Source organism: Panicum virgatum, chromosome 9K (genome assembly GCF_016808335.1).
Source record: "Panicum virgatum strain AP13 chromosome 9K, P.virgatum_v5, whole genome shotgun sequence".
Lineage (NCBI taxonomy): Eukaryota > Viridiplantae > Streptophyta > Magnoliopsida > Poales > Poaceae > Panicum > Panicum virgatum.
In genome coordinates, this window is record NC_053144.1 from 49,508,967 (window position 1) to 49,578,779 (window position 69,813).

Here is a 69,813-nt window from a genome sequence, read left to right on the forward strand (position 1 = left end):
AAGCAGTCTCGCAGTACTTCTTCTGGGCCTTGCTCCTATGTCTTTGGAATTGTTGTCATGACCTCCGGTGTTTGTGTGATGTACTAATGTGGTTCTAAGCAGTTAATTAACTAGCTGCGGTGGTGTAATGAACTTATTTGATTGCAATTTAAATATGGTATACATTCTAGGAAATAATTCAGCTGTATCATTTGGTGTTCTGTGACGAAATGTGATTCTGTATGACATGTATAATGTGGCACGTGTAACATCTAAAAAAGAACATGTGTCATAAAGAATCGGAAATATGGGCTGATCAGCAATTGACACGTGAAACTCTAGCAAAACAACGGGTGGAATAGTTGGAAATCGACATGTGACATTCTAAACTGACATGTGCAACTCTACTGGACTAACACGTGGATCAATAGCATAAGACACATGTACCAATAAAAGAAGATTCGTGGAACACTAGGAAAATAACACGCCGAGCAATCGGAAAGTGACACATGCGGCGCGGGAACTGACACGTGAACCAATAGACATGTGACACGTGGACTAATACGTATACAGCATGTGGATCACTGAGAAAAACATGGTGAAAATCTCCCAGCGGAGACTACCTGAGAAAGAAAAGGCTAAGCTAACCGAAAGCTGATTACTCGCTCCCGAGACAAATTAAGGTCTTGTTTAGTTCGCGAAAATTGTTAGATTTTAACATTGTAACATTTTTATTGTTATTTAGTAATTAATATCTAATTATAGACTAATTATATTTAAAAGTTCGTCTCGTGCTAATCAGTTAAATTGTGTCATTAGTTATTTTTTTAACTACATTTAGTGTTCCATGCATATGTCTAAAAATTTGATGTGACGGGTACTGTAGAATTTTTTAAAGAACTAAACAGAGTCTAAACGAACTGTTCCTTAGGGGTTGTTTGCTTTCAAGAGACTAAATTTTAGTTCATGTCACATCAAATAGAATTTTATTATTTAGAAATATTAAATCAAAATTAATTATAAAACTAACTGCAGAACCCTATAGCTAAATTGCAAGACGAATCCAATGAGATATATTAATCCATAATTAGTGGATGGTCATTGTAGCATCACTGTAACAAATTATGAATTAACGAGGCTCATTAGATTTTTCTCGTGAATTAGCATTCAACTGTCAAAAAAAATTTATAAACAAATTTTATTTGATACTTCAAAATAGTAAGACCCCTTTTGATGTGACAGGGATTTAAAAAAGTCTCTGAAAACAATGCTTTAGGGCTTGTTTGTTTCCAAAAACTTTTTTTAAGTCCCTGTCATATCAAAAGAATTCTTACTATTTTACAGTATCAAATAAAATCTGTTTATAAATATTTTTTGAAAGCTAAGTGCTAATTTGCGAGACGAATCTAATAAACCTATTTAATTCATAATTTTCTACAGTAATGCTACAATAACCATCTGTTAATCATGGATTAATACATCTCGTTAGATTCGTCTCGCAGTTTAACCCTAGAATTCTGTAGTTAGTTTTATAATTAATTTTTATTTAATACTTCTAAATACTAAGATTTTGTTTGATGTGACATAGACTAAAATTTAGCCCATAAAACCAAACAATCCCTAAACTTTGTTTCACATGAAACAAACGTATCAGCGCAACGACACCACTTCAGTTGGGGCACGTCAGGAACACGAGCAGTTTCAGCATTGAAGGTGGTAGACTGGTAGGTCTGTGTTCCCTTTCTTGTTTTAATTTGCTGCACGTCAGGAATAGTCGAATAGAGACGGATGGGGTCTTTTATTGAATCGTTCGTTGTAGTTGTTTCCAAGGCTCTGTTTAGGATCGGTGCTAAATAGTTTCGGAGGGGCATTTAGTACCGGTTCTAAATTTTGACACATCTGAAGTTATTTAGTATCAAGTCGTAAATTATCTTTTATTACCGGATCTTGTTTTGGCTCGGTACTAAAATGACGCGGTTATTTAGTACCGGCCAATGACAACAACCGGTACTAAAGAGTGACAATTAATACGAGTTGGTGTCTTAACCCGGTACTAAATGGTGCTCCACGGGTAACTTGACTGTGTTTTTTTCTTAAAAACTTTTATATTTACTTAAAAGTATATAACACTAATGAAGTATTGTTCATAATGAATCTATTAGTACATAAACTCTAAATGTTCATAAATATTTTGTAGGAAAAACGAATGGTAAAATTGCTACAGTAAGGGGGGTGACAAGATAGGTTGGTATAAAACAAGTGAATCATACCTTTCAAAAAAGAACCAATTGAATCATTTGGAAAACCAATTCGGCGTCTCTGATGAATGTCTTTTTTGTTACTTTCATGCATAGTGCTTGTCCATTCAAACAAAACTATAGAATGTACTACTGTTCAAACTAGATCTGCATGCGTATAACAATAACAAATGTGAATTGATTGAAAGATAGTTGCAGTCACTATGTAAGAAAAGCTCTATAGTGACGAACATCATCTTCCTAAGGTGACGAACATTACTAGTGAAGTGAATATTTAAATGAATGTGCCTAGTACCATGAGTGGATTTACCAGTGAAGTTTTTTGTTACAGTGCTTGCATTTAGCACCAGTTGGATGTTCCTTACCATTGATTACCTCATAGATCTTCTCAAATTCACTCCATGCCTTGGAGGTGGACGACTTCCTCTTCCTGCAAGCGCCACTGACACTGGCGGTGCCGGTGCTCACGCTCCCAGAACTTTAAGCCTGAGTAGGAGTCCCCTACGGAAGGCCGTGGACATTTGGATCGAGATCTATGTCCGCATTGCTGCCAAAACTCCTCGCCATCTGCAGCCAAGTCTTCCTCGTCATCTCCGTAAAGACCCATCATCAACAACTCATAGTGGACCGACATAGGGTCGATGACGGCCATCGCCGGCCTTTGGTCCCTCAACGGCCTGCGCAAGAAACAAGTGAAATAGAGAAGACAAAATAGGTCAGTACTCGGTAAAAAATCTAGAGGCGAGGGTGGCAAGGGAAGCAGTCGAGCACACTTACCTTTAGCCAGAGCACCGGAGACCAGAGTTGGCCTCGACAACCTCATCAGGGGACGGGAGCAGTCGAGCAGATTTGACAACAAGGTGGCGAGCACAGGCACAAGAGGCCGTCAACCTCTCAGGACCTTAGCCTTCTCTTCCTCCCCCTTCACCAATCCCTGTCGTTGGCAACATGAGAGGGAGGAGAAGGGTTGCAGGCATTGGATCTGGCCGAGCCGCGGGTCGGCAGGTGAGGCGGAGTTGCGGGAGGTGAGGACAACCATCAAGGAGCTAGATCCGGCGAGCAGAGGGAGAGGAGAAGGGAGGGGGACATTGGATCTAGACGACCAAAGACAGATGAGTGAGGGGAGCGGCATATCAATATCAGCAACGAAGGCGAGGCTAGGATTTGTGTGTGTGTGGTGGGGGGATGGGGGTCACCCGTTGGGAGCGGGGGAGGCGAAGAGGAGACGAGGCGAGTGTGGATGACTAGCTGGGCGTCTCCCGTTATATACTTTAGAGGGGCTTGGGCTCCCGGGCCTCGTAGGCCTCTCCCGTGCTCGGGCCAGCCCACAATGACTGGTTTGGCCGAGGCTTATTTGTGCCGGGCGAGCCAGTCCTCAGGCCAGGCACGCACGACCCCCGCGCTGAGCTGGCTCGGGCAATTTCGTGCCGGGCCAAAAATCCGGGCTGTGGGCCGTCCCACGGGCCTCGGGCCGGACCGAAAACTATATCGATTAGTACCGCGAGTGGTTTTTTTCCTTCAATCTCCAGAGTTGTTCCTAGGAATTGAATGTGACCGGCTATAGGGACTGTCTGTGTGGCAGAACCACCTGAATTATCCCGGCTCAAGTGCGCAGGGCATCACCATAAAGGCAACACTAGCTCAAACGCACTTCAAACGGAACAATTCTTGGTCTGTCGGGTAACGTCCCGATACAACCACCGGTTCTCGGATCGAACAAGCATACCCCGCACGAAGGCGAGTCCAGAGATATTACAACCACAAGTTTTGCAACACAGGCATAAAATGATTACAAACCAGTTCTAAAATATTATTACAAGTACAAACTTTAAAAAGCAGTTATACAAACCATAACTTTAACTTCAGAGTTTGAAAGCAGCGGAAAGAGACAACGATGGCTACAACACGTCGCAAAAGTATACCAAGCTAGCCCAAGCAAGGTATCACTCGTCATGGTCATTGCCGGCCGAAGACGAATCCCACTCTACAGACCAGCCAGGAGGCAAAGAGCAGGGATAGGTCAAACTAGCGACCTGGTCCTCAAGACTCGTACCTGAAAAAGGGTTTCAACAGCAAGGCTGAGTATTCTAATACTCAGCAAGACTTAACCGTCAACGGGTATAAGTAGCCCACTATAGCTAGACTATGCAAGGTTTGTGAGGCTCTGGTTTTCCTTTTTGCTGAAAAGCAATAAAGAGTAGATCCTTACTTTCAAGTTTTAGCTTTCAAGATTCTAGTAGATTAACCATTCTATGTAAGCAACTACTAACCAAACATGGTAGAAAACTAAGCAAACATCAAGATTAATAAATAATATTGTTGCTCTTATTACTCTGTGTGGCAAAGGGATCAAGCAGTCTCATTTCATCGTGAGAGGCGGACGATTCTGAATCGAAATTCAACCTTGCAAGGATAACCTAGCACACACGCTTGAAGCACCGTCGAGTCACTTCTAAGCAACCGTTGACCTTTCTTTCCGGCTTGTGGATAGGGTCACTCTCCCCGACTACAGGGCTCCAAGGTCCACCCGTGCCCGGTCCACCCTTGTCCCTTGAAGTCGTAGTGTTGATCAACAATAACATTTAAAAACCTATCTCTAAAGAGAGAGTGAAAGGTATATCCACTCCCCAGTCCAATCGGCTACTAGGCTTGCCGCGTACCATATTTACGGCATGTGGCTAGTACTTTCAAAAACTTAACCACCGCTACCACACACCGCGACCTTAGCAAGTTCATCAACACAGACGGGGTCTCACATAAGGTCATGATATCGAACACAACCCCGTCCGTCGTCCTTATATTGATAACAGAAAGTAAACAAGCAATTCCTATAAAGCTCGCGAGTGACAGGCAATCACTCGACTTTTACCGGTTCTATGAGCTTAGCAAGTAGTCGAACTCAAGTCTAGTGTTCAGTACATAGGTTCCTAGGATCATGCATCTAGGGTTTCAATTCAAATCCTAAGAACTGTAAATGCACAAGTAAATAATAACAGTAAATGATAATAATTTGAAATATAGGTTATGTCCGGGGCTTGCCTTCTCGGTAGTCGCTAACTATTTCAGCTCTAGGCTCTTCCGAACTTTGGTCCGGGGCTTTAGTTAGTTCAGCAGTGTTTACTTGAGCTTCGAGATCACCTCCGTCAGACTCCGGGATCAGCTCGTACGTCCCGTCCGATAAGGCAGTCGTGTCTATATGTAATGCAAGAACAACATTATAAACATACATGGGCAATCGTTTATAGAGTAGTTAAATACCAAATTTAACTACACAAAGCATCATGATCAACAGCACAAATGAAGTTGACTAACTTCATAAACAAGTGGGGGTGATTTCCTATACAATTAAGTCATGGTTTGCAAATAAATCAACAACTCAGAGTAAAAATAGTAATAAATTCTACCAAAATTACACTAAACAGAAAATGAACATACTAAGCTACCCTGCAAAAATCATGCCAAGACATGTAGCCATTTAATCACAAAAAATCATTTATTCAGACAACACCTAGAACAATCTTGAATTATACAGGTCAAACTAAAGCAAAGTAGAAGCTCAAAATTTAACAGGATGTTGACACAGTAAATGAAAAGCTACTGTGAATTTTTCATGATTTTATATACAGAGAAATAATTATGAGAAAATAAACAAAACAGAACAACAGATTAGCAAGATTCATTTTTAGCTCCTGTTCTAGTCATGAACTGATGCTCAAACTTCCTGGACAAGCTAAGCTACTCAAAATGAACATGAAGAAATAAATTCATGATTTATTATGAAAATAAACTATTTACTATAATTAAAGTCTACTTAACAAGGATTAAAACAAATAAATAGCTACACATAAGCACTGATCATGAAATTTTTATAGAAAAACTAGTGTCACATGAGTAAACTACCATAAAAATGTCAGAGCAAGACAAGCTTTCAATCATCAGTAAAGAAAAAGACAAAACAATTAGTCTTTAATTACCTAGTGACACAAAACCATTTATACAGCAAAAACTTTCAACAAAAAATCATAATATTTTGATTCTACTGCAAAGATCTTTGTACAAGGACTCCAAAACATCAAGATTTGCCTTTTTCTAAATTTCCTATGATTTTCTATGGAATTTCAAAGTTCACTGCAAAAATTACAAAGGAGTCCCTGCTGGCACTATTCATATGAGTCTTGGGCTATGCATAAAACCCCCCGGGTTGTCTTGAATTTGAACCCGAGGTCCTTGGCCGCAGGGGAAGGACAGGGGCGGCTCGGCCGGCCTAAATCCGGCAAGGGGGCTCACCGGAGTTTGGGGGAAAGTGGTGGAGAAGCACCACGGCGTCAAGAGGAACCCGTAGGTGGCTTTGGTTGGAGCAGGGATGGCCGGTGGTGGCTCGTCGGCGTGACAGTGGCGGCGGCGGAGGGGTGGCTCAGCGGTGGCGGCGCTCCGGCGACGGATTGGCGGGGAGAAAGGGCTGGGGAGCTAGAGCGGCTCCTGGCGCACCAGAAGGTGCCCGAAGTTGGGGTAGGGGTAGCCCGTAGCGGGCTGTCCGCGGCGGCCAGGGCACGCCGGCGGCGAGTTGTGGCCGGGGGCGGTGGTCCGGTGAGGGAGAGTGGAAGGGGTGGGGCCGAGGAGACTCAGGGGACCAAGGGGGTTCGATTCAAGGGTCTAACTGGGGAAGTGGAGGTTCGAGGTGGGCGCTCCACGGGGGCCGACGAGCGGCGGCGCAAATAGAGGGAAGGGGCGGCGAGATGCTGAAGCAAGGTTCTGCTGAGCGATTCGTTAGGCCGAGAGTGGAAGGAATAGCAAGGAAAAGGCTCGGGGATGAGCTCGGCCGAGGAGAAGGCGAAATTGGGGACGGCGACGTGCTCCCGTGGGCGGCCGGCGAGGTGGCAGCCGCGCGAAGCTTCGGCGGAGGCGTGGCGAGGGAAGGGAGCTCCAGCGCGAGGGGTAGAGCGGCGGGAACTCAGGCGCGACGCGTGGAAGCCACGAGGAGCAGGAGGTGGCGCGGGGGCGGCCCTCCACGGCGGGCGGTGCCGCGCTGTCGGTCGGCGGGGGTGAAACAGAGAAACAGGCAGGAGGAAGGAGAAAGAGGATTAGTTTGCAATTTCAGAAAATTCCAGGGACCTGAATGTAAATCAGTGATAACTTTTAATATAGGGCTCAAATGAAAAAGTGTCCAACATGAAAGTTGTTCCATTTTTCAAGGTCTACAACTTTGATGTTGTGCAAAAATTTATTTGATCAAAGGATAGAGAGCTAATTTTGAAAACATGGAAAAGATTTTGAATTCCAGGAATTTTGTCAAATTCAAGATAATTTCACTTTAACTTTAGACTTAAAAGCAAAAATTGCTGCCATGTAATAAATGCACTGAATTTTACAAAAACACCCTCCACAAAAGCGATAATTGCACACCCTATTCAAATTAACTATAGAAAGGACCTTGCATAAAATCATAATTACACATATAACCTTTATATTTACCAAAAAGATCATTTTTCAAGCAATTCAAGCATATGATGCATAATTTGGTTCTAATTACCCTAAATTGGCTATTTAAAAACCTGGGCCGTTACAGTCTGTATTTATGGGCCAAATTATTTTGTTAATAATCACCTAAAGTCAATTACCTTCATATGCTTTGGGCATGTTCAAAACAACTTTGAGATGAGGTGTATGAAAACGGTGTACTGCAGAAATTCGGTGCATTTTTCATGCTCTAAGGAAATATTATGATTATTCAATTAGCCTCCAAATGAGAATTAATATTGCGATACATTCCATACCAGCCGCAGTGTTCAAAGTTGTACTTGGCAGCACTTTTTAGTCGTCGTGGGACAAATCTGCACTTGTTTTGTTTGTATATGTCAAATGGATTTTTTTTTCTGTCTTGAACTATTTGAGTCAAACCTGCACTATATGCGTGCACATCGTGTACGTGAAGAAAAACAACGACGAAGCAGAACTGATTTTGTGACAGTCGAAGTTAGGCACGTACCTCTTTATCAGAGTACCTAGTCTCACTAACAACCTACACCAATACACGGAGTAGCAAAGCACTAGGCAGGGTCATCACCTCCCTTTTCTTTCATTACTTGTTGTCCTGATTGTCATCTGCATGAGCGTAGAACCATTCAGCTGAAAATTAAAGTAGTTGAGAAGAAAGGTCAGTGATTGCTGATTAGCAGGTAATAACCGAGACGACAGCTCAGCCTCCGCTGTCACTCAAGGTCGTAAGAGGCTGCCGTATTTTAGTTCGTTTCCTGATGAGCTGTATGAGCAGTTAAGCATACGTCCTTGAACAAGTAGTCCCATACTGTCCGAAGATACTAGCTCCCAGCAGTTTACTGAAGTTGCCAGAGAAGCAACGGAGCTGACCTTTTCGAGTTTGCAGCAGATCATTCGACGCTCCATCCATATTGTATCATGGGAATGGGATGGGATCGGAAGACGTTTGCGTACACAAGCTATATATTACGGCGCGCGGCTGACAGTTTCTCGCAATGGAGAGGAGCTAGAGAAAATTAAAAGTAGCAGAGAACAATTTGGAAAAAGCGATGGTTTGTTTTGTTTTGGACGAGCCATGGCAACGCGTGCAGTGGTCACTGGTCAGTTATACACGCAGGTTCCCGCTCACTATACACACACACACACACACACACACACACACACACACACACACACACACACACACACACACACACACACACACACGCGCGCAGGGTTCCCACAGCAGGATATATAGTGCCCCACCCCAAGGGCCACAAGAACACACACAGCATCTCAAGTTGGTCTATACCCAATACCAACACAAAGGCCAGCAACGGAACTATGGAAGCACTACAGGCTCTGTGCCAACCCCTCCTCATCTCCGCCATCGCCGTCGTCCTGGTGCGCGTCCTCAGGCACTTGCTCCTCGGCCGCAAGGCGAGGCACCCGCCGGGGCCGTGGAAGCTGCCGGTGATCGGCAGCATGCACCACCTGGTGAACGTGCTCCCGCACCGCGCGCTCAGGGACCTCGCCGGCGTCCACGGCCCGCTCATGATGCTCCAGCTCGGCGAGACCCCGCTCGTGGTCGTGTCGTCGCGTGAGATGGCCCGCCAGGTCCTCAAGACGCACGACGCCAACTTCGCCACCCGCCCCAAGCTCCTCTGCGGCGAGATCGTGCTCTACCGCTGGGCGGACATCGTCTTCTCGCCGTCCGGCGACTACTGGCGCAAGCTCCGCCAGCTCTGCGCCGCCGAGGTCCTTAGCCCGAAGCGCGTGCTCACCTTCCGGCACATCAGGGAACAGGAGGTCTGCGATAGATCGATCGATGATCCTCCGCTCGCATCACCATTGTTGTTTATGAATTCGTCTGACGTCTGACCTGTAGTTGTTACATGTGCATGTAGATGGCGAGCCAGGTGGAAAGGATACGAGCGGCCGGGCCATCCACGCCCGTCGACCTCAGCGCGATGTTCTACAACCTGGCGATCACCATCGTCTCCCGTGCATCCTTCGGCAACAGGCAGAGGAACGCCGACGAGTTCCTGACGGCGATGAAGGCCGGCATCGGTCTGGCCAGCGGGTTCAAGATCCCCGACCTCTTCCCCACCTGGCGACCCGTGCTCGCCGCGGTGACCGGGATGCGGCGCACCCTGGAGGACGTCCACAGGACGGTGGACTCCACCCTGGAGGGGGTCATAGAGGAGAGGGAACGCGTCCGGGACGAGAAGGCCAGGTCGTCCGGCAACGCAGATGCCGCCGACGAGGAGAACCTCGTCGACCTCCTCATCGGCCTGCAGGAGAGGGGCTCCTCGGGGTTCCACCTGAGCAGAGACAGCATCAAAGCAATCATTTTTGACATGTTCACGGCCGGGACGGGGACGCTGGCGTCGTCTCTGGACTGGGGCACGTCGGAGCTGATGCGGAACCAGAGGGTGATGAACAAGCTGCAGCGTGAGATCAGGGAGGCGTTCCGGGGCAAGGCGGCCGTCACGGAGGCCGACATCCAGGCAGCCAGCCTGCCATACCTGAAGCTTGTGATCAAGGAGACGCTCCGGCTTCACCCGCCGGTGCCGCTCTTGGTGCCCCGAGAGAGCATCGACGCGTGCGAGATCGAGGGCTACCAGATTCCAGCAAGGGCCCGGGTCATCGTGAATGCATGGGCTATCGGAAGGGACCCGAAGTACTGGGACGATGCCGATGAGTTCAGGCCCGAGAGGTTCGAGGATAACGCGATGGACTTTATGGGGAGCAGCTACGAGTACATACCACCGTTCGGTGCTGGCCGGAGGATGTGCCCTGGCGTTTCGTATGGGCTCCCTGTGTTGGAGATGGCGCTCGTGCAGCTCCTCTACCATTTCAACTGGTCCCTAGCAGAGGGCACCGATGAGGTTGACATGACAGAGGCGCCAGGTCTTGGTGTCCGCCGCAAGTCGCCTCTCCTACTATGTGCCACCCAGTTCGTTCCTGAAACAAGGTGAAAAGTACATGTATAAGCGCTAATAAATGGCATCCATGTATAAGTGAACAATCAGGTTCTGATATGTGCATATGTTAGTGTGGGTGTACATATGTTTCTTGGCTTCTCATTAGGGAACTATCCTTCCGTTCCAAAATATAGATTGTTTTGACTTTTTTAAATTCATATATTTTAGTATATATTTAGACATATGTTACATTTAAGTACATAGCAAATACTACAAATCTAAAAAAATCAAAACGATCTACATTTTAGAACAGAGAGAGCACATACAAATTTTTGTTACTAACAAACTACTCCCTCCTTCCCCGTTTATAAGGCATGGTGGAACATGACACGGTCTTCTAAACAACACTTTGACCATTTATTTATCATATATTATATCACTTTTGATTATAAACTTATAATCATTGTAAAATATATTTGATTATGAATCCAATCATATGAAATTTGCATTATAAAAATAAAAATTTAATAGTCAAATTATTGGTCAAAGATGATAAGGTTTGAATCTTGATATACGTGTATGCCTTATAAACAGGGAAGGAGGGAGTACTTGTATAAGTTAAAGTAACCTAAAAAAAATTCAAGGCGCCCGCGTCGTCTCCTCCAGGGGTGAATGCTTTCCGGCGGTGCCGGCCCGGGCAGCTAACTTTGTTGTCGTTGGATCGTTTTTTCGAGATATGTGCCGCTGCCCGATGCTGTGCCTCGGCTTCCATTTCCTGCCCCGCGTCTCAGGCACAAAACCAGACCCACCGTGGGCCCCAGACGTCAGTCCTTTCGCCTTCCTCAAATCCCCGAACTGCATCTCCTCTGACGCCTCGTCCTCCTCGCCGCCGCCACGCTTCCATCGCTGACCGATTGCCGCCAGGGCGGCCACCACGCGGCCCCTCCGCTGCCGAAGCACCACGACAAGAGTGGCGCGCTCACCGTCACGCTCGCCGTCGCCGCGTCGCTCCTCATGCTGGTCCTGCTCTAACCTCTGCGCGGCCATCGCCGTCCGCCGCTTCCGCTCCCGCGGTGCGGTGGGGCAGGACCGGCCTCCTCCTCCTCCTCTGAGGCGTCTTGCGCCACGGCGTTTCTTCGCTGGAACGGGCTCCAGCACCACCGCTCGGCCTTCACCTACGAGCAGCTCCGCCTGCCACCGAGGGCCGCAAGCTCGGCAACGGAGGGTTCAGGATGGTGTTCCTCGCGCACCGCCCGCCGGCCGCCCTGCCGCCGTCAAGCGCCTTCACGTCCCGCCGTCCCCGCCGCCATCCTTCCCTTCCGCTTCGGCCACCATGACCAAGTCCTTCTGCAACGAGGTCCTCATCCTCTCATTTGGACAACAAATTCGGTGCTTTCCATTTGCTTTTGGAGCTCAAGACAGTAATGTTCAGATTTAATAATAAACAAACAAATAATTCATAGACTTTTGTTGCTTTGTTTTTTAGCACCATATCATATCCTACCCTCGTCATTTCTTCTAGCGTTCCATTCTCTTTCACCAGAGCTCTCCCATGGAGTTTTCAACCTCCTTCAAGATCCGCATTTGACGGAGTTGGTTCAATCACCAGCATGGATGGAAGAAAAGGAGATTTGAGCGTTGGGGAATGGGGAAGCGCCGGGATGGACAGAACCAGCATCGGCAAAGGTAATTTTCGGAATCCCAGGAAGTTCTTTTCTGATTTTTGCATAGATCTTTGAAGTTGGTACTGCCGATTCAGGACGACCTTGGAAAAGGTGTTTCGGTGGAGCACACCGCTTCTCTGAGTTGGTACCCCTTCATGGTCCATTCACTTTTCAATTAACAGATGGGTAACAAAAGTGTGATGTTTTTCTCTTACCATTTTTGGAACCCGTAATGTCTCAGGATTGATTTCGTTTGATTTTGAATGGAAGGATATAGTTATCGGTCCCCTTACTCTTTTTTATTTTGGTTCTGGTTGTAAACAGGTGAATCTGCAATGACATTCCGAATTTGAATGAACAAGCAAGCAGTGGAGTGCTCAATCATGGTGCTTTTGGTGGTGTTGGGGATGATTTAAACGGAAATGTATTTAGAGGCCCTACAAAACAAATGGACAAGATCGGCTGCATCAAATGTATTAAGGATGGCACAGATCGGCTGCTATTGAAGGATGAGGAGATCATGGATAGATGGAGAGAGTACTTCGACAAGTTGTTTAATGGGGAGAGTGAGGGCCCTACCCTTGAGTTAGATGACGCTTTTGACGATACCAACAGACGTTTTGTGAGGAGAATTCAGGAGGTAGAGATCGGGGAGGCTTTGAAGAGGATGAAGGGAGGTAAAGCGATGGGTCCTGATGGTATCCCCATTGAGGTGTGGAGATGCCTAGGAGATAGAGCAATAGTATGGTTAACTAAGTTTTTTAATCTCAATTTTTTGTCAAACAAGATGTCGGAAGAATGGAGGAGAAGTATATTAGTACCTATCTTCAAAAACAAGGGCGATGTTCAAAGTTGTACTAACTACCGTGGGATTAAGCTGATGAGCCATACGATGAAGCTTTGGGAGAGGGTTATCAAACATCGCCTAAGAAGAGTGACAAATGTGACCCAAAACCAATTTGGGTTCATGCCTGGAAGGTCAACCATGGAGGCGATTTTCTTAATACGACAATTGATGGAGAGATATAGGGAGCAGAAGAAGGACTTGCACATGGTCTTCATTGACCTTGAGAAGACATATGACAAAGTACCGAGAAATGTCATGTGGTGGGTCTTGGAGAAGCACAAAGTCCCAACTAAGTACATTACCCTCATTAAGAATATGTACAAGGATGCGACGACGTTTGTCCGCATATGTGATGGCAACACCACTGACTTTCCTATTAACATAGGCCTACACCAGGGGTCAGCATTGAGCCCTTATTTATTTGCTTTAGTGATGGATGAGGTCACAATGGATATACAAGGTGAGATCTCTTGGTGTATGCTTTTTGTTGATGATGTGGTGCTAGTTGACGAGAGTAGGGCAGGGGTTAATAGGAAGTTAGAGCTGTGGAGACGCACGTTAGAGTCGAAAGGGTTCCTACTTAGTAGGACCAAGACCGAGTACATGATGTGCGATTTCAGCGCGACTAGGCATGAGGGGGGAGACGTTAGTCTAGATGGGCAAGTGGTGGTCCAGAAGGATACTTTTCAGTATTTAGGATCGGTGCTACAAAAGGATGGCGACATTGATGAAGATGTTAGGCATAGAATTTCAGCTGGCTGGTTGAAATGGCGGCAAGTTTCTGGCATCCTTTGTGACAAGAGGGTGCCACAAAAGCTAAAAGGCAAATTCTATAGGATAACAATTCGTCCGGCGATGTTATACGGTGCTGAATGTTGGCCTACAAAAAGGCGACATGTCCAGCAACTGAAGTGTAGCAGAGATGCGGATGTTGCGGTGGTTTTGCGGGCACACAAGGAGGGATAGAATCCGGAACGAAGTTATTCGGGATAGGGTCGGGTGGCACCAATTGAGGAGAAACTTACCCAGTATCGGCTGAGATGGTTTGGACATGTCCAACGAAGGCCTCCTGAGGCGCCGGTGTGTAATGGGGTTCTTGAGCGGGTTGCTAATGTAAAGAGGGGTAGAGGTAGACCTAAACTGACGTGAGATGAGTCGGTTAAGAGAGACCTTAAGGATTGGAATATCTCTAAAGAGATAGCTTTGGATAGGAGCGCTTGGAGACTAGCTATCAATGTGCCTGAACCTTAACTTATTTCTTTCGGGTTTCATCTCTAGCCTACCCCAACTTGCTTGGGAAAAAAGGCTATGTTGTTGTTGTATTTAGAGGCCCTACAAAACAAGACCATTTAGCCGATGAATTTTCAACAGATCTGAGCACAGATTATGATGGTAAAAATTTTCATGTTCCAGCGGAACAATCCAATCTCTAGTCCTCTTAATTTAATTCGACAATCCTCTTGCCAATCCATTTCTCATATTATCTTTACATTGTGAAGTGATATATGTTTTCTAGCGTGGAAACAAGTGGAGATATTCAGACTGGCCTAGGAGACTGTTTTACTATCATATTCCAATGAATGCTTAGTTTGGTGATATGATTCGTTTAAAGATGGAATGGTAAGTACTATCAGCTCCCTTATGTATAATCTTAGCCCTTGAATGCTTAGTGCTGCTTGAATACTTAGTTCTTGGCAGCATAGTGCTTGGACGCTTAGTGCTAGAATTCTCATTTTGGTGAACTGTGTGTTGTCAAATGATGGACCATATGCATTTATGCAGCATTTTCATCCCTGTAACTTAATGATAATGCAGCCCTGAAACTGGTGGAAAAATCTCCACCGAAGGTTCAGTTGGCGAAGGGATTGGTAACAAGGATGAATCAGGGCACCGTGTTCTAGAAACTGCACTGGGAGGGATTGTTTGCACCGACCAAACAATGACCAGTAAAGATGATAGAACTCAACCATGGCCAAAGTGGTATGCACTTCTTAACCAATGTTTTTTTCTTCTAAAAAAACATGAAATTCATGTCAGCATTTGTTACCAACTAGGATAACATAGCTATTTCGATTATGATGGGCTGTAAAGTTTGCGACAAAACACATTTATTATGTATGCAGTTGCAAGCTACCTACTGGCGATCAGATAGCCTTCTGAAGAATGCTTGAAATGGCATATATTGAATTGAACTTTACCTTATGCTTCTATAGTGACGTGATAACATTATTTTTATTAGCGCCAATGAGTTGTGACCATTTCACCCATATTTCTGTTAAGTATAGAGTGAGTTGTTACAAAATCAGCAAAAGGACTTCAACCTTTAGTCTCATTGCCTGTTCTATCAATTGCAGTAAGATGTTACCGAGCATTCATGGAAATAGCTTATTACGACAAATTCAAAGAATCAGGTGAGTCCAGTGGGTACCAACACACTATTAAAGCAAGATTTAGTCAATATGCATGCATCTGGTACCGGTACAGATTGTGAATCGATTGGAAACATGTATGGTGCTGCAGGCTCTAGTACTTAGAGGCCCTGCAAAACTAGATCATTTAGCCAATGGATTTTCAACAGATCCGATCACAGAATATGGTGATGAAGGTTTCATGTTCCGACAGAACAATGCAATTTCTTGTCCTCAAGAACCAACACCGTCTGTTTGGTAAGTATTTGGTTTAATTCAACAATCATGTGGCCAACCCATTTCTCATATTATCTTTACATTTGTTAAGTGAGATATCTCCTATTCTCATTAACAGACTGATCCAGGAGAAGGCAGTAACATGGAGGATGAATATGTGCAATGTGTTCAAGAATACGAAGATGAAGAGAATTGGTGTGCCGACACCACATTGTGCATTTTAGATAATGAAACACAACAATGGCCGAAGTGGTAAGCATTTGTTGAATGATAATATTTTGTTTCCCTACACATATAATTTATAGCAAGATTTTCATCAGCTCCAATATATAAGATTCCAGAATTGGAGCAGGGCTGTATAGAATCATGAAAATACAAGTTGGCAACTTGGCATAATAGTAAACCCTAAACTATTTTAGTATCATTTCTAGTGAAATTCTTAGTTTTGTAGATATGATTCATTTAAAGATGTAATGGTAAGTACTATCAGCTTCCCTCGGTATAATCTTAACCCTTTGAATGCTTTGTGCTTGGTCGATGGAGGTACATGAACAACAAGTGTACACCAATCACCAATACTAATATGTTGTTCATGTGATTCAGAATTATTGAGTGTGAGGCCTCCAGATGTGAAAACAAGCGTGGAGACCAATCAGGGAGAAGTTGAAGCAGTCAGGGAAGAAGGTAAGCAAGAAGAAGAGAAACAAGTGTTGCACCATTTGTGGGCTTAATGATCATAAGGCATCAGAATACCTGACAAAAAGTGTGTGTATCACTAACAAAATAGCGTAGCATCAATGAGTTGTAGCTGATTCACAGCAGATTGTATTTTTGTATGTCCAGGTAATACCAGCCTCGACGCTTATCTATCTTTTCCAATCAACATCAGAACATGGGCACTGGTCTGCCCAGCTTGTGTCTTGTAATGGTGCAGAATTCAGGCTTTGCTTGTACTGTAGAATTAGACAATAATGGTACAACTACATCACGTCCTATACAATAATGGTACCAAAAGATGGTATGCGTCTATTTGAGTATGTTGCATATAATTTTGTGGCCCTCATGTTGGACACCTGGTACCTCTGTTTCTATTCAAATTGTTTCAGAAGGGTGCGAAAGTTAGTTTTTCTTATGTTGACTTATTTTTGAACTGGTTGGTAAACCAACATATGGTAAGCCAAGATGGTATGTAACTATGCTGCATATAATTTTGCAACCATGCTGCTTTTGATCAAATAAGACATATTAAGTAGTGGTAAGACCGGCACGAGATTGTTTAAGTTATCCCTAAAGTTTTGTCATTCAAAAGAAACACCGATACATTATCTTTGGTTCATCAGAAACACCAATTGCATAACTGCCAAAAAACAAACATTGCCCAAAAAGCAGGATTGATTTTGAAAACTCTGCACATTCCCTGCAGTTAGCTCTTTGAGTTCTTAGGTATCTGCTGAAACAAAATTGCATTTACTTGAATCACCATCACCATCCTCTCTTTTAGTTCCACCACAAACGTGAATGCTGGCATCATCTTTGCTAGTATTTCTCCCCACACCATCGTTGCCTGTAATATTTAACGCCTCATTGCATACTGAAGGATTCAGCACTCTGTTCCTCGCGCACATCAAAATTCAAAAGATCTTGGAATCTTACTGGAGATTGGAGAAGGACGACCTAGCTAGTTCCAACATTTATTCAAAAGAGAATGGATCAGTGACAAATCCTTCAAACAAATTAGGACGCTGCAGCCAAAAAAACTAATCCTCAACTACTCTAGCAAAATGTACCAATTGGATCCCAGCTTTGCAAGTTGAAAAAAAGAAGACACGCTGAAGGGTAAGAGCTGACACATGCTCCATCAAAACTGCACCATTTTTTGAATCTAAAATGACATAATCATCTTCAGCTTGCAATACCAAGATCTAAAAGCAAAGCAGATCGGGTATTGCAAAACGAGATATCTGAGATCCATACCTTGATTGGGGGCTCCTCATCCTGGTCATCTCCCTTTCTGCCATTGATTGGAGGCTCGAGCTCGGATTTGAACGGGGCTCAGAGTTGCCGGTCTACCAATAATGCCGGAGATGGTTGTGGTTGGCAGGTGGATAGACTGGAATCCAAAGTAAAAATCGCCTCGGACTGAGCCTGGTTCCCAAAGTTTTTTTTTGAAAATATGGTTCCCAAAGTTTTGCCTGGCTAGGATACCTCACGAGCTCACCAACTGGGACCCGCGATTGGATGTTGGTGGGACCAACTTTAGTGCCCCATCCCGCAGCACGATCCTTGGCGCACAATGAACGGCTGCAAACTTACCTGCCCAGGCTGGCACATGTGGAAAAACCACACTCCTCCAGGGGACGGCATGGGAATCCACGGCCTGGCCCATCCAGCTCCACCGCCACCCCTCCCGTGCCCTTCTCGCTCCCCTCGCCGTTGCCTGAGTAGGGCACCAGAAGTTCTTGTGCATGCGAGGACAGCGACGGCGGGGGCCTCTCTTCGTGGCTCAGGGCGCGCTGCGCTTCCGCTCAGCTTGCTATGTCGTAGGGCGCAGTGATGGCCATGACGGCTGGAGCCTGCGGATCAAGTGCCCTCGTGGATGGATTCATCGACGCAGTGCGGCGTGGTCCCTGCGGTGCTCGGGTCAGCCATGGCATGTGTGGGGGGTACAGTGCCGTCCGCCGTGGAGCGTTCAGCGGCAAGGAGGTCGCACGATAGGGGTGGTGGCGGCGTGCGTGGCAGTGGCTACGCGTGGGCCGCCGACGGATCTAGCCAGTGCGAGGCCGAGGCGGTGGTGGCCGAGAGAGGAGGCGGCGGACGGGGGCTACGTGGGCCTGGCGCTGGCGCTGGCTTCGTGTTACGGAAGCGGCGGTCCGGTGACGAACGTGGAGGCAACGCGCGGTTGCGGCCGGCGCGGAGCGAGGAGGCCTTGGACGTGTCACAGTCGGACCTGGGGCACAGAGGCGGTGATGCGCTAGCAGTGCGGCGGCACGGGGATGTGCTCCCGCGGTTCTGCCAGTGTCGCCGACTGCCGAGGGAAGGAGCGGCTGCGGTGGAGGTGCGGCCAAGGAGGTGGCGCTGGCTGTGGTGGCCCAACAGGCTCCTGGATGGTGAGCGCAACAGAGGCGGAGGTACATCGTGTCCTACTTGGAGGTGTCTTGAGACTCTTCTAGGCTGAGGCATTCCTGGCCCATTGATCATGACGGCAGCAGAAGGGGTTGGCAACTCCTCTGCGTGGCAAGCTGAACGGGAGCTGCCAAGCCGTCGTGGCGACGTTTGCAACTTTGGTGGCGGCCGAAGGTTGTAGCAGGTTTGTCATTGTGGCTGCTTGCAGCGGACCACGACGGCTGGTGTTGGTTGTCAAATGTCAGTGCAGCGTGGGACGACATCGAAGGACAGCGCTTGTGGCATCAACATCAGGGGACGACTTGGCTTGTAGCGGATCGTGGCGGGTTGCTCAGCTTGATTGGGCTATCCGATGCGATCCATCGTCGGAAGGCGACGCAAGTGACTTCTTCGACTTGTTGGCACGACAATGTAGGTAATGTTCTGCGGGTGAAGCAAGGAGGGTGGCCTGCGGTGGCGGCTCGGCTTTGTTGGAGATCGGGGGATGTGGGGCAACTTTGCTCACCATCCTAACGGCGAAAAAAGAAATGGAACCATGGCATGGAGTACTGTGGCGGGCGTGAGGAGCCCCCGCGCGTGGTGATTCTTTCAGGCGACGAGAGCGAGGTCCAACGGTGGATGCTGCGAGGCCCCCGCGCGTTATGTTATTGTGGTGGCGACTACGAGGCAGCCTACGAGAGGTCCGATTTCGATGGTTTCACTCTGCCAAGTGGAGGGTAGTGTTGCTGCGACACGACGACTACATGAGTGTGGATGTTTGGTGGGTGTTGCGAAAAGGCTTCAGTTTTGCTACATTTGTCGTGCAGAGTTATTTTGGATCGGCTAGATTTGTCTCGTGGAGACGAGTTGTGCAGCTTGTGTCGATGTCCCAATCCGACAGGCGTGAGTTGTTGAGTAGTGTTGAGTTCGGCGCGTGTTGATGCTCCAACCTAACCCGTTGCTGTTTGCTTTTCGTTTCTCTCTTTTCTTTTTGTTGCCTGGTTGGCCTCCTAGGGACATAACCTTGTATTTCTCTGCTATATTAACAGAAACACACTCATCGAGTGTTGTTCGTTCAGAAAAGTTAAAGTAACCTCTAAATCTGTATCTAAATTATATAATTATAATAAAATATTAAATTGCACCAATATAAAATTCTAAATTACTATTTCTATCATTATTAATATATTATTTATGTTATTGCTTATATAAAAAAATATCCACAATATGTGTATGAATTCATGTATGATGGAAGAGATAAGAATACCAGTTCACAAACAAATGTTTCAATTAAATATTTATCAAAAACTCATGGAGGTGTGATGCAAAATAAAATCTATTGCAACTAGATAATAATAAATATGTATTTTAGAGTATGTGTTAGAATATTTAATAGATGAAAGTGAGCTTGACATAGGTAATAATAAATATTACATATAAGATTTATTTTCATATTAATTCTAGTTAGCCCGTGGGAACACAGGTTGATATATGCTAGTTTTTTTAAAAAAATTTGACTAGAGACATACTTTTTTCCTTGGAGAATTTTCATGGTTAGGCATGCAAAGTCATCCTCATGTTTTCTTAGAAGACCTAGATCAATAGTTCAATGTATATATTATAATCAAATAATTTCTTTCTTTTTGTTTGCTCTCCAATCTCCACTACCTAAAGTCTTATGCACGCATATGCTCATCTTAGGATTGGAGCACCTTTTTATCAACACGTGCCGTAATACATACTGGATGCTGATGCTAGTAAGGTATAGCCTTCTCTTTTGTATTTGTCCCCTCTCCTGCTTCTGTTCCTAACATTAGGTGGGTGGGTGTGCGCGGCGTGCGTGCGCGTGCGTGTGTGCTACATGAGCATTTTATTTTTCTATTTCCCTCCAAATTCATATATAATACTATACATTTTATATTGTTTTAATTTTAAGTTGAACAACATATTAATTGTATTCAACAAACTCTTTGGATTAATTTAAACTACTGATTATCATAAAAATTAATTTTGTCTATCATTATTAATTAGCGTGGCATTTTTCCAAGCCATATTTCTAAATGTAGTAAACAATTTATTCTCAATGGGCTATTTACATACGTATTTCACTTTCGAAACTTGGAACTTAATAGAAACAACTATTGATTTTTTATTATTAGATCAATTTTTAATTTCCTATAATAAGCTATTTACTAATGACATACAACATGAACTCTTCTTCAAGTTATAATTTTTTTACTTTTCTTGTTTTTGAATTTATCTACTTACTAATTGTATCTGATGTGAACTCTTTGGTTATATATTATTTTTATTAGCTTTTTAATTTTTTACTTATTTTTCTAACTTCTAATTTATCTATTTACTAATCTTATTTGGTATGGACTCTTTGATCATGCCTAAATTTTTCTTAATTCCAAAATTATTAGGATTAACTATTAGTTTACTATGATTTTAATTTTAATTTAGCTATTTACTTATGGCATTCAACGTGAACTCTTTTGTCAAGTACTAATTTTCTTATTTTTGAATTTTTCTATTTCTAATATAAGATTCGACGTGGACTCTTTGTTATGTTATATTTTCTAAAGTTATTTTTCTTATTTTTTTTAATTTATCTATTTACTAATCATATTCAGTATGGATTCTTTGTTCATGTCCAAATTTTCTTAATTTTCTAATTCTGAAATTAGCTATTTATTAATCATATTTGGTGTGGACTCTTTAGTTAGTTTAAACCGTTACATTTTTATAAAATCTAACGGTGTGTATCTCTCTCTCTTTTTAGATTGATGTGGAAATATCTATACCCTGTCGGCGAATATGGTGGCTTCTTTTAATATTTATTTATTAATATTTATATTCATGATGGTAAGACAATGTTTCTTTCACACAGACATAAGTTGTTTACTGTCTCAATTAGAAGAACAAAATATTAACACTTGTACGGATATATATATATATATATATCTTGCCATCTTTATAGAATTTAAGGAAGGTAGAAGCAACACCAGCGGCACGCTGGAGCTAATCCTCGCTTGGCTTAGAATTTGATATCCCACCACTTTCCAGCCATTTTGCAAAGTCTATATATAAGCCCATCCTAAATTCATACTCCCTCCGTCCCAAAATATTAGTCATGCTGGGATTCAAAATTTATCCCAAAAAACAAATCACCCTACTCTATTTAGAAAGTACATGTGTATGCAAGAATCAATTAGTGACAAATATAGATAATATATAGAGGCAAACATGGTTATTTTACCTTCTTGTTAATTTGTCTTAGAATTTCTAGGATGACTTGTTTTATAGGATGGAGGGAGTAGGGTGGAAGATGGAAATTAATTCTATATACCATCAAACTAAATTTCTATTCGGTAACTTTTAGCACGCTCTTTGGCTCACTCGTCTATAGTAGAAATATATCACACAAGTATATATCCCTCGTATGACCAACAATTGGGTACAAAAATATTTCGTATATAATCATATTACCTATATATCTGTGTCTAAATTATGGCTATTAAAATGGAATTCAGTTCCAAGATTTCGAACAGGGCCTTATAGATTTCCCCAGGAAACTAAAAAATATCTAGAACAAGAGAAAAGGTTAATTTAGCAACCCCAGAAACCCTGACTGAACAATCTACATGTCTACATCAACTACGTTCATGGTCGATCTTCAGATTGCACTGTCAAAGTTTTTCTCTCAGAAATGAACCTTATAGATGTGCGTTTTGCATCCTGCATATAAGTTGGTCTCCTATAATTTGATCAACACTGAAGTAAAGGAGATATGCCAGTTGGAAGCATAAACAAGACCTAGGTTCCTACTTTATGTGCCGTACCACCATCATATGGAGATTTTGTGAAGTGATAATTCTGATACTTCGTTGCTACAGGCATTAAAACTGTATCTCTAGGAATCATATGTACCTGTAAATTTTAGTCTGTATAACATCCATCGTTAATCTAAATGCATGTTTGATCTGTTCATTTTCATTCACATATCCTGCTTATTATCATTATTACTTTATCAGTTGTAGCACTTAATTGATTTTGCCGTACTACCATCGAAGATGATGTAGCCATCAGTGTCTTCATCCTCTCTCTCCACGAACTCGAACACATGGAAGTGGGGGGAGATGGCCGGGTCAAACCCCAGCCGCGCATCGCAGATTTTCCCAGCCTGTCTGGACTCCGGCAGAGCCGCCCATTCTTTGGTAGCCGGGTTGCAGACGACGTAGCGTACGGCGCCCGCGGCCGTCAAACTGCGGCATAGGAGGAGGCCGCTGCAGGAATCCAAGATTTCGATGTCGGCGTAGCCCGGGAGGAAGGAGAGGGAGGGGCGGATCAGCGGCGTGCCCCTGCCCGTGACGTTGGTGAAGTGGCGGGCCGATTCGGGGAAGCGCTCGTCGCTGGTGGTGTGGTAGAAGAAGCCGGCGAGGGTCTGGGGCAGCCTCTTGCGGTGCTCGGGGTGGGAGATGAGGCCACCCCAGTGCTTGGAGACGCACTTGAAGCGGCAGATCGACTTGACGGGCAGTCGCGACAGGATCTCCACGATGAGGTCGTCGGTGAGGCGGGTAGCGGGGTTCCTCCTCCTCTCCTTGGAGCCCGCCGCCATGGCAGCGACCGGACGCGGCTGTGACTGTGAGTGGCGGCTGCGGCTGCGGAGTGGGGAGAACTGAGAAGCGAGATGGAAGAAGGAGGGTTTCCCCCCAAATGTGCTCGGGGAAATTCGGCCCAGCCCGACTAGAGGAAGCCCAAGCCCAGAAACCAGCCCATTTTTTATCTCACTGCGACGCGCACGGGCGAATCCGGCGAGGGCGGCGGCTGCCGTCTCCCGGAGGAGCTGGTGGTGGAGATCCTCCGCCGCCTCCCGTACAGGTCGCTGTGCCGCGCCAGGTGCGTCTGCAGATCCTGGCGCGATCTCTCCCACCACCCCGACCACCGCAGCAGGCTGCACCAGGACCTCGCCGGCCTCCTCTACACCAACGACGCCCCTAGCCAGTCGCCGTCCGCTTCGCGCTGGCCGGATCTTCCCCGTTCCCCGGCCTTGGGTTCCTGCCGTGCGGCGCGCGCGCCCTGCCCCTCGACTGCTGCAACGGCCTACTCCTCTGCCGCGGCGGCGGCGGCGGCGGATGCCACTACGTCTGCAACTCAGCTACTGGCAAATTTTCCACTCTCCCGGAACCCGCGTCTGGATTCCAGGCGCTTGCCCTGGCTGCCTTCGAGCCCCACGGCGCCTCGCCTCGATTCCATGTTCTAAACTTTGCAAGAACCGTGCCTGTGCAAAGGGTCTTCTTTGATGACGATTTCGAAGAATCCGACGACGACACTCTCTCAGAAGATGGCGATGCCTACGGTGGCGGCGAATTGTTTGATTCTTGTGATTATAAGGAGATCAGCAAGTTTTGTGTCCAAGGACCTGAGGTATTCTCGTCGGAGACCGGCAAGTGGGTGGAGAGCCACGTTTGTCGTGAGTCCGGTGTCACGTTGGTTGAAGGAATGGGCAGTGTGTTCATCAATGGCTTTGTTAATTTGCTCACTCATGAGAGGAAAGTTCTTGCTGTGGATCCAGAAGGACGGGCGGGCCGTTTGATCTCCTTGCCGCCGGTATCCAGCTGGTTTGGGTTGGTCGGGTGTCTCGGCCAGTCTCAGGGATTCCTGCAATATGCTGCGCAAGAAGACTGCCCCTGCACCATGATGCAGATTTGGACTCTAAAGGATTTCGAGAAAGGAGAGTGGATGGTGAAGCACCGTTTCGAGATTGAAGTAGCTCCGCAGACAAAGATACTATTTGATTATGCTGGTAACACCTTATGCTCTGAAATTTTCTACGTAGTTGTGTTTCATCCTGAGAGGGATCTGGTTTTCCTCCCTGTGGAAGGATACAAGTTGCTCTCCTATAATTTGATCAACACTGAAGTGAAGGAGATTTGCAAGTTGGAACCAGAAACAAGACCTAGGTTCCTACTTTATGTGCCATCGTATGCAGAGTTTGTGAAGTGATAATTCTGATACTTCATTGCCACAGGCATTAAACTGCATCTTTGGGAATCATATGTACCTGTACTTTTTAATCTGTATAACATCCATCGTTAATCTAAATGCATGTTTGATCTGTTCATTTTCATTCACATATCCTGCTTATTTTCTTTGTTACTTCATCAATTGTACCACTTTGTTGATTTTGCTAATTTGGAAGAGAAATGAACAAAGATTGTGGATTTTCTCTCTGGTGCCCATTCAAATTGTCATTTTGCTACCTCTTCTACCAGTCAGCAAGTGGAATTCATCCCTCAAGTCACCATGATATAGATTACTTATGAGCAAAATATAAGCAGCTATACTGGTCCTTCTGTTTTGCAAGAATCATCTTGGGAAAGGCTTAACTAAACTTTTCCTGATAATTTTTTAATGCTTGCAGATTGATGAATCTTTCACATCCACTGCTTAATCCATGGTTACCAAAGCTGATAAATTTGAATTACTTATTATCCCTAGTTATATTGAGACATCTGTATGCCCATATTATAAGTGCAAGCGACTTGATACTAACTGATTAGCATTTAAATAATGGGCATCCGTACTCTTTTCGAGGAAGAGATAAGATGTACTCTTGTTGTTCATGGTACCAGGCTGACATGATGCCTCTATGTTTGTACTGTGTTGTGATGATCCTTGTGTGTGCTTTCTACTATTACAAATGCAAATTGCTTTGTGCATTATGTGAGCGTATATCTCATTTGAAGGTATGTATAGCATAATCAATATAAAATGATCACTAGTCAAGAAATTTGGAAGTTTAGGTGAAGACAGCTTTGCCACCTCACACAACCGCTTTTCTTGAAACTTTGCATAGAAGGATACGATGAAGGATGAACACACCCAGTGCATAGATATCTGGCAAGAGTTACTACAGCAACACGAGGGAGAGCTGAGCCATGCCAGATGTCCTGATGCATCCCAAGCCTACTCTGTCCAAATAATTCAGTCTAGCAAGTAGCAACTAATGTTCGCGAAGCAGAAGCTAGAGAAGTGTGGTGATATATGTATGTTGTCACGTATCTGATGGGTGAGATGCATTTCAAGTTTCAACTGGCCATTCATTGTTGAATCCCAGTACAGGACAAACTACACATGGAAGGACGATGAGCCTGTTCGGCTAGCCCAATGAACAATGCTCGGTTGGCTTATTACGATTTATTCTCTCTCACATAATAATATTCATTCTACCAGCCGAGTACTATTCATTCTACAGGCCGAATAGTCTCGATGCTTTTCAAAAAACACACACATGGAAGGACGATGCTATAATGCTTGCACATATGTATGCGAGCAATGTACATGTGCATCTTTGATTTACGAACTATAATTGCTCATATCTTTTCACAGTGGATTCATGTACTATTTATTTGATTGTTTCCATTATGAATCATGTTACTGAATGTTTACTCTTCTATATATCTGGGGGAAAAACAAGAACAGATATGGTGTGTGATTTTTTACTTACCATTGCCGTTGAACCTTGGTTTGTTTTCCCCAGATTTGTTCACTTTTAATTCCAGACGTGAAAATGGTATGCGATTTCAGTGTTTATCATGGTCCACGGATCTCACATCAAGGGACATAAATTTTAACCGTCCGATCTGTTGGTCTATTAGCAGATTGATCTCAACACCGCCATGGAGGGCCCCGACTCCAAGAAGGGACGCGGCCCCGCCGCCGCCACCGGCGCCGCGGCCGGCGGTGGCAGCGGCCTCACCGACGGGCTCATCGTCGACATCCTCTCGCGCGCGCCCGTCAAGTCGATCTGCCGCTTCAAGTGCGTCTCGCCGTCGTGGCGCGCCCTCATCTCCCACCCCGACAGCCGCAAGAAGCTGCCCCAGACCCTCGCCGGCTTCTTCTACTTCGACGAGTTCGACTCCTGCGAGTTCGTCAGCCTGGCCGAGCCGCCGCCGCCGAGGTGGATCGGACGGCTGCGTCTCCCCTCGCTCTCTGATTTCGCCTTCCTGCCCGCGAACACGGGCGGCGGGGCGCTGGACTGCTGCAACGGGCTCGTCCTCCTCAACTCCCGGAGCGCCTCCGCCTCCGTCTCCGAGCCGCCGGCTTCCTACGTCGTCTGCAACCCTGCCACCGAGAGGTGGACCGCCGTGCCGCCCGTGCCGGAACAAACCCAGGCCGGCAAGATCTGCATCTCCAGCATCCTGTGCTTCGATCCGGCCGTCTCCCCGCACTTCCACGTGGTCCGATTACTGCAGGCAGACGAGGACGATGGATTCACCGAAGACAACCTGTTCGAGGGGTTTGAGATCTACTCCTCTGAAACTGGAGGCTGGGCTTTTCATCCCCAGAGCAGCGGGTGGTCTCCTCCCAGCCACTGGAGCAGGAGAACCTATTTCAATGGCTCGCTGCATTTCATCACCGGCGACCAACGCGCGATCGCGGCACTGGACATGGACGGGCAGACAAGGAGAATCATCCCAGTCCCGCGAACCAAAGAGGTCGAGCTCGTTGGGCATTCTCAGGGCCGCTTGTTCTTCGCGAACAGGGATGATCGCAACGCCCACAAGCTATCAGTCTACGTCTTGGAGGACCATGGCAGGTGGACTCTGAAGCACTGTGTCAACACTTCAGGCCTGTTTCCTGGTGAGGACGAGTACCTGCAGTCTGGGCTCTTGGTGGGAGTAGCCGCCATTCATCCCCACTGCAACTCGGTCTTCTTGTTTGATTCGCTGCAGGGGAGGTTGATGTTCTACAATATGGACAGCAGGACTGTTCGTGTCATTCGCAGTGTGTCAGAGTCCTGTTTGTGGTCATTTGTACCTTATGCCCCACTCCACATGGAGACCTCAGCACTGGAAAATGGCAACTAGATGCCTGGATGCTCCAAGATGTCTGCAGCTTCATATTTCTCTAGTTAATGAAATGGTGCTGATATGCATTTAGAGTTTACTTGGATCTGATGAAATCATCTAGCTATTCCGCAGCAAATTGTGCTATCACACAACTGAATTTGTTATGCTTTAATTTTTGTTTTGACCTCTAGATGCATATCTCCTCTTGCTTTTTGAAACAATATTAGCTAAGTGCGCAAGGTAACCATGTAAGCTGTGTTTCAGAGAGCGTGGTTACTTGAGCAGTTCTGGAAGTTCAGCAGCTTGTTCGAAGAAACTGGATGCTTTATTGATTGCTATATTGATCCAGAAGGTTAGTTCTTATGTGTTGCCTCAACCTTTGACCTGTGATCATTGCCAATACATAATCTAGGTATAACTTTCTTGCCTCATGGATTTGCTCTTTTTTTTTTCAACCCTCCCAAGTATTTTTGTCTACTGCGCTAATAGTGACCATAGTTAGGTGTAGATATGAAAAAAAATATCTGAACATCTTAGATGCGTGCATGATGTAATTTTCTCCTGAGCCACTCTACATTGGGCTCATATCAGTAACCTTCTGACCATTTAATAAGCCTCTAGCATAAATTATATATGTAAAGAAACGAATAATACTATATGCTAACTAGAAAATCCTATTCAAAATAGAAAAATAAACTGCTACAAAACACAGTACTAGAAAAACTCAACCAGTGTTCCTTCTTGCACGAGTCGCTTAAATATATTGCTGCCATTTTGAACTGAATTTTGATACACGTTAAGACTGACATATTTTGAGTTTATTGCTACACCTCCTCGAGTCACCTTCAGTACTTAATTCTGCTCCTTAAAATCCATTCACCTAAATTTTAGTCTAGTAACATAACGCAAGATTTGTGTACATCACCTAATCGTACTCTAGTGGATGTCAATCCCAATGTGAGTTTGTCCGTGTTTCCAAAGGATGACTGACAGTCACTCATTAGTTAGTATTGAGCCTTGGAATATTGGAGGGCTTGGTTGGGGTACAAATTAGTTAGATCTTCTAGGCAAGGATTTCTCTATAGTTAATTAAAATAATTATATCTAGCTATAAGCAACATGTGAAGGTCAATGGAACTTTGTCTTGGTTTTAGGCGGGGTTTAGGCACATTGAGCCTGTAGTTGCCACTCTAGGTAGGATGCCGGGTCGCACATTAACAACAGTGTAGTCTCTTCGGTTAGGGAGGGTTGGTTTCATGTCTCCGAAACCAATCCTTTTATTGTGTTACAAACTCTCCTCTTAATGAAAAACGTGCCCAGACATAGTCGTTAAAAAAATATAAGCAACATGCGAGGACAGTGCATGCCACTATGTGATGCTACCTACCATGCCATTTTTTTGGCAGATTTTCAGCACTTGCTGTTTCCTCGGTGAGACATTAATTACCTCTGGAAAATCCCCATTACATCCCTTTGTATGTATATCTTTTATTGATGCTAAAGATTTCCATTTCCTTCATAAAAAAGACTGCATATTGGCAGCTTCACATTTGTTAATAATTGAGTTGGCATTTATGCTTGTTAAGTTCAGAAGAAATTCGTGAATTCATCAAGCTATGCTGCAATGTGTTACTGCTTTTATTAATGGAAATATGTTACTCTGGTCCTGTCTCTTACTTTTATTGGTTCAAGAAAGTTGAATGCTGTGCGGTTTCTGTAGCAGTTTAAAGACCAATAAATTTTTCCTTTGTCCTGCTTGGTTCTTTTGTTATCTTTTCTGAATTATTTCCGGTTTTCCCTTCGGGTTCTGAGGTATGTTAGTTTAATACATTATTCATGTACTAAATCGAATAGTTCAGAGTCAATCCTTGCTCAGACCACACAAATCCCTTCCATACTTACAAAGTATTCATATCTCGCAAAGGATTATAATACTAACTGGGTGATGGGTTTGATCATGTCGTGCCCTTAATTACTATTCATTCGTTTATATGTTAGCGTTATTGGACATTACTTGTTGGTAATTTGTTGTCGTGTGCATCATTGCCAAGATCTGCCAATACTAAACTAGAAACATTGTTGATGAAATGAGAAAACTCTGAAAGAGAACAATTATCATCTTTTATTATGAAATTGCCCTAGAGAAAGATGGAACTTGTAGTGACTGAACTGATGCATTCATCTGCTTAACTGTTTGAAAATGGAAATTTTTTCTCAATCCAATAGCTGTGGCGCACAAATAATATATTCCATCTTTGAGCTTCAAATCAAAATGGATGGACCAAGAATAGAGCTTGCTATAATACCTCCATCGGAGTCGCTTATTCTGCTCTTATCAGATGGAAATCGCTCTGCTAGATGGTGCTTATTCTGCTTTTGGTAGGAGAGGCGAACGAAATCTCCATAAGAGGTACTCACTGTGAATGATGTGTCTCACTGATTAATACAAAATTGAGTTGGCATGTTGATACGATAGTGAATAGAAAGAGATGAGCAAAGAATGAACGTACATTGTACAGATGTGCATGGACATCTGGTGAGATTGCCTACTGCAACATCTGCGAGAGACATGCCAAATGTCCCGATGCATCCCATGCCTACTCTGCTCAACCTAGTCATTAGAACCAGCTAAAGTAGCAGATACTGGGCGTCTTCTAAGCATTGCATTTGTGGATTGGAAAGCCACACACATCTAGCTAGCATATATACGCCATACCGCAAATACAGACGTGCGGTGAGATATATATAGTCATTGTGGTGAGATATCAACTTGCCATCCATTATTGGTAAATCTTTATCACTCAATATATATGGTCCTGTTCAGTGATGGTCGATCGGCACATGTATGAAGGTTAAGCCTTCAAGCGCACAACTGCCATTAGTTGAATGCATGATAAAATTTTGATTCTGTCTACTATTTGGATACCCTATAGCATGAATGCATTCGACATTGACAATATTTGCGCACTGACATACTGATCACGTAATTCTGATGTAAAAGCCTTGAAATTATATGATGGCTAATCAAACTGTGATTATATTTGTCAAAACTCCGATTGTTTGCAATTGTTCTTTAGTTAATTATCTTTCCATTAGAACAAAGACGTCTCATTGAGCTTACAATTAGCAAATGTTTATGTTAGCTAAAGCTATGGATGGTTGGCGGAATGGTCGAGCATCATCAGTTTGCAACCGCTTACTTCATGCCTCCAGCAGAGGTGCCTCCCGCAACAATAATGCAGTCTGTAGCTAAACCCGTCTTTGCTTCTCGATGTGTTGCTCCAGGTTCCTGCTGCTATTTGTGATGCGGTCCTGAGAAAGCACACCCAGTGCGAACCACCAACTGTTTGTCATCAATAGCATCACAAGCTCACAACCGGTTCTAAGGACACTCAATGTCTGGGGTTCCAAGACGACGAACGGGTTGTAATTACCACTGGAAACTGAAATCATAACACCGATGAAGATTGATAAGGCGGAACCACAGGCGAGTATGGGATGGATGGAACCTATTGCGACCAAAGTCAAGGCAGGAAAGAAAAGCTGCACACAGACGACATGAACTGCAAGCGAGTTGGCGAGATGTTCATCAATCCAGCAGTGAGATGCCAAATGTCCCGATGCATCCCAAGCCTACTCTGCCCTAGCCCAACCCATAGCAGGTGTTTTTGGCAGTTTCTAAGCATTGCGTTTGTAGATCGCTTGGGAAGCTACACACAACCAGCATACGCCATACTCTCGTGCTTCTCCCCGTCTCGGCGGCGCTCTACTCCGGTGCCGGCGATGAGCGCGTGGAGGTGGTGTCTGGCTTCGCCGGATCCTATACAGGAGTCCGCGCGGTCTGCCGTCCCGTCGTCTTGACAAGGTGGCGGGGTCGGCGGCGTGCTTCATCAAGGGTACACTGACAGCTGCGGGCGATGCGGCTGGCTGGAGAGTGGATCGACCTCGATTTTCCTGCGGCGCGAGTCGACGGCAGGATTCGATCCATGGTCGGAGGAGCTCGGGGCGTGTCCGCGGCCGATGCTCCTTCATTGTCGATTTCTTCCCGGCCTTGGTGTTGGGTTGATGTTGCGGCTCGTTTCAAAGCTTCTATGCGATGGGGCTCCTCCAAATCTGGGGTGGCCATGGTGCCTTCTTCGACGGCGGCGGCCGGCGACGGATCAATGAAGGCGGCGGCGGTCGATGGAGATCCATGGCGTTTGGGGGAAGAACAGAGTCCAGGGACCTCAATGTTATTTGTGTTTTTGTCAAGGGCTTCTGTGTAAGATGGTTGGGACAGCTGTCCATGTATCCTCTTTCTACGTATCTGTACTTGTATGTGTATTTATACGTTTTCTTTATCCAATAATACAAGTATGTTTACTAAAAAAAGCATACGCCATACCATTCATACACTGGTGAGGTGACATATTTATAGTCATGTATTATTTCTCAGAGGCGACTCCTCTCCGGTGAGATATCAGCAGCTACCCATCCACTGTTAAACTGTTTAGTGAGATGGTCTATCGGCACATGCATGGAAGGTAAACTTTTAATAAGCGTGCAACTATATACGCTAGTCGAATGTGAACCATGGAGGGAGATAAAATTGTGTACCTTGTCATAGTGGATCTTAATTTTGTACATTTTGATTCTATCCACTGTTGGGTACCGTGTGGGTGTGTAGCATGAAGGCATTCAACGATCCTTGCGTAAAGCCTTGAAATATATATGCCCTACTGAGCTTATAATTGTATTAATTAACAATGTTGGAGTAAGAAAATTAAGTACTACATTAAGAGTTTGCAGAGGCGGATAAAAAGGCATTCGTCACCGCGAGGCACAGTCCACGACAGGCTAGTGTTCAGCGCATCAACCAGCAGCAGCTAAGGATGGATTCGGATATGGATGAAATCGGATCCGAATGTCACCTTTTACTATATTTTAATTCGGATACGAATGCGAATGCGGATCTCATCGGATAAGAATACAAAACGGATAGTTCGAATCCGGATATTTGAAACATAGACTATCATGAGTATCAGTTTATTTTGTCAATAATTTTATAGTAGATCAAAATCATTATACAAATAGGGAGTAAAAGATTAGAAGATAGCTAATAAAAAAATATATAATTATCTATGTATAGCTTTTATATTTAATATATAATACTAATTTTAAAGGTAAAATAATTAAATAATTAAATACTTAATAATTAAGATATATAAAAAAATTTATCATTAAATAAATAAATAATTTGACTCTTATAAAATAATTTTAATCATGAAATAAATATATTAAATAGTTAAAGTTAATTTTTATATCATTACTAATTTTAATAAATATATTATTAGTTATCTAGCTTTCTAAATAATTTAAATAGTGTACATCATTAAGTAATTAGGTATAAAAATAAGTATAAGATTGTCTCACTAGTCATTTTTTCTTTGCGGATACGGACGAATACGAATGTGATCGGATATTCTTCGAATACGAATATGGAATCGGATAGAGAAAAGTTTTCAAAGTCGGATTCGGATGCATCCATATGACATCCATATTAAAATCGAATATGAATACGAATATCCATATTTATATTTTAAACAGATACGAATACAGATAATACGAATGTTCAGCCATCCGGATCTATCCTGGCCAGCAGCTCTGCATCAGCGAACCGCCGGACGGCTCCGCGCTAGACCCTGACTGGCGCTGGAACCGTGGTCGCCGATCGAGTCTATCCGGAGTTCGCACGTCACGTGGATAAGCTTGGCCCGCGCGTCGACCGCCGCGCATGTCCAAGGTCTGGCGTCCGTGGCAGCCGCATCCTCGCCACGTGCGCCGTCGTGGCAGCGTACGCGTACGTGTCGGGCGCCGGAGCCTCGAACACGGACAGCGGGGTGCCGTCCGGCGGCGGCGAATCATCGGCGGCCAGCCACCGCCTGAGTTATTAATGACTGAGTGTTGACGACTAAAATTACTAGCAATATGTAGAGATCGGTCTGATCGGAACTCTGAAATGGTCTGATCGGTTGAAGCACCTGTAGTCGGTCTGATATGACCGACTAGTGGGTTTGATCGGTCCATCAATAAGTCCGAGTGTAATTAAGAATTTTTATAGATTTAAAATCTGTAATAGGTTTTTTTATGAAGAAATTCCTCTACATCCCATAAATATAAAGGGTTACAACCAATTGAGACATCCAATCGATCAAAAAATATATCAATGCATTATTTTTTTTATTTCGCATTACTTTCTGCATTCTCCAAATCCTAACTTTTTTAAATTTCTGTCTTCTGTTCTTCTTTCGTCTCCGCAATGTTTGAAGGCGTTCTATGTGGCTTGCCGACCCTAGAATAATCCTATATGCGCCTATCCTAATGGGATCCCTTCCGGACGAGCGTTTGTGGAATTCGCTAGTCAACCCCGGCAAACCTGTTTGACCGATTACCCTGACAGATCTAATCGATCTTTGCAAAAGGTGCTGCATCGAGCTCCTACTTACGCCGCACATAGTGCGATCATGTGTTGACCCGGATTGTACGCTAACACTGATCTAGCTTTAGCTACCGTGTGTCGTCGTCTCCTAGTTACACTGTGGGTTCGTGGCTGTCCCAGTGCTGCGTGAAACCCACGCGCCCGTGCATGCGCTTCACCTGGCTGGATATCATCCGGAGCTGCATGCAGCACACGGATCGGATCAGGGCTGCACAACGCCAGCGCTACCTATCCGGCGCGTGCCTATCCACCAATAACCGCGCCGCGAACGTACGGTCGTCGTGTATATATATAGAAACAGCTGACAGTACGTGCCACTTCAGAATAAAGAGAGCAGTTCCAACTAAAACTACTTCGAAGCTTAGCAGAGCCAAGCCATCACGTTAAAAAGCAAGTGATCGCGAGTAGCCACTCATCGATGGGGCCGGCGGCGGCCCGCCCCGACAGTGGCGCGCCGGAGACGGAGCAGCGGAGGGTCTTCCACTTCGGCAAGGGCAGGAGCGACGGCAACAAGGCCATGAAAAACTTGGTATGTTCGCGCGTGCGCTAGTGCTTAGCATTGTGCGAGACCTCCGATCCATCAGCACATGCATTTGACGACGCATGCCGGCAGCTGGGCGGGAAGGGCGCGAACCTGGCGGAGATGGCGAGCATCGGGCTGTCGGTGCCGCCGGGGTTCACCGTGTCCACGGAGGCGTGCCGGCAGCACCGGCAGCTCGGCGGCGGGGCCATGCCGCCGGGGCTCTGGGACGAGGTCCTCGACGCGCTGCGCCGCGTGGAGCGCGACATGGGCGCCGGCCTCGGCGACCCGCGCCACCCGCTGCTCCTCTCCGTGCGCTCCGGGGCCGCCATCTCCATGCCCGGCATGATGGACACCGTGCTCAACCTCGGGCTCAACGACGACGTCGTCGCTGGCCTCGCCAACCGCGGCGGCCGGCGATTCGCCTTCGACTCCTACCGCCGGTTCCTTGACATGTTCGGCAACGTGGTAAGTACAGTATATATCGGTACATACGAGTGTTTTTTTTCTAAGAAATTCATATATTTTTCCTGAAACAGAAGAAAATTTTAAGATATATTTGCTTTTTTATTCGTGACGGTGGTAAACATTTCGTCGTGTACTCGGGCTCAAATCTGTTTGGGCCTGGATGTGGCTACCCTTGTGGGCCGAAGCAGCGAAATGAGCCCATTCCTTGCCGCTCCCCAGTTCTGTTTTTTTTTTCTTTTTCTTACTCCGCTAGGCGTTCCATGTCGCTGAGGTTTGCGGCTCGCCGCGGCACCGAGCCGCCGGCAGCAACGCTCGCCAGTGACGTCTCACGCTGGCGGAGCGGTCCTCACTCCCGTCCATGGACGCCGTCTTTCAGCGTGGCGTGGACGGGCACGGGGATGCCGCGCCGCGCCGCGGACCGAACCGTGAATTGGGGGCGCGAGACCCCTCGGGGCCCGGCGCCGGTTGGTACGACATTCTCTCCTTTCGTCAAGGCTGGTTCGGCTTGTAGGATCAGATCCAGTTTTGGGTCCCAAGGATTCGTCAAGTTCGAATTCCCATTTAGAACCATAATATACCCTTCAGTTCACGAATATTCGGTTGAAACAAATATGAGTGCCATATTGATTTGAATCCTAAATTTTCTATCAATTATTCGGTTTCACATTCAGGACTTGATTTTACTTTCTAAAATATACGATGATCTTGAACATGAGGTCAGTCGGATCCAAAGTTTAATTCATTTTCTATTCGCATATGATTCTTATCTCAAAAATGATAGGTAAGACTGCATGCTGCATATAATGAAAAGTCCTAGAAGTTTCTTGGTATCACAAGCTATATAATGAAAATGATCCCATGACACATCATCAAGTGAGTATTGATGCTGGATATGTTCCATAAAACATTACTGAGTGTAGCAATTTATCTTGAAAGATGATGTTTGGTGTATGTTGACTAACTTTATCTTGGAAGCTAGTTTCATCTCTTATTTGCTTCATATGCTTGCTGAAATAGTTGATTCACGGTCTTCCATTAAGTTAACCGACACATTGATTTCATTATTTGTATGGTATATGATATGATTTTGTCAGGTTATGGGAATACCTCATGAGCTATTCGAAGAAAAACTAGAAGCCATGAAAGTTGCAAAAGGGTTTCGAAACGATACTCAGCTGAATGTCAATGATCTGGAAGACCTTGTCGCTGAATATAAGGATGTTTATGTGGCGACCAAAGGTGAACAGTTTCCCTCAGGTATGCATATGCGTATACCACATTTATTACAAAATATTAATTCATTATCTGTTGAGCTTGAGTGGCAATGTTATAATTTGAAACAAGATTCAGATACTTCTTTGTTTTCATCCTTTGTGCATATTTGTAGATCCAAAAAGGCAGTTGCATTTGGCAATCTTGGCTGTTTTTGATTCATGGGACAGTACTAGGGCAAAAAAGTACAGAAGCATTAATCGGATTACTGGATTGATGGGCACTGCTGTGAATGTTCAGTGCATGGTATTTGGCAACATGGGTAGCACATCAGGCACTGGTGTTCTCTTTACTAGGAACCCTAGTACCGGCGAGAAAAAACTTTATGGAGAGTTCCTTGTCAATGCTCAGGTAGTAATATGATTTACTGTTTATTATCTAGGGTTCCATAAGGCATAGTGTTTTTTCCTTCTTCCACTCATCATATCTAATTCCTGGATTCTTTATGCTGATTTTGGAACGATTAAGAGGTTACTTTCTTTTGTAGGGTGAGGATGTGGTTTCTGGAATTAGAACTCCACAAGAACTTGATGCAATGAAGGAGTGCATGCCAGAGCCTTATGCAGAACTTGTTGAGAACTGCAAAATCTTGGAAAGACAATATAAAGAAATGATGGTGGAGTATACTGTCCAATTATTGAGCTCTCTCTTAGAACTTAGTATTTCGTTTAGGGTTATGTGTCCATGCCTACAGATTGAGTAAAATCAAAATTTCATGTTCAAAAGGTTTTTTTCTTTCTTCATGCTGGAACGAATTAGTCAGAAGAAGTTTTGCAAAATTGGCCTATTGCTGGAGTAAGTGCCTTCATTTCCAACTGATGGAAGGGTTTGTGACTGACAGCGTGTTTTTAAACACAATGACACCTTGGAAGATTAGAATTTAGAATCAACTATTTGTCATGTTGAACATGAATGTTGATAGGCATAGTTACAATCATTAGGAATTATCGCTCCCACTGTCATGTTTACAGCTGACCCTCAAATTAAATGTCATTTAATGGATCTACAGCAATGTTTTGGGCTTAGCCACCTTGTTTGATGCAATGCAGGACATTGAGTTCACTGTTCAAGAAAACAGACTTTGGATGCTTCAGTGCAGAACAGGTAAGCGTACTGGCAAAGGTGCAGTAAAGATTGCTGTAGACATGGTCAATGAGGGCCTGATTGACCATCGCTCAGCAATTAAGATGGTGGAACCACGACACTTGGACCAACTTCTTCATCCTCAGGTATTATTCAAGTGGCGAGTACCACAAATCTGTTGCATTATATACTATGTTAACAATTGTTTTCTTCAAAGAAAAATGCAGCCAAGTGCATTTCCATTACATTAAAGAAACTAATTGGATCTAAATATTTATTAAGATCAAGCTATCTATGAATATTGCATTTGAAACTTGTTATGAATGTGTGTCCAGATCTCTCAATAATAAAGCTCCCCTTTTAATCTTTTTCACATGTAACATGTGGTCACTAGTACATTGGTATATTTTTGCTCGTCACTAGAATGAACTCTCTTAGTTGATTTCAAACAGTGTCCTACTAAGAATTAAAATGATGGCAGGATACCTATGTTTTTCACTATTTCTTTTGCCTTTTGTTAAACTAGTTTGAGAACCCATCATCATATAAAGACAAAGTCATCGCTGCGGGCCTACCTGCATCACCAGGAGCTGCTGTAGGTCAGATTGTCTTCACAGCTGCTGATGCTGAAACATGGCATTCAGAAGGAAAGTCTGTTGTTTTGGTAAACATCTTTCTTATATTTGAAATACACTAACCTGTCTTTATATTCAATTTGCGAAGCTGTGAGCCATACTTTTATAAGAACTCCTTTTATGCTCATAATTTTAAGGTGAGGACTGCGACTAGTGCGGAGGATGTTGGTGGCATGCATGCAGCTGTTGGAATTCTCACAGCCAGAGGTGGTATGACTTCTCATGCCGCAGTTGTAGCACGTGGCTGGGGAAAATGTTGTGTGGCAGGATGCTCAAGTATCCATGTGAATGATGCTGACAAGGTGATCAGCAATTTAACATATACTGATATAAATCATTGCCTGCACATATTTGATGGCAGAACCTTTTGTTGATGCCATGGTGGCAGTTGCATTGTGTTGACAGTAATCAGGAAGCTAAATAAAGATGATCTTATTTTGACATTTTTGCATTTCAGATAAAGTTTTTTTTATTTGTATAAATGTTATATGCAGGTGTTAGTGGTTGGAGACAAGGTGCTTTGTGAAGGTGATTGGTTATCACTGAATGGATCAACCGGAGAGGTTATTTTGGGCAAACTGCCTCTATCCCAGCCAGCACTTAGTGCTGATTTGGGAACATTCATGTCTTGGGTGGATGAAGTTAAACAACTAAAGGTAAAATAAATGTCTATCTCTGTGTCAATATAAATTTATTTAATCACCATGACTGGCCCTTCATTGTTCTCAGTAAATTCAGACCAAACACAATAAGTACATCAATCTTCCATCATAATATGGTGGTTGTTCTAGGTCATGGTCAATGCAGACACTCCGGCAGATGCACTAGCTGGAAGGAAAAATGGTGCTGAAGGTATTGGGTTGTGCAGAACTGAACACATGGTTGGTGCAATGCTTCATGTTATACTTGTTGGAATATTATATGGTTAATCACTAGTGTAGTTTACCACTGCATCTTTCTTTTCTGCTTCAGTTCTTCTCTTCTGACGAGAGGATTAAGGCCATGAGGCAGATGATAATGGCAGATACTGCTGAACAGAGGCAAGAAGCATTAGACCTTCTCCTGCCATATCAGAAAACAGACTTTGAAGGGATTTTTCGTGCCATGGATGGTATGTGATAACAAACATGCATTTGTGTTTGATTTCACAGTCGTGCAAGTTTCATTAATAGATTTGATAGCTGTAATAATACTCTTATCTTCTGTTCAAGTTGACTGCTTAACGCATCTGCAATATTGTCACATCATATCTAAATGTTGATATCTTTGATTCTTTCTTATGTGGTGAAAATTGATCTCTGTAGTGGGCTCCCAAGTTAATTATTTCCACTGCCAAAATTTTGCCACATCGATCCCTATGCATTAAAATGAGTTTGAAGCGTAAAGTTAAATAGCATATCCAACGGGTGATTACTGCATTCATGCTTGTTTTCCAGGCCTTCCTGTAACTATCCGGCTCTTGGATCCTCCACTTCATGAGTTCCTTCCAGAGGGTAACATCGAGGATGTTGTCCACATGTTATCTTGTCACACTAATTCTACTCATGAGGAAATCCTTGCAAGGGTTGAAAAACTTTCTGAAGTGAACCCGATGCTGGGTTTCCGTGGGTGCAGGTCAGTTATTCATGCTGGTCTCACTTGCATCATGAATTTGCTTGCCAGCCATTTCTAATGTAAAAGGGCAGCACTATTCTGATTAATTAAATTTTGCAAGAAGGTACATAATTTACACTTGTCATAGTAGTCTTATTTATGTCCCACACCAGCACTTCTGATGTTGAATTTGCTTTATATTTTTAGACTTGGTATATCATACCCAGAACTGACGACAATGCAAGCCCGTGCTATCTTCGAAGCTGCTATTGCTGTGAATGACCAAGGTTTCCAAGTTTTCCCTGAGATAATGGTTCCACTTGTTGGAACACCTCAGGTATGATGGATTATAGTTTTTGGCAGTGTTTGACATGCATAGGGGATGGATTAGAGGAGAACTTAATAGGGGTATGCTATGAAACTTCAACATTTAGGATGTATTATTATTTTCTCTATATATATGCATAGGAGCTGGCATTTTCCTCTTTTTTTGAAAAAAATATCCATTTATCCTGGGCTGCATCTTTTTCTAGTTAAGGTAGATGCATCTTTGATTTAGATGCCATATGTTTCTGTTTAGGTTCAAAATGTTTGAATTATAGCATGGATCGATCAATTGCAGCAACTTTTAGCCCCAAGAAAACTAATATTTGAGTGATGCTTTTTCAGGAACTTGGCCAGCAGGTGAGCGTGATCCGTCAAGTTGCTGACAAGGTTTTTGCCAATGCAGAAACAATAATTAGATACAGAATTGGGTCCATGATCGAGGTTCCGAGGGCAGCTCTTATAGCTGACGAGGTAAATTGACATGAACCTTGTAGTTTATAGGTCCTTGGGTCTATGGTCAACAAGAACTAGAAAGAGCATACAGCTATGTTATAACAAATATCAATAATTATTTGGCATTTTGCCTACCATGAATACTGATGTATATTTCTGTGAATATGATTACAATGGTTGACAGATAGCAGAGCAGGCAGAATTCTTCTCATTTGGGACAAATGACCTCACACAGATGACATTTGGTTACAGCAGGGATGACATTGGCAAGTTTCTCCCAATCTACATGTCCCAGGGTATTCTGCAGCACGACCCATTTGAGGTAAGCTTTACTTCCTGTTTATGCTCCCTTAAACAAATCACAGTCCGATATGCATTATGTTATATTTTCTGTTCACTCTGTATCGTTAAAACAGAGTGTGGTTTTAAGTCTTGGTTTGATAAGTTTGCTTTTGGATTGTCAGGTGCTCGACCAGAAAGGAGTCGGGGAGTTGGTTAAGATTGCCACTGAGAGGGGCCGAAGTTCAAGGCATGATTTGGAGGTAATGAATTAGCTCATATATCATGATATATCAGAAATAAGATGATGCACCATCCGAACTCCTTTTTTAATTTCCTCATATTGAAAGGTAAATTTCTCCTCTTGTTATTTAAATTGGTGCGTTTTGGGGGGGAATTGTAATGACAGGTGGGCATTTGTGGTGAACATGGTGGCGAGCCTTCTTCAGTTGCATTTTTTGCGAAGGCTGGGCTGGACTATGTTTCTTGTTCGCCTTTCAGGTTAGGCACTACTATATCTTGATGAATAAATAACTGGAATGAAACAGTCAAATTGAACCTTTTAGAATTAATGCTCTCATTTCGCAACAGAATGGTGTGCTGTATGGTACTGACTAGTAACAACTAACAAGATGGTGCAGATGTGGCATGAGTTTTTAGTTTCCTGCTAACCTGTTCTTAGGGTGGGTTACAGACCCTTTATATCTGTAACACTCCGGGGATCTCTCCCCCTTTTTTCTTCTTAATATATATTGATGCGCAGTTCTCCTGCGCATTCGAGAAAAAAAAGTTTTTAGTTTCCAAGCTTATAAATGTCAACTTTTTTAGTTTCTGTTGATATATCTCCTCTGCTTACGGTTTTTATGTTTGTGTTAATTGGTTTCTTTGAGATGTTCGGTAAGCTTAGGCTATGTTAAGTGACATTTGGCGTACAGAAGTACAGAGGAGAGAAAAAAAAGGCTAAGTCAGTCATCAGGTCTTGCCGTCTTGTGCTTTGTCTTGGTGCATGTCACTTCGTTGTTTCTCATGTGTTCTTGAAGGGATCAAGTTGCTCGTGAGTGAGATAGAGGAGTAGGGTTTATTAACTCCTCCCACATAACTCTAGAACAACTGGCAGTTGATAATGGGGCTGTGTTTCGATTCACACACTTGAACGAATTTGATGACACATAAATTTGGATGCAGGGTCCCAATTGCAAGGCTAGCCGCAGCACAGGCGGCCCTCTGATGAGCGCGAATTTGTGAAGCTCCTCCGCAAGCAGTCTGTTGGTGCGTCCTGTAGATAAATAATGCACAGATGGGCACCTCTTGAATGGTCGCTTGAGAGGCGCACGGTGTATCTAGTAACTTGTAGCTTTGTAAGGCATGTGTCCCAAAACGTTGGGATGCCATCGTGTCAATGTCCACAGGTTGTACAATAGCTCGTTTGCCTGCGGTGCTGTTAAAAAGACTAGGGAATATGATGTTATCATTTACACAAGGATAAAATGAGTTTCAGAAAGCATAAAACCTAGTGTAACCTACTCCCTCCGTCCCAATTTGAGTGCACGTCTAGGGGAGAAGTGAACAACTTAGCATAATGGTAAAATTACCATACTACCCCTATAAAGGAGATCTGTCTCCACAAGTTCTGTTAGAACATAATTACACAAAAATACAAAGTCTGACACACAAAACACATGTGTGCATGCAAGGAAACAGAGCACCACAACACGTGGCCAAAAATAAACAGAGAACAAGGTTACAGAAACTTCTAGGACGCGCCATTGCGCATGGTAATCCAAAATTCAAATGAGGAAGTTGGGCGCCAATGCCCAATTAGAAAATGGCTTGAGCGCCCCACTATAAAAGGCTCCTCCTGCTCCTGATGAACCCAAAGCAAAGCCATCCACACGCTTCAAATATGCCAATCTCCTTAGCATGGTGAAGAGTTCCATCCTCAACCATGGCATTAGATCTAAATACAGTACCTGGCGAAGAAAGTGAACAGCCCTTAATAGCCCGTAGAACCATGGCCATAGATCCAAATGAAGTACCAGGCGAGGGAAGCAAAGAGCCCTTACCAGACCTAAATCAAGAGCCTGATGATGATGCTGGAGATGAAGTCCATTACCTGCAGGAAGATCAATTTCATCTCATCAAAGAAGCACAAGTGCATCCACTCAAAGGTCAGTCCCACTATCTCCACAAAGAGCAACACGGTGGTGTGCATGCCATAGATCTCAATATTCCTGCTTGTGAGGGGCAAGAAGACGAATGTCATGATGGTAATGTTTATCTTACTTCCATTAGTACACAAAGTAATTTGTACTATGTAAGCACAACTTTCAGCGAATAAAACTATATGCCCCACCTATTGCAGTTCTTCTTGTTGACGAACAGCATGAACAAGATGGAGATTTCAACTTTGACGTTGCACATGAACAAGATTTTGACCTCAACTTAGAAGCTGCTGATCACCGAAATGATCTGCAACAAATGATCAGTAAGGGTCAATGCAACTTGGATTTTTTTTCTTACTATTTCAATGAGCATATCGACTCACTAGGTTGACATACTCTTTGTGTACTGCATGATTAATCATTTGGCTACTACTTGCTGCCAAGGTGAACTCAATTTGAATAAATGAGAAAGACAAGGCATGCTGAGTGGATAATCAACAATAATATGTTACTGGTAAACCTAGCACATATAATAGAAACCAAAATGGGATCATAGTAAGCATATGTCATCTAATCTAGATTCTAGCCAACCTATAAGTATAGGCAGCGAACCAGAAATGATGAACAAGCCATTTAAGCTACTTATCAGGACCAAATATCTCTGCATGATTTTGTTTTGAAAAATCTAAACAACATTGTGGTACTGCTAGCTCACACTTCTTTTTGCAGACATGATCGAGGACGTGAACGACTATGGTGTGTACGCTGATGCTATGAACATAGACTTCGATGAAGAAATGGAGGACTCAAATGTCGAAGAAGATGAACATAGGTGCAGAAATTTGACGGACACTGAAAGGCAACAGATATACGAAGCATTGCTTGAGAGAAGTAATCGTGGAAAATTAAAAAAGAACAGCACGAATATAGTAGCGCAGCTGTTCCAGGTCAGCAGGTATCAAGTTCGTGCTGTTTGGCGAAGAGTTAAGCAGTGCCGTGCACAAGGCAGACAAGTAGATGTTAGATCCCGGAGGAAGAATTGTGGCCGCGAAAGGATACAAACCGATCTATTAGATGTCCTTAGAGTTCCCTTGCATAGGAGGAGGACTATACGATCACTAGCTAATGCTATTGGTGTAAAGAAAAGCACTTTGCATAGACGGTTCAAGGAAGGCCTACTACGATGCCACTCGAGCACATTAAAGCCTCTGTTGACAGAAGATAACAAGAAAGACAGGCTACGATGGTGTGTTTCCATGTTAGATCCCCAAACATTGCCAAATGAATCCAAGTTCATTGAAATGGACAACATCATCCAAATCTTTCACAAATTCATGACATTTCGGGGGTCTCTTCATCAGGCAAAGATTGCAGTTTTGTTCATTGAATCAGTGGTAGCTCCATGGCCACATGCCTATATGGAGCAGATTCTCTGGCGTGTAGTGTCTGCTTGCTGGTGTTGGCGAGGGATATCCTGAAGTCCCTTCCCTTCTTGACGCCAAGTCTTTCATGATGGTCTCAGTGACTTGGCCCACAGTCAATCGGCACTCAAGCTTGCCTGCATGCTAGGACTTCGTTCCAAAAAGATATTGCTGTAGCACCAATCTTGACTGCAAGTTCTCTCATCTTAACTTCTTTAGTACTAAGAAAAAGCCAAAGCTGAATTCCTGTGTGCGATTTTCATAACTTCAAGTGAGGGCATATCTCACTCCAGGTTTTTTGAGTAAACTAAGGTACAATTCTATGTATTCAACAAAATGGATGAAATCTGACGAAAGAAGTGCATGTTGATAACATAGCATGCACACTGACACAGAGAACAAATGGAAACAAATACAATTAGTCAAAAGCAAGAAAACTTGACTGAATATGCAACCTCTGTAAAGATAGTTACAGGAAATTCATGAATTATAGCATTTCTTGATATACAATTAAAGCATAAACACAAACTAAGGGCCAGAAAAACAGGTGAGGGTTACACAAGCTGCAGCTACATTGTTAAATTTGGGAACAATTGGCTGTATGCATCCATGTCACTTGAGGGTAACTATTGTTGGCCTCCACACTGCAAATTATGCTTCTAGTGAATCCTTGAGAAATGGAACATATGGAAGATAGGGAAGAAATGGGCGGTTATACAGATGCTCTTTGAGATTGGTAACACAAACTTTACCACGATCCATGTCATATGATATCAGCAAATCCTTGCACCTACAAACAAAGAAAACCAAATTGCTTTCTGGATGAATCGCAATCAAAGCGTAGTCCCTCTCAAACATTAGATTCTTCTCCCCAAAATATCCATTGCTAATGTTGTACCTAAATATCCATTCACCACTGTCATGGTCCTCAAGAATCCATACTGACAATTTTGAGGTATCAGCAGACCTCATATTTATGTAATACAATCGCCCTTGAGACTGACCAATAAATGCGAGAGGACCTCTACAAAAGCAAGAGACAGTCATAGGTTCCAGCAAAGGAATGGTCCTCCATTTCTCCCCCTTTGTGTCCACTGCCAATATCTTTAAATCATAGGTCAGCAGATGCAACATTCCATTGAGAAAAACTGTGAGGAACTAGGCCAAATTGATCCCGCCTAATCGAGTCATCGTCCATTGATCAACTTGATTAGAGGGAACCAACCCCGGTAGTCCTTGGAATGTGTCATGAGCACCGCCCAGGATTTAAACACACTCCACGAGCACAATAGTAACACCATTACATAGGTACGTCCAACACACGAGGTTATATTACAAAGCGGTTCAAAGTTTAATACAATAAGTCTTCAGAGTTTTTACAGCGGAAAGTTCTACTACTAGCACTCCATACATATCGCAAAATAAGAAGGTAACACTATATACCGATAGTGCCCTTCACATAGCCACCAACCATCTACTCCTCACCCGCACCTCCGTCCGCGGGGTAGAAGTAACCGAACACGGCCTCCGACGGCGCATCACCTGCATCAACTTAACGGCAACACCGTGAGTACAAAGGGTACTCGCAGGGCTTATCCAATATGGGTATATAATATCCCGACCTCAAGGAGAATGCATTTGGTTAGTAGCAAGGATAGGGTACGGTATTTAACTTTTGCATAAAAGCATCTAACTTTGATCAAGTTGTAATAACCAAAAGACAGAGCATCTATGATCTCTAGAGCATGCATCAAACAATTACATAAGTATTCATAAATCATAAGGTCAATCTTCCATGAACTTCCTCGGTAACTCTACGTTAAAGTCAAAGTACAAGAGCGTGCTCAATGTCCGAGAGCGTGGCTATTGCAATAGATTGAAAACCCTGCAGGGGTGTACAACTTTTCCCATACGAGAACAAGACCAACGACCATATCCACGGCCAAGGATAAGTGTTGATTCATGCCTCAACCTTTCGCACAAACACAACCGACTATGAGCGAACGGTCGAGAAGGACAAGTGCACCGGAAAACGCCGATCACACTCCATCACAACTCGCACCGAATCCGATCAAGGCAAGGTGTGACTTATGTTAGTTGGCTTACCGTACCATTATATAGTATGTGATTTGTACGGAAAGGTGCTCAAGTATCAAAGCGATTACGCATCAGTCCTTAATCAACTCAAGCAAGACTAATCATGTGAGCTCCATCCCAACATGGCCCTATCATACTTGACCAAGTCCGAATCATCTTTCATATTTGCTCAACTTTTATCCATTCTTGACTAATCATGTAAATTAATCAAACACCCTATAGCTCACGAGTGGTGGTGACCTGGCCATCTCTCGTTTTGTACCGTAGCTAAGCATGGCTAAGTATATAGTTCGTGACACCTATTCAAGCATACTCATCTAAAGATGTTATCCTAATCAAGGTTGATAATGCATCAAATAGGTTCTATGCAATCAATGATATAGATATAATAACTCATGCGCAAACAAGACACATATACTTCATTGATCCAAAATAGGGTGTAAGAAATGCTTAGGGGCCTGCCTTGAGTCTCGACGGGAGTAGAGTCTCCAACGATCTCCGGTTCAAGCTCCTCTTGCTCCGGCGTCACGGTCTCTACACGAGTGCAATGATGCATAATAAATAATATGCCATGAATGATTGACATGGTATGCAAATTGTATGAGAAGGTATGATTTAATATTGCAAAACTATGATAAAAGAGGCTAGACATATAGTACATATGTGGAATAATCATAGCTAAGTGTAAGGGTAAGGAACAACTAAATGCGGACCGTCCGGCTTGGGAGAAGCGGACCATCCGGCTCTAAACGGCGGACAATTTGGCGGACCGTCCGCTGGTCAGGTGCGGACCATGTTGGGTGAAAACATGCTCTCTGACTAAATCGCAGACCGTCCGCGTGGAATGAGCGGACCGTCCGGCTCTCAATTTGTGAAAGGCTAAGAATCGTGCAGAGTCTCTGTTGATTTTTGTCAGGAGCTGGTGGACCGTCCAGCCATGTCGGGCAGACTGTCCGCGACACGGCCGAGGCTCACCGGCGAGTTCGTCGTCGGCGATTCCGGCCACGGTTTGGGGTGGGGTTTGATCCTAGAGGTTCCTGGGAGCCTAGGGAGTTCACTTTAGTAACTAAATCTCACATGCATTAGGGTTTCCAAGATCTAGGTCAACAATGGTGATTGGGATCTAGGTGAGTTCTTGGCTTCAAATCCTAGGGCAGTGCGGATGGATCGGGGAGGGAAAACACTCACCGGTGTCGAGTGGGTCACCGGTAAGGGCTTCAAGTCGTCGGGGAAGGCTTGGAGTAGCTCAGGGTCGTCCTCCTTGCTTAGGCTTGAGGAAGAGAATGAAGTACAGGAAGAAGCTTGTTGGGGAAGCTCCTCCCCAAGGAAGAAGAGGAGATCGGGGTGGTGCAGTTCGTAGACGTCGTTCTCTGGCGTCCTCTGGTGGTGCTCTAGCGAGGTGGAGGGGCTTCAATGGTGGGGAAGATGGGGGAGCTCCTCCATGGCTTGGAGCTTGAGAGAGAAGGTGAGGGGAGTGAATGAGGGAGAGAGAGAGAGAGCTGGGAGAAGGCTCCCAGGTGATGGAGGGTCGGGCTGACGGGTGGGGTCGGGGTGAGACGTGGCGCCCAGACTCTGCGCGCGTGACACACATCGGAGATGCGCTAGCGGATTGTCTGCGAGTGAGGCGCGGACTGTCCGCGGGTAGGGTGACGTGGCAGTGAATTCGATGTGCCTGAGGTGAACCGTGGTTGGCCACGTGGCAAGGTCGCGGACCGTCCGCCGTATAGTGGCGGACTGTCCGCCACTACCAAAATAGTGGATTAGCCTAAGGTTTAATTCTCTCCTTAATTGCGAGCTAATTATGCTTAATGCTTTAAGATGCACATGATGACATGTTTAACTAGTTAATCAACATAGGGCTGTTACAAAAAAAACACCTCCTCTACTGACAAACTGAAGCTCATCGCCCCAACCATTCCCTCTGCAACTCCATGCACCTGTCTCCGATGAGTAGATATTCACATCACCGATGTATCCATAATTCTCATCCGCGTCTGTAATTTCAAACACTTGGAAGTGGGGGGAGATGGCTGGGTCAAAAACAAAATGGTACTTCAAAGCAATGCTTTCATCAACCGAGTCCGGCACGACAACCCATTTCTCTGTCGCAGGATTGCACACAACAAAATCGCTTTCATCTCTTGGGGAGACCTTCCAGCACAAGCAGAAAAGAAGGCCATTGCAGCAGATCTTTGGAACAATCGGCCTGTAGGAGGCCAAGAAGGTCAACGAGGGGTCTGAAAATGGCTCTTCGTCCCCCACGATGCCAACGAAATCGGGGATTATTCTGGCGGGGTCCTCTGGGGTCCACCTGTTATTGCTGGGGTAGAAGAAGCCGGAGAGAGTATGGGGGATCTTCTTGCGGTTCTCGGGGTTGGTGATAAGGCCGTACCAGTGCCAGGAAACGCACTTGAAGCGGCAGATCGATTTGTCCGGAAGTGTAACACCCAGGAACAGCGGACGGTCCGCAAGGGGGCGGCGGACGGTCCGCCTGAGGTGACGCCCAGATATTTACCTCCTTGTGGACCCGCCATCATATCTTCCTCCTCTCTCTACTCACTCCGTCCCGAAACGAGCAGAGCTCGACCGCTCGCCTCGACGTCGCCCCCTCCTCTCGATCTACCTCCTCTGGCCATCCTACCTCGATTCCTTGCGTGAGTACCTTCCCTAGCCCCTCCTCCACCTTCTCCGACCCCTAGCCCCACTCCTCCCTGGCCGGAATCGTCTCAACCACCGCGGGTCACCATTGGAGCCCCCTTGAAGCTTGCTCCGCTGTCGATCCGCCTCTCCAGTCGTCCTCCGCTCCAACTGACTGAGGGAACGGGTTTGTGGTGAGTTGCTTGTGCTCCCTAGCCTCTGTTCACCTTCCGTTGAGTGCCGCCGGCATCGGTGAGCGACCGCCGCCGCCGTCGCCGCGCTCGCTGCCGCCTGGTGCGCGGTGTCAAAGATAGGGGTCGCGGACGGTCCGCCTAGGGGGGCCGGACAGTCCGCAGGCCAAGATAGGATTTGTCCAGAGACGATGTTGTCTCTGGTGATTCCGTAAAATAGAACTGCGGACGGTCCGCTATTAGAGAGCGGACAATCCGCCGTAGAGCTCGAAATTTGTCCAGAGACGTTTTCGTCTCTGGTGGGTTGGCAGGGTGCATGGCGGACGGTCCGCCAAGGACTTTAGTGAGTTAACTTGCGGACGGTCCGCTGTTTGAGTGCGGACAGTCCGCCGTATAGAGTTGAGTTTTGTCCAGAGACGTTGGGGGTTCTGGTGGGACGGCGTAGTTGAACTGCGGACGGTCCACCATTTGGTTGCGGACAGTCCACTGGGCTTTACGTTTTGGGTGTAGTGAGTACATAGTTGGAGTTGCACTCAATCATTTTATATGCATTCGTGTAGCGTCCGCAGCTGAGGGCGTCGTGTTTGAGGCAATCGCGACTCCACAGGAGCAGCCGGAGCAAGCCCAGGAGGAGAGGCGTGAGAACCCGGCCCAAGGCCCGCCTGACCCAAGCACTTAGTAGCAGACGCAAGGCAAGCCCCGGTGCATGTCCCATTACTTTTAAATTTATGACACCTACTTATGTTTCTAATACTTGTGCAGTAGGTTCAGGAATTAGTTGGAACTCTAGTTGCATGATCCTTAGGTTCCCCTGAGTTATACTAGTATGTATAGGACGATAGCAGTGCTATGCTTAATGGATTCCCGATAGAAGACGAGTGCTCTCTTGTCACTCGCGAGACATAAGGTGTTAGAAGTCGAGTAATTTCCGGTTACTCGCGAGATATAAGATACACACACATTCCAGTACATGAGTTATTGTTTTTGATATGGGAATTGAGACCGGACGGGGAATGATGAGAATGTTTAGGGATGGCAGCAGGACAGGGTTTCTGGGTGCCTTAGTCCCGTCTGTGTCGTTTAAAGACCGGTCGTTGTGGCAGTGCTGATCGGGGATTGAATTGTACTAACCGCATGTCGAGAGTAGGAGGTAGTCGAAACCGGTAAGCCTAATACTGCCTTGCTTCGAAAGTACAAGACTCCATCCACCTCCTGGGGTAGTCGAGTAGTCGCAGAGAAATGGGGTTGCATGTATTATTTTTGGTGGTCTCATGTTGAGCTCGGCTGATCATATGATGGTGGGGCGGTCCTGTAGTTCGAGGCGGGGAGTGGAAGGGTTGGTGCGTGTGGTCCGACGGGGCTTATGCGTGCCGTGTCGGTTAGGTCCACCTTGCATGGTTAAATCGGATCGATTCGCCGTGTCTCGCGGTCATGAGGGCCTTGATCTCTTTGCTGCATCGTAGCAAAATGTTAGAATGAGAATTATGTATAGTATATAAAATATTGAGCACATTGGATTACTTTTGCTTGCCTCACCATGATTGCTATAGTGAGTCTATGCAAATATTAGATGAGAGTAAATTTATATGGAACCTAGAGCTAAAATAATGAAAGTAAGGGATAACTTTAGTTGTTGTTTTCTGTAAAATAACAACCAGCCAAAAGCCTTGCATGTCTAGATATGTGGGCTAAGTTATACCCACTGGTCGGGTAAGCCTTACTGAGTATTAGTATACTCAGGGTTTGTTGCCACAATTATTTCAGGGCACGCAGACGTAGACTTCTGTCCCTGCTGCATCAAGTTCATCCGCCGGGATGCAGAGGGATGGGAGGTTGTGGAGCCAGACGTTTAGTTAGGGATCTCTCTAGGGCACACTTTTGGTAGTTGTAGGCCCTTTCCTCTAGTGGGACCCAGATCTCAGCAACGCAAAGTTTGTAAATTATGTATTTATTCGAACTTGGTTTGTAAAAACTTAAGGTGGAGTCTTATGTATACTTGACGTATTTTTAAATTTGTGTCGTGCTTGTACCATCTGCGCCCACCTTCGCGTGAGACTATCGGTGTTGTTTCGAGTGGGCCGTGGGTTGAGAAAGGATCGCCAAATTAAGTCATTAAGCTAATGCGCCCGATGTGTTCAAATAACGGCCATTACGTTTAATTAGAGTTTTAATTTGACGGTTCTGTCACAGGAAGCCTCGACAGGATCTCGACGATGAGGTCGTCGGTGAGGTCCGCGGCGGCGCAGGCACTCTTCTTGGGACTACCCATCGGTGCGCAGGTCAATCTGAGAAATGGGGATAAATTCAAATCGATGAATGCAATTCAGATCAGAGAGACCAATGCAGGGATGGTGGAAAAGAAGGAAGGGTGAGCAGGAGGAAGGAGCGTACCAATCTGCCGGCGAAGGGTACCTAGAACCGTGGCGGAGTGGAAGTTGCGGCTGGTGAGAGACGGTGGCTCCGTGGCCGTGGCTTCGCGGCGTGGGTGGCGGCGGCTGCGCGGTGCGAATGGGTCGGGCAGAGTCACCATGGAAATGGACCATGGCTGAGAGCAGATGGGCTTGCAGCCCATTTCCCCGTCCACGGCGTAATTAAATCATTGCTTTTTTATTTTCGTTCTAGAGGTTATTTGGATTGGTTCTATTAGACCATTACAATTTTTATAAGTTGGAGATATACTATTATAATTCACCATATCGGAGATATGTCATCAAGATACCTCTTATTCTTCCTTGGCCCCCGCAGAGTATTCTTTCCTTGTATTTTCCGGTATAGACGTTTTACCCCTCTTTCATCCATCCCCTACCCTGTACTCGCACAGGGGTATTTTGGCCACTGTCCCCGCCTGCCGCCGCATCCCCCTTGTCGGCCGAGCCCCCGCGAGGAGCCGAGGACCCCGCATCGCCGAGCAGCCTGGAAGCCGCGCCGCCTGGAGATCGGACCGTAGGGGCTCCGCAGGTCTGCGAGCATTGCCGGTGCCCTGCGCTGGCCAGCGATGCTCTCAGACGCGCGGCGCAGTGCCGAGCCCGCGTGTGCCCGGCCTAGGCAGTAATGGCGTCCGTCGTTTGTGCTTGCGCCCAGCAGTACACTTGCATTTAGGGTTGAAAACGGTTGGGATAAATCCCGTTCCGTTCCGCACCGATTTCTCCATTTTACCCGCTCGTTTTCGCATTTTCGGACAAATTCGGATTCGGTACGGTAATACGGGATATCAAATTCGGAATCTGGACGGAAACGGTTTGACTGTTTTCCCGATCGTTTTCGGATTTCCCGTATTTGTTCGGGATATCCCGCTTTTACCAATTCGGGACATCCCGTTTTTTTGCAGTTGATGGAAACCAGCCCAAAAAAATTAGAGCACCCCATCCGATTCCATGACTGTGTTCCTTCCGCCTCCGCTAGCCTACTACAAAAAACCCGCGCTCGCCGCCCAGTCCAACTGTCCAAGGCCCCCAACCACGTCACGCCGCCGCAGGGGACGGAGCCAGGGGCACCACTGCAGGCCGAGCACCCCCACGAACTGGAGAATGGACCCACTATCTCGCTTAGCAGTGAGGGGCAGGAAGAAGACTAAGAGCTATAGGCTGTACGTTTTTTATATTGTGCTGTGCTCTGCACTTGGGGGTCTTATTTGTGTATCTGAAACTTATTTGTGACTCTGTGTGAATGCGGCCGTGACCTGTCACCTGTGGACTCTGTGAATCATGTGAGCCAAGGCGTGTCACAGTTCAACACTTATATTATGCTTAACTATTAAGACTTGTGTTATACTATTATTATATCTCTGTGTTATTAATTATTATGATTTATGATTTGTATGTGTTGTTGTGTCGGGTTGGTTGGATGGTTGGGTAATATTTCTTCATTGTACGGGTCGATAGTTCCGTTTTGACTTTTCGTATTTCGATCGTTTTCGACACATTCCGTTCGAATTGGTTCGTTTTCGATATCCCGAGTGTTCGTTTTCGTGTTCGAGCTTCCCGTTTTCAATTTCGTATTCGTATTAAAATGTAAAAGTGAAAACAATAATAGAGTTATCCCGACCGATTCCGACCGTTTTCAACCCTACTTGTATTGCATGGTGCTGCCGCTGTTCATCGATGATTCGACCTGCCGAATGCAGCTGCAAGGCATGACGTCATCCAACTACTCAGGTCCGGTTTAGTTGGTGAAAAGTTGTGGGTTTGGGTATTGTAACACATTTTGTTTTTATTTGACAAATAATATCCAATCAGACTAATTAGGCTTAAAATATTTATATCGTACTTATCAGTTAGATTGTGTGATTAATTAATTTTTTCAACTGCATTTAATGCTCCATGCATATGTCCGAAGATTCAATGTGACTAGTATTTTAGAATTTTTTTTAAGAACTAAACAGGACCAGTTTGCTAATGCAAGACGTATTACTGCCACTTCTACCTCAGGCTCCCTCTCGTGCATGGTGTCGTGGCGCGGCCTCCCAGAGCCCCTGCGACGCTACCTCCAGCGGCCCGGCGGCGCGGCTTCCAGGCTGCCCGGCGGCGCGGGGTCCTCGCGGGGGCTCGGCCGGCAGGGCGCGTCGGCAGGCAGGGGGCCGGCAGCCGGTGGCAGCACGCCGGGCGGGCGGCAGCCAAAAATCCCCCGCGCGAGTACAAGGTAGGGGAGGATGGGATAGGAGTAAAAACGTCTATACGGAAAATACAAGAAAGTAATACCCTGCGGGTGGGCCCCAAAAGGGGGAAGAAGTATCCTGATGAGTGATGACATATTTTCAACTACTTGATTTCCCCGCGCGTTGCTGCGGGAATCTGAAGCTATAGTTTAGATGATGGTTTGAGGTTATTATTTTTAGGTAACATGTTTGGAGATCAATGAGAAAAGTATGAATAAGATATTCCAATGGATATATGAAGATAACAAATTAATTTATAAATGATTAATGGAGAAAATATGAATAAGATATTTTCAAAGATATATAAAATAAGATCCCCGTGCGTGCAGTCGAAGGGCGCACACGCAGCCTCCTCGTGGCCGCGCTTATCGGTGTATTGGAGAGCCTCGTCGCGTCTCGTGAACCGGCATGGGGTCGCCGTCACCGCCATGAAGCTCTCCAGCTGCCCATTGCGGAGGTCTTCAATGAGCTCGCTGCAACACCAGCACTTCCGGTTGAAGCGATGTCAGTGTTATCGCCTTCGGGCCACCGGTGAGGAGTTTATAGGCGGGCCTGAGAAAGCCGAGCAGTTCATTGAATGGAATCCGAAGAGCTACGGATTACTCCCTGCAGACTATTTTATTAGGTGCCATGAGGCTAAACACATATACCAAGAAGTGAAATATTAATATGCATATGTGATTTTATTAGATTCTGGATAGATTCAGTTACATGTGGGAGTTAATGTGCATGCATGCAAATTCTCTCCTGGGCTAATGCATGCAAAACCAAACCACCCAAAATATGCATGCGGGCATGCAAGCCACCTTAATGACAACATAAAAACTGCCTGAGAAAGTAAACAAAAGAATACGGACAGACACGCATACAAATGATTCTCACATAAACCATTTCTTTACTGAGAGATAGCGCAACGTTTCAATTAATGACTGTTAATGGGATGGAGGATGATGAATCACATCCTATGCCCAGGATTTATTTATCTACCGAAGATCAACGATTGAAACAAAAAGGATGATGTGGCTTAACGTGGTTGCAGAGAAATCAAAGTTAATGATCTTTAGTGGGGAGCTTCTTTATAGGTTTTATAGATGTGATGGATTGTATTAGCATATTTCCAACTTATAAAAGTTGTAATGGTACCGATCCAAATAACGCTTTTTTTTGCCGCACGAAATGACGGAACTGACCTTGCCCAGTTTGGTTTCCTGCACTAGAGTGTACTAGGAAATTTTGACCACTAATTACAATGTTAAACAAAATCAGTTTACAAAACCAACTCCAGAACCTCTGCGCTAGGAACCCTAAAGAATCTAATAAGACTTTTGACCGCGTGATTAGAGGATAGGTACTGTAGCATCACTGTAGCCAATCATCAATTAATTACCGTCATTAGATTTGTTGCAAAAAATTATACTCATCCCTAAAATGATTTTGCAAATACACTTCATTTAGAACTCCATGCATGCGAGATTCTTTTCTTACTTGTGTGCGCCAGGGTTTTTTTCCCAACCGGACACCCCAAACCGGAGCACTCCGGTTCCGGTTTACCGGACCGGTTTGACCGGTTACCGGTAGAAACCGGTCAAATTCAAATTTGAATTCAAAAAACTCAGTTCAACCGGTTCGTACCGGTATACCGACCGGTTAGACCGGTTTACCGGTCGGTTTGACCGGTTTACCGGCCGGTTTGATCGGTTTGAATTCAAATCCAAATTTAAAATCGCATGTGTAACCGGTTTACCGGCCGGTTTGACCGGTTTACCGGCCGGTTTGATCGGTTTACCAAGTGGGCTTTAATGGGCCGTCTCATTTTTTTCCTTTTCTTTTTTGTTTTAACTTTAAATGCCCTAAAAGTATGTTAAACGAACAAATTTTTGAGAAAATTTGACACCATTAGATTCGTCGCACCTTGAAGCATTTTTAGGATTTTTTAGGAAATTTTCATTTTTTCAAATTTAAATTTGAATTTTGAATTTGGGCCGGGCCGGTTTGGTACCGGCCCAAACCGGAGCGGTTCCACTGGTTAGGTGAACCCTGTGTGCGCTGGGAACCATAGCGTGAACCAAGGCAGTTCTCTCTCGTCTCGAAGCTGCCGGCGGCGGGCAACCAGGGCGCCGGCGTCCTGCGCTGCCCCCCACCCCCACTCCGCCCGCGAACGCAGGTGCGCCCCGCTCCTCCGCCCATTAAAATAGCAATAAGCTCGTTCCCCGTCATCCCCGGTGGTTCCTCTTCCTCCTCCCCCTTTCTCTCACCGTTGCTGCCTTGCTGGGGGAGGCGAAACTGGCTGCCGGCGTCGCCTCCTCTCGCCTGCTTCTTCCCCCTTCTCCGACCTACTAGAGACATTCCTCTGAAGCGAAGGACTCCGCCGGCCTCGAAGGTATCCTCTCCCATGCCCGCGCTTTCGCTGCCCGTGAACTTATGACAACCCCTCCCCATCCCCATGGGACATCATTCCTCTGAAGGGAAGGTCGAAGGATGCTTCCCACTCGAGGGACGAACCGACCAAGTATAGCCCGTCCCCTTTCTTCAGAACTTGAACCGATTTGCTGGAGAGCAGCCCTTGCCTGCTGAACCGAGTTGTGCGCTTGTGTGAACCGTTTGGCATCCGGTCTGATTATTACGGCAATGTGACTGTGGTGTTCAATTAACAGTAGCTCTGCAGTGCGTGCTGTTTCCGCGGCTTAGGAAATCGTTAGAACCACAACTATTAGCTAACGGTGGACATGTATTGTTCTCGCTGTTTTTATAGTGATTCATTCGGTTTATTATGTATTCACGTAACGTACATTTGTATGAGATGACCAGCAGCTGGTTACTGGCTCTAATCTGGTGCATTTTCCAGTTACGGTTTTTTTTCAGAAGGAAAACTGTTAACAATTATAAACAGAAAAATGTTTCTTTTAGACCGGCTTGAACTTGTTCAGCAGCATAACAATACTTGGTCACAATATTCCCGTGCTACTTTTACCCTTTGATGTCATTCTTGTAGGTACTTCGACTGCACTTATGGAGACCGAGAGTAAGGAGAATGAGACTGACAAGAAAGCTCCATGCCTTCGCCGCAGAGTTAGTGTTTACTTTTACTTAGTTGTGTTACTTTTGCCATATATGGGTTCAGTTTGTATGGTGCTTACCTTTTCTATTCTTCTGCATTTGCTCTTTTATTTGTTGTTGATACAGGCTGGGCTTAAATTTGCACCCAAAGCATCTTCTAACAGTGCCCCAAAGATTATCCCGAAAACGTACTGTAAATTTATCCGTGTCTTCTGTTCTCATGTTTGCTCATGTCAGAATTCCTATTCAGTCTTATACATTACATGCTGAATGAAAGTTATGGTGGACTATATAGGGAACAACATGAGGAGAGCAAGGTTGCGGCAATAGATAAAGAATTGATGCTTAAACTAAGAACCCTAAAGGTACTTATGTGTCTAGTTTTCTATTTGCTTGATTTGGCAGTGTATAATTTCTAGTTTCATGACAGAGCACTAATGCCCTCAGAAGCAGAGCCAAGGCTGAGAAACAAGGTAACCATAGTTTCAGTTCTGTGCTCATTTCCCTTAATTAAGTTAGGACTTCATCCTATAGTCTCAATGTATTTTTCCAGTGGGAAATGAGACATAGCTTGTCAATTAGAGTTCCAGTTTGCAAAATCACTTTCTAAAGTGTTCAAAACATAGGATGCTATTTGGAAAATGTGCACAACTAGTTCGTCGTTGTATACCACCATGATTCTGTATTTCATCAAATACATCACTATTGTCAGCATAATTGTGTGATCTTGTGTTATGGTCGGCAATGTATACACTCGCCGCACCAAGAGGCAATGTGGCTACTATACGCCATGGCCAACTAGTTAGTTAGAGGCTTCAGTAGTTAGGATCCCGTCAGTTCGGGTTTCGTCAGGAGATAGGATTCGGAGGAGATAGAATTAAGGTTTTGTTTAGGGAACAAGTTAGAATCAGAATCAGTTACGATTGGATGAGTAGCTGGCTATATAATGCCAAGGCCTTGGTCAATTGTAATCAAGCAAGAATTAATCGAAGCCTCTGTTTCAATTAGCCCTTGGTCCCTTTTGCTCTTGCATTTTGTTCCCTCGCCGCCACGGCAAGAGCACGCCGCCACGGCTACTGGCCGAGGCCTGCAACCACTCTCCGGTATTACCTACGCCGTGGGCCGCCCACGGCGCCTAACATCTTGATTTTTCGTTTGCATGAAACATTGACGAAATACTCTTCCATGTATCCATTGCCTGCAGAAACTCCTATCCAGGTTGCATTTGGACAAGTAAATCCGTCGGTTCCGAGAAATTTCCCTACTCCAAGAAGCTCTTCATCAGGTAGTAGCTTAAGGCCGGACACTCCATTCTTGTCATGCTTAGTTAGCTCTATCTGGTTTTCAAAAAAAAAAAGTTAGCTCTATCTGTGTCTTCACAGATCAGTTTAATGTGTTGTCACAACCCAACTCATTATTAGTACTCTCTGTTGTCTTCATTTGCTTTGTCTGCTTTAATTTCTTACTGTGCGATTATGTCACTGAAAGGATAATTATAGTTGTTCCATGTGTACTCAGATGTACCTGCTGCAAAATTACCAAAGAAGCATGATGACCCATGGGTGAGTGGTACATAAAAGACAAAAATGTGCTTTACTTTTTCTTGTGTTGTTGTTCTTGTTGGATTCATCTGATATTAGTAGTAACTCCTGCAGGATTACACCAGCACCAATTATCCTGTTACTCTGCCACTGAGAAGGCCCTACTCCGGAGATCCAGGTTCTCCTGTTTCTTCCGGGTTTTGTGGCATGAGCATGATACACACTGGTTTGCTGTTTGTCCGACTTTTTTAATTGATATTCCATCATTTATACAATAGATCTTGATGAAGATGAATTTGTTGGACAGTCGTCCAGCAAAGCCCATGATGGTGGACTAACTGCTGCTGAAGAACTTGGGCTGATGGTATGAATACTGTAGCATATTGCATGGTTCAGACACTATCCATCCTCTTCATTGCCGAGATGTGGGCTGCTGCGATACAAAAACTTTGCTGTAGTTCTTCTCTAACAGAAGTGCTCTCATACTTTATGAGGTGCTTCATGCCATAAAAAATCACATGTAATTCAACCTCAATGATTTTAGTCTTATAATCTTTGGATGGTAACAGCTGTGACATGTTGCATGATATCAAGTAGCTAATAGCTGCTGTCTTATATTGATTGCTGTCCTGGCAGGACAGGATGGATGAACCACAGCTGCTCTTCTTCTAGCTTCCTCATTCTCTTCCTTTACGAAGGCAGACTGAATTGGTTGCTGAAGCAGATACAGACACCAATGTGGATGTTAATGCAATGTCGGAGGGGGACAACAGGAAGAGGAGGCACTATCCAATCCAAGGCTGTAAACTAGAGAGCTCCCTGGAGGCCTTATGGGGAAGATACTGGTGTACAAGAGTGGTAAAGTGAAGATGAAGCTTGGCGATGTACACTTTGATGTAAGTAGTGAAAAATGTAAACTTTTGTATGCTGAATGTTCTTTCCTTTCCCCTTGCTGATGTACTCAAAATCTTCAAATGGCACAGGTTGCAGCTGGCTCTAATCTCTCATTTGCTCAAGAGGCTGTAGCGGTTGACACCAGGGAGAAGCTCTACAGCAGCCTAGGAGAGGTCGGGAAGGTTGCAATTGTCACACCTGATATCGATTGTTTGCTGGATTGTATTAAGTTGGAGTAGTTTGTGGTTGTGGGGAGATGTAAATGAGTAGATACTATAGCTGGGGAGTTTGTCTCTTGTCTTTTGCTTGGTGGAAACTCATATCTTACTCGAGACAACAAACTTGAGCTTTGTACTTAGGAGCTGACCACAAGTGGGTTACTACTGCTACCTATTTGGTTGCGATTAGCATCTATCGGCCTAGATGCGCTTCAATATCCCCCTTTTTGGTGATTGATGACAACACAAAGTAGAGATATAAAAATATGAAATTGAAAGCGATAAATAAGCATGCATTACTGAAAATAAAGCACATGTAGGGACATGTCAATACAGAGCATACATAATAACCAAATAACATGTCCATACACAAAATCCATAAAGATCCAAACATGCCACAAGCCACCAAAGCCCCCTATCTATCTCCCCCTTTGGCAACAAAGCACCAAAAAGGAAGGCGATCTAGTCCTGGGTTCGAGAAGGCGGAGTCCTCAAGCTAGGTTCGGTGGTGAACTGCGTGGCAGTGTCGTCGACATCGTCGTCCGTCCAGTCGTCGTCGGCCGAAGAGGACTTCTGCTCGACTGGAGTTGTCAGAGCAGCAGAAGTGGGCGGATCGGAAGAAGCAGCTGGCTCCGAGACGACGACCGTGGAGTCCGTCGGAGGAGCAGACGTGACGAGAGTCAAGTCTGGCAGAGCGGGACGTACAGGAGACGGACAAATCAGCTCAGGCTGTGAAGGTGACTCGAAGATGAGTGACTGAGCTAAAGGGTGATGAAGCTGGTGCAAGACCTGCTGCTGCCTAAGAAACTCTGCACGCTGCTCGACGGTCATGACACTCAGCTGAGGAGCAGGAGTAGGAGAAGAGCTGGGCTGGCGAACACCCCGGTCTGAAGAAGTGGAGACATCAGGAATGATGCAAGGGGTGTCTGCACGAAACTGCCAGCAGGTGGAGGAGGTGCAGCAGGGTGGAATTGGAGCTGCTGAGGTGTAGGGAACTGCGGCTCGGGCAGACCAGTGTGACGGTACAGCTGACCAAAGCATCCCGAGAAGAAAGTGAACATCTACTGCTGAATCTGGGACTGCTGCTGTAGTTGTAGCCTCATGGCCTCCTGCTATTGCCAGATCCCCTCAAGAACAAGTGTCTGGGCCTCTTGCTGGCGAGCCTATTCTGCTGCCATGCTCTGCTGTGCTGCGACAAATCTGTCCTGTTGATCAATGAGCCTCGAAAGTATAGCAGTGAGCGAGTCTGGCTGTGTGACCTGTGCAGCTGTAACAGGAGGAGCTGGGGCTCTGGCTGCACTAGAGGGTCCTGCCTCGTCGTCGTGAGCTCCTCGGGCGACGGAAACTGTAGGAATGTAATCCTCGTCATCCTCCGTGTCCTCAGAATTAGCGGCCAGGTAGTGCGGGAGCTGGGCCTCTGCTGCAGCTAGTGAAGCGTCCTCGGCTGCCATCGGATCAACTGCAATCCTGCCCTCAGCCAAAGCGCGCTCGTCAAGTCTCTGCTGTGCCCTGCGCTGGCCTCTCGGGCCACGACGTCCGTCTCGAGGAGAAGTAGGTGAATAAAACTTGAAGTGCGTCCTCAACTGCTCCAGCAGACCCATATGGGCACCCTGTCCAAACTGAGCAAGAATCCAGCAGATCCAATGTGTAAATGGCTGCTGCTGGTGCACGATCATGCCATCCATGATAACATCCTCAAGCTCGCAGATAAAGAAATCGACGAGGTCAAAGTCTCGACCTGTCATGATGTAGAGTAGTAGCCACTGCTGCAGAGCGGTGATCCCCCTTGTTGTACCCAATCCTGAACAGAAGACTCTTCCTCAGAGCTAAGTGTATGGTGTGTGCCATAGGAGTGAGCCTATCCAGGGTCCTCGGAGTGCCAGGCAGAAACGGCTGCTGGAAAAGCACACTGACCTCCTTGTCGGACGGAAAGTGTGTGTTGTGAGGGCGACGAGTAGGCACCGTGTTGCCGTACGCCTGATAGTGGAGAAAGTGTGGCTCCTCAACAATCTGTACTCCAAGGAGAGTAGCCAGCCTCGCACGAGTCAACCTCCAGTGCCTCTCCTGGAACATGAAGTCTATAAAACGCGGACCCACTCTCTGATGTACCGGAACCTCTCATTGAGCAGAGCAGGCAATCCATCGTATCGCTCAAAGAATGGGAGTACAGGAACTCCGGCTGCCACACGAAGAACGACCCAGTGAAGCATCTTGTGCTCACTAATCTTGATGTCCATCTGGCAATATGCGTGATAGAAGGACTCCTGAAGCAGAGTGTGAAAATGACGATCTACTCCAACATCTCTCTGCTGGGTAAACCATGTCTCTGGGTGACATATCTTAATCTCTTGACTCTATGTCCCGGAATCCCCCTGAGATCTAGCAACTCAACCTGTGGAGGCTCAGAAGGCGACTCCTCGCCGCTGTGCGGACCATCTGTCTCTGTATCACTATCACTGCCGGTCCTCTGCTGCTGAACACGGCCTGCTTTCCTCTGAGTGGCACCACCACGTGTCCGTGGACCAGAACGGGTCTGAGCTATCTCTGGCTGACGTGTACGCCTAGAGCGGCGTAGCTGTCATGCTGATCCAGGCTCCCCCTCAGCCTGAGAGTCCTTGATCTGAAGAGAACGCTGCCTATCTGCAGTATCAGCAACTGCCTCAGCACGCTCTCGCTCCCGGTCCTCACGGGTGCGCTTCTTCCTCTGCTGCACAACCTGCTTGCCTTTACCCTTCTTGTCTCCTGCCATCTGTCACAGAGAATCGGTGGAAGATAATAGAATAAGACAGGGAATTATGCATAATACGAGATATCCACTAGAGGTGAGAATGTCCTTAAGCAATGCATGGATTTGATTGAGCCTATGACATGAACTCTAGTGGATAAGGAACCTAACTAACACACACTAACAAAAAATTTGAGAAAAAGAGATCAAGTGTGTGTGTGCAAGGATATCATTTATGAAGAGGTGTGAAAAATGATGTGAAAAGATCAAGTGACACATGCCAAGGAGTGTAAACACCATACCCTTGCTAATCAGAGATGATAACGAGAAGAAATCGACGAAATTGCTTTTGGGGCAATTCACCGAACACCTTGAGGGCGCCTGAGCAAGAGGTGGAGAGGTTGGGGCAGAGCTCAAGCTACTGCGCGTGGAGGGCAGGAGGGTGTGGAGGTGCGTTGCGCCGAGTCCGTGGCAGGGCGAGGAGGTGCGTTGGCGGCGGCGGCGAGCAGCGGCGCAGGTTGTGGACGGCGGAGCGTGGGTGCAGGGAAAAGCGCGGGCAAGGCTGGCGAGCAGTGTGAGGAGCGGGCGCGGCGGAGCAGGATGCAGTGGCGGTGCAGAGTAGGTGCGTGGCGGCGGAGCAGAGCGGCGGCGAATAGGCGGCGTGGTGCGGCGGTTCGATTTGGAAGAAGGAAAGGGCGCGTGAGACTGATAGGCCGGCCCCGCGGGCGGGGTGAGTGAAATGGTGCGCGCGGGCCCACAAACCCTAGAGCATCGGAAAGACCGATGGTGCAGAAGATAGATCGTCGGTGCATTGCATCGGTGTAAGTTTGACCGGATTTGAACACATTTGAACCTTGGTCAACAGAGGGGCACCGCAAGAACCGCCAGAAAGGCATCGGAGTATCCGATGGTCGTCGGTGCATCAGCCGGATAAATGTCCAGAGACGATGTAAGAGCCAAGGAACTTGTCTAGTAGCACCGGAAGAACCGCAGCAGAGGCATCGGTTCATCCGTCATCCATCGGATGCACCGGTGGCCGTCGGTGTAACCGTCGGCGTTTTGTCCAGAGATGTTGCAGAAGCAGTGCCACAAAGAGTTAAGCACCGGTTGAACCGATGCAGGGGAAAGCAGGGCGTCGGTTTAACCGGTGGTTAAGAAATTTTTCTGCTGAACTACAAACTCTACTCCTGATCCAAATTTCCAAAAATCAAAGCCATAAACACATAATTTGGACCATTTTCGAGAGACAACCTCACCCCTCAAACACTCATACTTATAGTGCTCGCAAGCTTTTATATAAACATAGGCAAATTAAGATCCAAGCGAGGATAAACACAAGATCCAAGAAATGTATGAGCCACTTTGCCTATGAACTTAGAGATTGAAACTTTAAGTTCGCTAGGACGTGACTCAATAGGCATGAAAGCGCAATATTGATCTTATCACCCTTGTGGAGTTGATATATCATATTTAGCATGAATATCCTTCTTGAAGTGTGATTTGCTCCCTTGTGATGCTACTAACGTGATGCAATGCCAATGCAAAGCTAGAAAATAAACATGGATGCATTCTATAAGACAAGCACAATGCATTGCAATAATTTAAATCTATCTTGTTAAGTTTCAACCCTCGGCAAACTTCTTCATGATGAACCATTCTTCATGCCATGAGCGAAACCATGACCACCGGCTCATGCAAGACCCATGCTCATCACTATCTTGACAAGGTTAGACAAGCTCCTAGTATATGTACATATGAAATGCATCTATATGACAAGGCAATTACATGACGTTAGAAGTATCTAGAACGTTAAGCTCACTTCGCAACCTACAAAAGATGCTCTCATCTAGAGGTTTTGTGAAGATATCCGCCAATTGATCTTCGGAATGAACACCACAAAGTGATATATCATTCCTTGCCACATGATCTCTTAGAAAGTGATGGCGAATATCTATGTGCTTGGTGCGAGAGTGTTGAACCGGGTTATTTGCAATTTTAATGGCACTCCCTTTATCACAAAGGAGCAGGATCCTATCTAATACAACACCATAGTCCAAGAGGCTTTGCTTCATGTAGAGGATTTGAGCACAACTAGCCCCGGCGGCAATGTATTCCGCCTCCGCGGTTAACAAGGCCACATAATTTTGTTTCTTTGACGACCAAGAGACTAAGGAACACCCTAGCAAGTGGCACCCACCCGATGTACTCTTGCGATTCACACGACATCCGGCAAAGTCCAAATCCGTGTATCCCAAAAGTGTAAAACTAGCGCCTTTGGGGTACCACAAGCCTATGCTAGGCGTATGCTTGAGATATCTAAGGATCCGCTTAACGGCACTAAGGTGTGATTTCTTAGGGTTAGCTTAAAAGCGAGCGCACATGCGTACACTAAACATGATATCGGGCCTAGATGCGGTTAGGTAAAGTGACCCAATCATAGAACGATAAAGCATTTGGTCAACTTATTTACCTCCCTCATCCAAGTCAAGATGTCCATTAGTTGGCATTGGAGTCCTGATCGGCTTGCAATCATCCATCTTGAATTTCTTGAGAATATCCTTTGTATATTTTTCTTGATGGATGAATGGATGAAAGTCTCTTCCTTCAATTGCTTGATTTGAAAACCAAGGAAGAAGTTGAGCTCACCAATCATGGACATCTCGAATTTTCTAGCCATCATTTCTCCAAATTCTTTGCAAAGAGTGGGGTTAGTTGAACCAAAAATGATATCATCAACATAGATTTGACATACGAATAGCTCTTCATTGATGATTCTTGTGAATAGAGTTGTATCCACCCTCCCGATCTTGAAGCCCTTGTTGAGGAGGAAGTCATGTAGGCGTTAATACCAAGCCCTTGGCGCTTGCTTGAGCCCGTAGAGCGCCTTGTGCAACCTATAAACAAGATTAGGATATCTAGGGTCCTCAAACCCGGAAGGTTGTTCAACAGAGACCAACTCATTAATAAAGCCATTTAAGAACGCACTCTTCACATCTATTTGAAAGAGTTTCATATTATGATGTGAAGCGTACGCTAAAAGGATACGAATGGCTTCAAGTCTTGCAACGGGGGCAAATATTCCACCAAAATCCAACCCTTCAACTTGTGCAAAGCCCTTTGCCACAAGTCTTGCCTTGTTGCGAACCACCACATCATGCTCATCTTGTTTGTTGCGGAAAACCCACTTAATGCCAATGACATTCTTGTCTTGAGGACATTCTTCAAGAATCTAAACTTCATTGCGAGTGAAGTTATTGAGCTCTTCTTGCATGGCCATCACCCAATCCGGGTCCTCAAGCATCTCATCTACATTTGTGGGTTCCAAGTAAGAAACAAATGAGTAATGTTCACAAAAAGAGGCATATTGACGTCTACGAGTTCTTACTCCACCGGAGGGGTCACCCATGACCAAGTCAATGGGATGATTCCTTGAAGCTCTTGTGGGCCTCTCTTGTGATTGAGATGATAAATCTTCTAGTGGCTCAACATCTTTGGCTTGAGCATGGGCTTGTTCACTTATGATGTGGGTGTCATCAAATGTAAGTTATTCTTCAACCACTTGTCCTTCTTGGGTGCCATGAGGAGGATGTGAGGTGCCATCTTCTTCATCGGATGACTCATAATGGTGATGTGATGGAGTAGTTTTTTCTTCAACCTTGTAGTCATCCTTGGAAATCTTCAACTTGAGTGGATGAACTTGGTAGCTCCTCAACTTCCTCCTTTGGCTTGACTTGCCCAATGACTATGTTCTTCATGACTTCCCTTAGTGGTTCATCACCTACATCATCACAAGAAAATTCTTTCCCTTGGGAGCCATTAGTCTCATCAAACTCCACATCACAAGTTTCCTCAATCATGCGTGTGGAAATATTGAATACTTGATATGCTTTAGACTTTGATGAATAATCAACAAGAAAACCAACATCACATCTACTTTCAAACTTGTCTAGGTGCTTCCTCTTTTTGTAGATATAGCATTTACAACCGAAGACCCAGAAATATGAGATGTTGGGCTTCTTTCCAATGAGAAGTTCATAGGGCGTCTTCTTCAAGAAGCGGTGGAGATAGACTCGGTTGGATGCATGGCATGCGGTGTTGATGGCTTCCGCCCAAAATCTTTGTGAGATGCCATAATCATCCAACATTGCTCCTGCAAGAGTGATCAAGGTCCTATTCTTCCTCTCCACCACTCTATTTTGTTGAGGTGTGTAAGTTGATGAGAATTCATGCTTGATGCCAATGTCATTGCAAAACTCTTCAACTTGAGTATTCCTAAACTTCATACCATTGTCACTCCGGACCTTCATAACACTTGACTCAAATTTATTTTGAGCTTGCTTGACAAAAGTCTTGAAAATCCCCATGGTCTTGCTCTTGTCCTCTAAAAAGAAAGTCCAAGTATATCTAGAGTAATCATCAACAATTACAAGACAATAGAGATTACCGCCAAGACTTTTGTAGGTGGTTGGTCCAAAGAGATCCATGTGTAATAGCTCCAAGTTTCTTGATGTTGATAAATAAACTTTCATGGGATGTGATGATGCAAATTGCTTCCCGGCTTGACAAGCACTACACAATTTGTTTTTGTCAAATGTAACATCTTTGACACCAACCACCATACCTCATTTGAAGGCCTTCTTGAGTTGGCTTATGCCAATATGAGCAATGCGGCGATGCCAAAGCCAACCCATGGAGTTCTTGGAGAAGAGACATGTCGCCAAGCTTGCATCATTAGATGAGAAATCAACAAGGTAAATGTTACCATGTTGAAATTCTTTCAATATTAAGTTCATTTCCTCCTTGCTTGTCACTACAACCTCACTATCACTAAAGGTGCATATTAGTCCCAAATCACAAAATTGAGCAATAGATAACAAATTAAAACTAACCGACTTAACAAGCAACACATTAGAGATAGAAAGATCCTTGGTTATTGCTACCTTACCCAAACCTACCACTTTTTCTTTTGAGTTATCACCAAAGGTGACAAGTTCATGGTCGCCCACATTTCATCTAGTGAGGTGAACATCTTTACATAGCCGGTCATGTGTTGTGTACATCCGCTATCAAGCACCCAATGCTTTCCACCGGCTTTGTAGTTCACCTACACACAAATGAATCATTTTTGAGGTTTGGGAATCCAAGCAAATTTGGGTCCTTTGATATGAGTTACTAAAGCTTTAGGAACCCATAGTTGGCATGGTAGCTTTCCCTTCATTTGAGTACCAATGAACTTTGCCTCAACCTTGACACTTTTAAGCTTGCTTAACAAAAAATGATGTTCATTGAAATGAGACTTGTAGTTAGAAGGCAAGGTAGGAGGTGGGCGAGTAGGAATTGGACACGCTCTTGTATGATGCCTGGTAATTTGATAATATTGGCAAAATGAGCCAACTTTCTTGTTGAAGCATGCCTTGAGTTCCGGAGACTTGGGACAATTTTCTGGAGGCTTGGGAAATGATCCAAGTCCATTTATCCCAAAGTGCCTTGCATTGTGGAAGAGAATCTCCTTGTGCAAGTATTCTCCCCTTGTCACATTGTACATGCACTTAGTCATGCTTTCAAGTTTCTTCTCAAGTTGTTTCTCCCTATCATAGTTAGTCTTTGAACAAGAAGGAGAAGTATGATGATAAGTAGTAGTGTGAGGCAACTCCGCAAGATCATCACAAGAAGTAGATACATTGACTTTGATGACTTCCTTTTGAGTTTCTTTTAGTTCTTCTTCCAAAGCATCAAAGGCAAGGTCAAGTTCTTGATATTTCATACTCAAGTTGGCATAATTAAGCTTAAGTTTCTTGTTGCATGAAGTAAGAGACTTATTAAGCACAACTACTTCATCATGTTTAACATTCAATTCATTGTGCTTAGTAAGTAACTTGTCACGCTCCTCTCTAAGTTGCTTGCTAGAAATAATGCATGTATCATGAGTTTCTACTACCTCTTTGTGTCTAACAAGCAACTCATCATTTGAGGGCTTAAGCTTAGCATATTCACATTCAAAAACTTTGCATTTAGATTTGTACTTCTTGATCACTTGTTGGTACTCATCTAGAATAGTTTGCACTTCATTAGAAGATAAACCATGTTCACTTTCATCACTAGAGGAGTTGTCATCATCGCTCACCTTGGAGTTACCTCTTTCCATGAGACACATGGGTGGTGGAGGTAGAGGTGGCTCATCATCATCATGCATGGCAATTCTCACAATTTTTTTCTTGGACTCATCATCACTTGAGTCATCACTTGAGAATTCTCCATCGGTGATCCACTCTCCAAGAAAAGCCTTGATATCTTCCTTTCTCATGAAAGACTTTTTCTTCTTTAAGTTCTTCTTCTCATGACTTTTATTTGAGTGCTTGTTTTGATTGTCATCATCATCTTGCTTCTTGTTGAGCTTTGAGGGTTCGGGATAATCATAGAAGAGATGCCCATATTTGCCACAATTGTAGCACATTTTTTTGGCATTGTCATTATTTCTTCAGGTACAGAATTGGTTCTTCTTGAGATCATAATTGTACCCTTTCTTGTTCAATCTTGACATCATCTTGGAGGTCTTCCTCATGAGAAATGCAAGCTCAACATCACCATCTTCATCACTTGTATCTTCACTAGCTTCATCATCACTTGAGCTTGGTGAGGGAGCTTTGCACTTGTTCTTCTTTTTGGACTTGTGATCACTCTTAGCTTTGAGTGCAAAATCTTTCTTAGCTTGTGGAGGATCAACTTCTCCCAAGGGGAACATCTCATGAGATCGAATCTTTCCAACAACTTCACCCACTTCAAGTGTTGCAAGATCTTTCTCATAAATCAATGAGGTGACGATGTTGTACTGGGCTTGTGTAGTGAGTGAAGAATCTTCCGGATGATGTCACTATTAGACAAAAGAGAAATTTTAAGAGCATTAATATCCTCAACAAGTACATTCAATCTAGCATACATTTGTTCAACCAATTCATTTGGAAGCATTTTGAACTTATTAAGTTTTTCCTTGAGCACTTGATACTTCTCCTCACGAAGCTTTGTAGACCCAACATGATTGGTCTCAAGCTCTTTCCAAATTTCATTTGCCATTTTCTTGCTATGAACACGACCAAATATTTTCTCACTAAGAGCATCAAACAAAGTATTCCTAGCTCTAGCATGATATTTGATTTGGTCTTCACTCCAATTCCCAACAATGGGTTTTTCGGTGACCTCCCAACAGATGGTATGAAGAGTCTCAAAGTAGCCCGCCATATGAGCTTTCCAATAGCTATAGTTTTTCCCATATAACTTGGCTGGTCCACTACTTCCCGGGGCCATCTCTAGAATTTTAAGCATATAAAAGAGAGCCTATGCTCTGATACCAATTGA

General features: G+C 44.9%; 6 protein-coding genes, 2 long non-coding RNA genes and 1 pseudogene across 28 annotated transcripts; 6 read left to right on the forward strand and 3 right to left on the reverse strand.

The window, feature by feature from the left end:
* The first annotated feature begins 9,056 nt into the window (after positions 1–9,056).
* LOC120648755 (premnaspirodiene oxygenase-like) lies at positions 9,057–10,707 on the forward strand. The gene is made up of 2 exons (XM_039925428.1): positions 9,057–9,521; positions 9,620–10,707. The coding sequence occupies exons 1-2, from the start codon at positions 9,057–9,059 to the stop codon at positions 10,691–10,693; spliced, it is 1,539 nt and encodes a 512-aa protein (XP_039781362.1). The 3' UTR covers positions 10,694–10,707.
* Positions 10,708–11,448: 741 nt separating this feature from the next.
* LOC120651954 lies at positions 11,449–16,913 on the forward strand. 19 transcript variants are annotated; one of them, XR_005666387.1, is made up of 9 exons: positions 11,451–11,996; positions 12,183–12,325; positions 12,399–12,489; positions 12,628–12,689; positions 14,650–14,770; positions 14,966–15,130; positions 15,505–15,561; positions 15,671–15,816; positions 15,914–16,855. It is a non-coding gene; the product is annotated as an uncharacterized LOC120651954 (long non-coding RNA). The 19 variants fall into 19 exon arrangements; XR_005666388.1 differs by having other exon boundaries at positions 11,449–12,060; positions 14,650–15,130; XR_005666383.1 differs by having other exon boundaries at positions 11,450–11,996; positions 12,399–12,498; positions 14,650–15,130.
* A 152-nt stretch (positions 16,914–17,065) lies between these two features.
* On the reverse strand, positions 17,066–17,971 carry LOC120651956. The gene is made up of 2 exons (XR_005666398.1): positions 17,770–17,971; positions 17,066–17,469 (listed from the first exon to the last, which is right to left on the reverse strand). It is a non-coding gene; the product is annotated as an uncharacterized LOC120651956 (long non-coding RNA).
* A 4,828-nt stretch (positions 17,972–22,799) lies between these two features.
* Positions 22,800–23,655, reverse strand: LOC120651958 (F-box protein At5g07610-like). Its single transcript, XM_039929605.1, has one exon. The coding sequence runs from the start codon at positions 23,516–23,518 to the stop codon at positions 22,931–22,933; it is 588 nt and encodes a 195-aa protein (XP_039785539.1). The 5' UTR covers positions 23,519–23,655; the 3' UTR covers positions 22,800–22,930.
* A 2,900-nt stretch (positions 23,656–26,555) lies between these two features.
* Positions 26,556–28,048, forward strand: LOC120651957 (F-box protein At5g07610-like). The gene has a single exon (XM_039929604.1). It carries the CDS (start codon positions 26,583–26,585, stop codon positions 27,771–27,773), a length of 1,191 nt encoding a protein of 396 aa, XP_039785538.1. The 5' UTR covers positions 26,556–26,582; the 3' UTR covers positions 27,774–28,048.
* Positions 28,049–34,472: 6,424 nt separating this feature from the next.
* Positions 34,473–42,372, forward strand: LOC120651960 (pyruvate, phosphate dikinase 2-like). 3 transcript variants are annotated; one of them, XM_039929606.1, is made up of 18 exons: positions 34,473–34,762; positions 34,847–35,221; positions 36,316–36,478; positions 36,609–36,844; positions 36,981–37,109; positions 37,543–37,722; positions 38,103–38,240; positions 38,349–38,513; positions 38,706–38,867; positions 39,003–39,092; positions 39,184–39,322; positions 39,648–39,825; positions 40,012–40,141; positions 40,474–40,602; positions 40,769–40,906; positions 41,049–41,126; positions 41,273–41,364; positions 42,049–42,372. In XM_039929606.1, exons 1-18 carry the CDS (start codon positions 34,652–34,654, stop codon positions 42,089–42,091), a joined length of 2,676 nt encoding a protein of 891 aa, XP_039785540.1. In that variant the 5' UTR covers positions 34,473–34,651; the 3' UTR covers positions 42,092–42,372. The 3 variants fall into 3 exon arrangements, with proteins under 3 accessions (XP_039785540.1, XP_039785541.1, XP_039785542.1); XM_039929607.1 differs by lacking the exons at positions 34,473–34,762; positions 34,847–35,221 and adding an exon at positions 35,467–35,685; XM_039929608.1 differs by lacking the exons at positions 34,473–34,762; positions 34,847–35,221 and adding an exon at positions 35,508–35,689.
* Positions 42,373–42,527: 155 nt separating this feature from the next.
* LOC120651961 lies at positions 42,528–44,855 on the forward strand. Its single transcript, XM_039929609.1, has 3 exons — positions 42,528–43,130; positions 43,226–43,348; positions 43,755–44,855. The coding sequence occupies exons 1-3, from the start codon at positions 42,809–42,811 to the stop codon at positions 44,501–44,503; spliced, it is 1,194 nt and encodes a 397-aa protein (XP_039785543.1). The 5' UTR covers positions 42,528–42,808; the 3' UTR covers positions 44,504–44,855.
* An 898-nt stretch (positions 44,856–45,753) lies between these two features.
* LOC120648078 (F-box protein At5g07610-like) lies at positions 45,754–49,430 on the reverse strand. Its single transcript, XM_039924843.1, has 4 exons — positions 49,408–49,430; positions 48,421–49,034; positions 47,006–47,077; positions 45,754–45,988 (listed from the first exon to the last, which is right to left on the reverse strand). Exons 1-4 carry the CDS (start codon positions 49,428–49,430, stop codon positions 45,921–45,923), a joined length of 777 nt encoding a protein of 258 aa, XP_039780777.1. The 3' UTR covers positions 45,754–45,920.
* A 6,669-nt stretch (positions 49,431–56,099) lies between these two features.
* LOC120648079 lies at positions 56,100–59,756 on the forward strand (annotated as a pseudogene).
* The last annotated feature ends 10,057 nt before the right edge of the window (positions 59,757–69,813 follow it).

Coding starts and splice junctions, on each gene's coding strand:
- LOC120648755 (XM_039925428.1), top strand. CDS start 9,057: ATGGAAGCACTACAGGCTCTGTGCCAACCCCTCCTCATCTCCGCCATC. Junction 9,522..9,619: donor GGCACATCAGGGAACAGGAG/GTCTGCGATAGA, acceptor ATGTGCATGTAG/ATGGCGAGCCAGGTGGAAAG.
- LOC120651958 (XM_039929605.1), bottom strand. CDS start 23,518: ATGGCGGCGGGCTCCAAGGAGAGGAGGAGGAACCCCGCTACCCGCCTC.
- LOC120651957 (XM_039929604.1), top strand. CDS start 26,583: ATGGAGGGCCCCGACTCCAAGAAGGGACGCGGCCCCGCCGCCGCCACC.
- LOC120651960 (XM_039929606.1), top strand. CDS start 34,652: ATGGGGCCGGCGGCGGCCCGCCCCGACAGTGGCGCGCCGGAGACGGAG. Junction 36,479..36,608: donor AGGTGAACAGTTTCCCTCAG/GTATGCATATGC, acceptor GCATATTTGTAG/ATCCAAAAAGGCAGTTGCAT. Junction 39,093..39,183: donor TGTGCAGAACTGAACACATG/GTTGGTGCAATG, acceptor TTTCTGCTTCAG/TTCTTCTCTTCTGACGAGAG.
- LOC120651961 (XM_039929609.1), top strand. CDS start 42,809: ATGGCATTAGATCTAAATACAGTACCTGGCGAAGAAAGTGAACAGCCC. Junction 43,131..43,225: donor AGAAGACGAATGTCATGATG/GTAATGTTTATC, acceptor CACCTATTGCAG/TTCTTCTTGTTGACGAACAG. Junction 43,349..43,754: donor TGATCTGCAACAAATGATCA/GTAAGGGTCAAT, acceptor TTCTTTTTGCAG/ACATGATCGAGGACGTGAAC.
- LOC120648078 (XM_039924843.1), bottom strand. CDS start 49,430: ATGCCGGCGGCACTCAACGGAAG. Junction 49,035..49,407: donor CCGGCGGCACTCAACGGAAG/GTGAACAGAGGC, acceptor GCGTCACCTCAG/GCGGACCGTCCGCCGCCCCC. Junction 47,078..48,420: donor TCAGTTTGTCAGTAGAGGAG/GTGTTTTTTTTG, acceptor GCACTCGTGTAG/AGACCGTGACGCCGGAGCAA.